Source organism: Hylobates moloch, unplaced genomic scaffold (genome assembly GCF_009828535.3).
Source record: "Hylobates moloch isolate HMO894 unplaced genomic scaffold, HMol_V3 SCAFFOLD_8, whole genome shotgun sequence".
Classification (NCBI taxonomy): domain Eukaryota; kingdom Metazoa; phylum Chordata; class Mammalia; order Primates; family Hylobatidae; genus Hylobates; species Hylobates moloch.
In genome coordinates this window covers 72,658,009-72,712,662 of record NW_026652283.1, presented here as the reverse complement: position 1 = coordinate 72,712,662, position 54,654 = coordinate 72,658,009, and the positions used below count along the sequence as shown (strand labels likewise).

The following is a 54,654-nucleotide window of genomic DNA, read 5'->3' as shown; positions in this document are numbered from 1 at the left end:
AGATAAATACTGGTAATTATTGCTCAACAATGTAAATGTACTGAATGCCATAGAACTCTATACTTTTTTTTTTTTTTTTTTTGAGACAGAGTCTCAGTCTGTCACCCAGGCTGGAGTGCACTGGTGTGATCTTGGCTCACTGCAACCTCTGCCTCCCAGATTCAAGAGATAGAACTCCACACTTAAGGCACTTAAAACAGTGGCTCATGTCTGTAATCCCAGTACTTTGGGAGGCTGAGGCAGGTGGATCACTCGAAGCCAGGAGTTCAAGGCCAGCCTGGCCAACATGGCAAGACCCTGTCTGTACTAAAAATACAAAAATTAGCCAGGCATGGTGGTGCATGCCTGTAATCCCAGCTACTTGGAAGGCTGAGGCACGAGAATCGCTTAAACCCAGGAGGCAGAGGTTGCACTGCACTGAGATCATGCCACTGCACTCCAGCCTGGGCAACAGAGTGAGACTCTACAAAAAACAAAAAAAAAAAAAAAAAAAAAAACCACCTCTGCACTTAAATATAGCTATGATAATAAATTTTGTTATGTATTTTTTACCACAATAAAAAGTTCTTATGGAAAATAATTTATGTTTGGCTGGGCGCAGTGGTTCACTCCTGTAATCCCAGCACTTTGGGAAGCCAAGGCAGGCAGATCACCTGAGGTCAGGAGTTCGAGACCAGCCTGGCCAACATGGTAAAACCCTGTCTCTACTAAAAAGACAAAAAAATTAGCTGGGCATAGTGGTGGGCACCTGTAATCCCAGCTACTTGGGAAGCTGAGGCAGGAGAATTGCTTGAACTCGGGCAGCAGAGGTTTCAGTGAGCTGAGATCACACCATTGCACTCCAACCTGGGCAAAAAGAGTGAAACTCCGTCTCAATAAATAAATAAATAAATAATGAAAATAATTTATGTTTATGATTATGTATTTTTTTTAATAGGGTCTTCCCTGTCACCCAGGCTGGAGTACAGTGGTGCGAACATGGTTCACTGCAGCTTCAACCTCCCAGTCTCAAGTGATCCTCCCACCTCAGTCTCAGCCTCCCAAGTAGCTGGGACTACGAGCATGCACCACCATACCTGGCTAATTTTTTTTTTTTTTTTCTGTAGACAGAGAACCTCACTGTGTTGCCTAGGATAGGATTTTGCATTTCTGATGACCAGATGGCCCCACCTGAACTCATGACTCTTGACTCAACTGGTCCTATAGCCCCCACCCAGAAGCAGACTCAGTGCATGAACCATTTTCCACATTGCATCCCCAGCCAATCAGCAGCACCCACCCATACCCTAGCCCCTGCCCACCAAACTATCTTTGAAAAACCCTAGCCTCCAAATTTTGGGGGAGATTGATGTGAGTAATAACTCCATCTCCCATGTGGCATGGCCAGCCTTGCGTCAATTAAACTCTTTCTTTACTGCAATGCTGTGGTCCCAGTGAATTGATTTTGCCTGTGCAGTGGACAGGAAGAACCCACTGAATGATTATGTAGTCAGGAAATTTTCATCAAAGGTACAGGTGCTCCTCAACTTACCATGGGGCTCCATCCCAATAAAGCCATTGGAAGTTGAAAATATTATAAGTCAGCTGGGCACGGTGGCTCATGCCTGTAATCCCAGCACTTTGGGAGGCCAAGGTGAGCAGATCGCCTGAGGTCGGGAGTTCGAGACCAGCCTGACCAACATGGAGAAACCCCATCTCTACTAAAAATGCAAAATTAGCCAGGCGTGGTGGCACATGCCTGTAATCCCAGTTACTTGGGAGGTTGAGGCAGGAGAATCACTTGAACCTGGGAGGTGGAAGTTGCGGTGAGCCAAGATCGCACCTTTGCACTCCAGCCTGGGCAAGAAGAGCAAAACTCCATCTCAAAAAAATAATAATAATAATAATGAGTCAAAGGAGTGTTTTAGACTTATGATATTTTCAACTTATAATGAGTTTATTTAGACAGTGCTCCACTGTAAGTCCAGGAATATTCTGAATTCATGTTGCTTTCAGAACATCATAAAGTCAAAAAATCATAGGTTGAACCACTGGAGACATCTGTAATATAAATCTATGTCACCCCACCATAAACAAAAACGGCACAATTAATTAGCTATGTAACTGAGCATTCTGGCAATAAAGTCAGGGTGTGATGGGATAAGTACAAGACTCAGATGAGATCATCAGGCTCCTCCATCTCCAGCTCTTCTTTTTGCTTATCTTGTCCATTCTTTACTTCTGCAGGCAGGCTGTCTCCAGGTGGCAGAGAATATGGACCTGGATGCACTCCTCACTCTATGAAAAGGAGCTTGGCCAGGGACACTAGAGCAGTGCCCTCTAAAGCACAGGACCCAAATCAGGTGCCCCTCTTGTCTGGGCCTAAGAATAGTACTGACCACTGGCTGGGTGCAGTGTCTCACACCTGTAATCCCAGTACTTTGGGAGGCCGAAGTGGGAGGATCATGAGGTCAGGAGATTGAGACCATCCTGGCTAACACAGTGAAACCCCATCTCTACTAAAAATACAAAAAAAAAATTAGCCTGGTGTGGTGGCAGGTGCCTGTAGTCCCAGCTACTCAGGAGGCTGAGGCAGGAGAAAGGCATGAACCCAGGAGGCAGAGCTTGCAGTGAGCCGAGATTGCGCCACTGCACTCCAGCCTGGGCCACAGAGCAAGACGCCATTTCAAAAAAAAAAAAAAAAAAAAGAATAGTACTGACCACCAGTTCAAGCTATGAGTTGGAAGGCTCAGGTTCAAATCCTGTTGGTTCTGCTTCCTACGTATCACTTAAAGTCTTAAACCTTCCCCTCTTGGCTGGGCTCGGTGGCTCACGCCTGTAATCCCAGCACTTTGGGTGGGTGAGGTGGGCGGGCCACTTGAGGTCAAGAGATAGAGACCATCCTGGCCAACATGGTGAAACCCCATCTCTATTAAAAATATAAAAAATTAGCTGGGGTTGGTGGTGCATGCCTGTAGTCCCAGCTACTCAGGAGGCTGAGACAGGAGAATCGCTTGAACCCGGGTGGTGGAGGTTGCGGTGAGCCAAGATCCCGCCACTGCACTCAGCTCACTGCAACCTCTGACTCCCTGGTTCAAGCGATTCTCTTGCCTCAGTCTCCTGAGCAGATGGGACTACAGGCACACGCCACTATGCCCAGGGAATTTTTGTATTTTTAGTAGAGACCAGGTGTCACCATGTTGGCCAGGATGGTCTCGATCTCCTAACCTCGTGATCCACCCGCTTCAGCTTCCCTAAGTGCTGGGATTACAGGGGTGAGCCAGGGCACCCAGCCAAGTTGTGTTAAAATATAGGTTTTTATGATTATTTAGATATGGAAAGATAAATAGATCGGGGGACAACGGCGGTTTGAAAGATAGATTGTCATACTCACAGTTCCCAAGGGAAGGGGCCATGCCACGCAAATGGTAGGAGGCAGAGCTACATGGGAAACACTGGGGTGAGTCAGGAGGCAGCAAAAGCAAGGGGGAAAAGTGGGCTAGAGCCTTTATTGTGGTTTCCACAAGAAGAAAGGAACAGGCAAGGGAGGGTAAGCAAGTTTAGGCCTGGCTAGTTTGAATAATTTCATCAGGCTCTGGGGCACAGGGGCTGTCCCTTATTGTCTGGTATCTGGCACTGGATGATTAGAGCAGATGCATAGCAACCCAGAATATGAGCCCCGCTGGAGCAGGTGGTTGCATGGGCTCTGGATTGGTCATTTTTCATATGAAAGGCATGCTCACAGGCAAGTTGTTTGCTATCTCTAAGAATCAGCCAAACCTAGGAGAGATTGTCTGTCCAGGGTCAGCAAGGTTTAAGGTGAAGATGTCAAAGTATCAGAAAATAAAAGGAATAGCTAATACAGCCTCATCCCCATAGACTGAGGTAGATACACCCTAAATACATTTCTATCACCAGATTTATTAAACTCCATTGTAAGAATTGTTTTGTTCGTCTTTTGCCTGTCGGACTTAATTCTGCTGGATAGGGATTTTGTCTCCTTCATCTTTGTGCTGTCAGCTCAGAGTACAGTGCCTAGCCTAGATCTTCTGAGCTCATGTATCATAGCACCCTGGTATGGCATAAACAGGTTACAGGTGTCCCGGGAGATGCTGATAATTGTAAATTTTTTACAGTGATACAGAATCTAAAATTGTGTTTTCATAGGCATTTAGATTTTTCCTCCAGTTAAAATTATATTTAAACATTATTTGTGTGGCTCCTTCTGTATACTTCTTAAATTCAGTTGTTATTATCTTGGCAAAAGACTTTAGGCATAACACCCACCATCAGAGAGTGTTCTCTATGGGCTACGCCAAAGAGCATGTTCCCTGGAAATACCAGGCAAAGAGTATCCTCCTCTGTGTCCCATGATGCAAAGGTTTGGGAGCTCTAGTCTAGCAGGATTCAAAAAAGGGATGTTAATTAAATTAAATAAGATTGCATAAATGAATTGATGAGTGTAATCAAAGTACTTGTTTTGCCTGTTACATACTGCAAAACACTAGCCTCTCTAACCCTTGACTTTCAAGCTACAAAGAGAGAATAATGCTTATCTTATAGGACTGTGAAGATAAATAAGGAATGTTATAAGTGAAAATTTAGATAAAAAGCATTATGCAAATCTAATTATTACCACCTTTGGCATGAACCTACTGATAATTCTTCAACTTCGCCAGTCTGCCATATATCCTGCTCTCATTAGCAAATTATTCTTCAAACTCTTTTCTCCCTCAAATCCCTCTTCAAATTAAAAAACCTTTGGCAGCCTCCCTTTGCCTACTCAGCCATAAGAACCTTCAACTACCTGGCTGCAACTTCCCTCTGTTCTCTATGACAGGTCCTGGGGAGAATCCAGGGCCAACCTAGCAGGTATACCAACCACCAGGGGTGTAAAGTCCCAGGACCAAGCTGTATTAGGCAAAAGTTCACCCAGAGAAGTCGGAAGCAACAGCATAAACGGGCAACAGATGAGGCAAGGAGCCAAACTGTAGAGCTGTAGGAGCATCAATGTCAGGGTTAGAGGCAAAGTAAGGACATAAGCCATGTGTTTTCATCAAGATGGGCTCTGTGCGGCCTGGCGCGATCGCTCACGCCTGTTATCCTAGCACTCTGGGAGGCCGAGGCAAGTGGATTACCTGATGTCGGGAGTTCGAGACCAGCCTGACCAATATGGAGAAACCGGTCTCATCTAAAAATACAAAATTAGCTGGGCATGGTGGCGCATGCCTGTGATCCCAGCTTCTCAGGAGGCTGAGGCAGGAGAATCGCTTGAACCCAGGAGGCAGAGGTTGCGGTGAGGCAAGATTGCACCATTGCCCTCTAGCCTGGGCAACAAGAGTGAAACTCAGTCTCAAAAAAAAAAAAAAAAAAATGGGCTCTGTGATGCTGCCCTAGACAAAAATTTCAAAACTCCAGAGGCTTAACATAACAGAGGTTTATTGGTTGCTTATGCAAACTCTGCTGCAGGTCTGAGTGACTCCCAGGGTAACTATCTCCCATGGAGCAGCTCAGTAACTTTACCATCAAACCTTTTTGATTTCAGAAGGAGATAATAGATCCGGAAGATTGTGCAGGTTTTTTTTTTTTTTTTGGCTTCAGCTTGGAAATGAAATATGTCGCTTCTGCTCACAGCCCATTGTCCAAAACTAGTGAAAGTCCCTGCCTAATTGCAGGAGGAATGGTAAATGTGGATGTAGTAGATGGAATCCAAAGATGTCACCCACAATCTCTCCCCTCCCTATACACACATAACACTCCTCCCTCCCATCGAGAAGGCCAGTGCCCTGGCTCACGTCTGTAATCCCAACACTTTCGGAGGCTGAGGGGAAAGAATCGATTGAGGACAGGAGTTCAAGAACAACCTGAGCAACATAGTGAGACCCTGACTCTACAAAAAATAAAAATAAACATTAACTGGCATGGTGGTGCATGCCTGTAGTTCCAGGTACTCAAGGAGCTAAGGCAGGAGGATTGCTTGAACCCAGGTGGTTGAGGCTGTAGCCTGAGTGACAGAGTGAGACCTTGTCTTTAAAAAAAAAAAAAAAATTAAATGGAGTCCATGCTGGGCGCAGTGGCTCACGCCTGTAATCCCAGAACTTTGGGAGTCTGAGGCGGGTGGATCACCTGAGGTCAGGGTTTGAGACCAGCCTGGCCAACATGACAAAATCCTGTCTCTATTAAAAATACAAAAATTAGCCAGGCGTGGTGACAGGCGCCTGTAATCCCAGCTATTTGGGAGGCTGGGGCAGGAGAATCGCTTGAACCCAGGAGGTGCAGGTTGCAGTGAGCTGAGATCCTGGCATTGCACTCCAGCCTGGGCAACAAGAGTGAGACTCCATCTCAAAAAGGAAAAGAAGTGGAGTCCTTTTCCCTCTCTCTAAATATGGGCTGACATTGTGACCTTCTTTGACCAATAGAATGTCATGGCAATAATGAAGGTGCAGTTCAGCCCATAAGAAGTGATACCTTCTGTTTGGCTCTCTTGGAACCCAGCCTCCATGCTGTAGGGAAGTCCAAGCTATATTGCTGAAAAAAGAGGGGCCATGTAATGAGGCCCTGGAGGATGAGACACCATATGGACAGAGGCATGTGGTGGAGAGCTGAGGAACCCCCACCCAGTTTCTAGCTGAATGCAGCCACATGAGTGACCCCAGCTGAGAATGTGTGTTACTCAGTCAATATACAGAATCCAGAAAAATAACATACATGTCCATCAACCGAGGAACAGATACACAAAATACGGCAAATCTATATAATGGAATATTATTTGGAAATTAAGCACTGATACATGCTACAAAACAGACTAAACATTCATGTGAAAGTCCAGAATAGACAAATAGACAAATCATAGAGACAGAAAGTAGGAAGATTAGTAGTTGCCTAGGACTATGGTGGAGAGAAGAGAAATGGAGCATGACAGCTAATGGGGAGGTGGTTTCTGTTTAGGGTGATGAAAATGTTCTAAAATTGATTGTGGTAATGGTCACACAACTCTGTAAATACACTTAAAAGCATTCAGTTGTAACTTACAACGGGTGCTTTATACAGTATGGGAATTATATCCCAATAGTTTTTTTTTTTTAATCAAGGTAAATAACATACCCTCAGAACTGTTAGAAAAAATTATCCTAAACTTGGCAAAAAGGCAAAGGGATAAATGAATGTTGTTTCAATGTCATACAGAAGTGTGGTCCCAGAGATGCCCACGGATTATGGAATTCTCTAGTTCTACACTGTCTGATTCTGTAGCCACAGCCACCTGTGACTATTGAGCACGTGAAATGTGGATAAGGCACCAAATATTTTATTTTAAGAACCAATACTCTGGGCCGGGCGCGGTGGCTCACGCTTGTAATCCCAGCACTTTGGGAGGCCGAGGCGGGCGGATCACGAGGTCAGGAGATCGAGACCACGGTGAAACCCCATCTCTACTAAAAAAATACAAAAAATTAGCCGGGCGTGGTGGCGGGCGCCTGTAGTCCCAGCTACTCGGAGAGGCTGAGGCAGGAGAATGGCGTGAACCCGGGAGGCGGAGCTTGCAGTGAGCCGAGATTGTGCCACTGCATTCGACTCAAAAAAAAAAAAAAAAAAAAAAAAAAAAAAAAAAAAAAAAACCAATACTCTGTTCAGTTATTGGAAAATTTTAATATTTTTTTATTTATCAAGGACACGGACACGTGTGGAGTGAAGTTAAGAGTAGAAGTTTAATAGGCAGAAGAAAGAGAAAAGAGAATAGGTCTTGGGGCGCCTGGCTGGGTCTTCTGGTTTCCTGGAGAAATGCACAGGTTTTACAGACGAGTTTGAGGAGGAGGGCCCAAAGATTGGTTGGACCAGGTGTGATGTTTACATAGCCACGGAAGAAGCTGGCCAAGCCACCCTAATCTTTTTCTTTTTTTTTTTTTTTTTTTTTAGACGGAGTTTCCCTCTTGCTGCCCAGGCTGGAGTGCAATGGTGCAATCTTGGCTCACTGCAACCTCCACCTCCAGAGTTCAAGCGATTCTCCTGCCTCACTCTCCCGAGTAGCTGGGATTACAGGCATGTGCCACCACACCCAGCTATTTTTGTATTTTTAGTAGAGACTGGGTTTCTCCATGTTCGTCAGGCTGGTCTCGAACTCCCGACCTCAGGTGATCCACTCGCCTCAGCCTCCCAAAGTGCTGCGATTACAGGCGTGAGCAACCGCACCCAGCCTCACCCTAATCTTTTTATTATGCAAATGGTTTTCTACCTGGCCGGCACCATGTTGTCTGCTCCTTACTGTACATGTTATTGACAAAGAAAAGGGAAGATGGAACCTCCATGTTGAACAAGCCTGGCCCCCAGGGAGCCTTTTCTTATCAGCACAACTGCCGACATTCACCCGTGCAAGCTTGCAGCTTGCTTATCTGTGTCTGCAGCTCAATTTTACAGGCGGCTCTTTGTTAGTAAAGAAATGATTTAGGGGCTGCTTTTCATTAAAAGGAACCCTTACCCAAGACTTCCTTACCCTCACTATCTGCCTAAATAATTTCTTTTCAACTCCTATATCACTATTTCTGATGGAAGTTTAGGATACAAATTTAGATGAGCTGTGAGTGTTAAATATACACTGGATTTTGAAGACTTAGTAAGAAAAAAAGGAATGCTGTGATATAAACATATGTTTATATGTATATTTAGGTATATATATATATACATATATATATATTTTTTTTTTTGACACACAGTCTCGCTCTGTCACTCGGGCTACAGTGCAGCTCTGTCTCAGCTCACTGCAGCCTGGACATCCCAGGCTCAAGCAATCCTCCTGCCTCAGCCTCCCAAGTAACTGGGATTACAGGCACTTACCACCACGCCTGGCTAATTTTTGTATTTTTAATAGAGACAGCGTTTCAGCATGTCACCCAGGCTGGTCTCAAACTCCTGACCTCAATTGATCCACCTGCCTCAGCCTCCCAAAGTGCTGGGATTACAGGCACGAGCCACCACACCCAGCCTTAAGGTATATATTTTTTATTTGCTATTTACTATTAATTATGGCCTACACTCTGAAATTGCATATTAACTTGTAAATTTTAACCTAATAGAAGTACAAATAGTTGGGCTGAGTGCGGTGTCTCACATCTGTAACCCCAGCACTTTGGGAGGCCAAGGCAGGCGGATTGCTTCAGGTCAAGAGTTTGAGACCAGCCTGGGCAACATAGTGAAACGATCTCTAATAAAAAATATATTAAAAAATAGTTGGGCATGGCAGTGTGTACCTGTGGTTCCAGCTACTCAAGAGGCTGAGGTAGAAGAATCACTTCAGCCTGGGAGCAGAAGTTGCAGAGAGCTGAGATCACACCACTGCATTCTAGCCTGGTGACAGGGCGAGACTCCATCTGGCAAAAAAAAAAAAAAGGCTGGGCACGGTGGCTCATGCCTGTAATTCCAGCACTTTGGGAGTCTGAGGTGGGTGGATCACTGAAGTCAGGAGTTCGAGACCAGCCTGGCCAACATGGTGAAACCTCGTCTCTACTAAAAATACAAAAATTAGCCAAGCATGGTGGCAGGCACCTGTAATCCCAGCTACTCGGGAGGCTGAGACAGGAGAATCGCTTGAATCCAGGAGGCGGAGGTTGCAGTGAGCCGAGATCGCACCATTGCACTCCAGCCTGGGGGACAAGAGGGAGACTTTGTCTCAAAAAAAAAAAAAAAGTGTAAGTTTCCCCTTAAATAAGAGAAATTTACATTTAAAAAGAAAATTTCCAGCCAGCTGTGGTGGCTCAAGCCTGTAATCCCAGCACTTTGGGAGGCCAAGGCAGGAGGATCGCTTAAGGCCAGGAGTTCAAGACTAGACCCTGGGCAAGAAAAGAAATGTCCATTAATAAAAGTATCTGTATCAGGAAGAGAGCTAATCTGACACAACTTTAATCACCTGAGAGACTTCTAGCTGCATAATCAAGCAACTTTTACTCACCATACATTTCCTCTCCTCACCCTCCTATAATTTGCCTCCACCACCCTATAGAAGCCCAAGCCCATATATCTTTCTGTAGCTCGGGATGGCATGTAAACCTCAATCATCTGGCTACTTTGAATCTCTTTTTATTTTATTTTATTTTTTTGAGAAGGAGCCTCGCTCTGTTGCCCAAGCTGGAGTACAGTGGCAAGATCTTGGCTCACTGCAACCTCCACCTCCCAGGTTGAAGCAATTCTCCTGCCTCAGCCTCCAGAGTAGCTGAGACTACAGGCATGTGCTGCCATGCTCAGCTAATCTTTTTCTATTTTTAGTAGAGACGGGGTTTCCCCATATTGGCCAGGCTGATCTCAAACTCCTGACCTCAAGTGATCCACCCGCCTCAGCCTCCCAAAGTGCTGGGATTACACAGCTGTGAGCCACCACGCCCGGACTTTCATATTTTCGTGAGACTCCCACTTATATATATGTAACTAAGAGAGAAGATTATTTTTCTTCCCCTAAGATTGTTTTTTTAGGCTGGGTGCCATGGCTGACAGGCACATTTGTTCACACCTGTAATCTCAGCACTTTGGGAGGCCGAGGATGGAGGATGGCTTCAGCTCAGAAGTTCAAGGCCAGTCTGGGCAACATGCCAAAACTCCATCTCTACAAAAATATAAAACTTAGCCAGGCATGGTGGCACACACCCGTAGTCTCAGCTCCCTGGGAGGCTGAGGTGGGAGGATCACTTGAGCCCCGGAGGGTGAGGCTGCGGTGAACCAAGACCCCACCACTGCACTCCAGCCTGGGCAAAGAGAGAGACGCTGTCTCGAAATAAATAAATAAATAAATAAATAACATTGTTTTTCTTCTGTTAATCTAATATCAATTTAATTCTTAGACCAGCTACAGAATCTAGAGGGGTGAAATAGGCATTTTTCCTTCCCTACACTTAGTTGACATTTCAGCATGCCATTTCTGACTATATAAACCTCTATTCTCATGAGGAGATGAAAATCTCATGGAGGAGATGAAAATATGCCACCCGAAAATATGACTGTAGGAGTATGCCACCCAAACATGCCTTTTTGGCATAAGGATTATTTTGAGCTGATTATTTTGAGAACTGCAAACATAGAAATTACCCTTTTGTATGTGAAATCTGTATCTCAATAAAGGAAATCTTTCTTTGTAAGAATGATTCCTAAAGCAGAACTGCTACATGACTCTCAACTGCATGAGACCAGCCTAGTAGAAATGTGAGCTGCAGATTTTGACTTGGAAAAAAAGAACTTTAGGTCGGACAGTGGCTCATGCCTATGATTTCAGCACTTTGGGAGGCCGAGGTGGGAGGATTGCTTGACCCGAAAAATTCAAGACCAGCCTAGGCAACATAGCTAGCGAGACTCCATCTCTACAAAAAACTAAAAAATTAGCCAGCTGTGGTGGCATGTGCCCGTACTACCAGCTACTCAAGAGGATGAGATGGGAGGATCATCTGAGCCCTGAAGGTGCAGCAAGCCATGATTGCATCACTGAAGTGCAGCCTAGGTAACAAAGCAAGACCCTGTCTCTCAAAAAAAAAAAAAAAAAAAAAAAAGAACTTTATAGTCCTTGAGAAAAGTATGACCCCAGGCCGGGTGTGGTGGCTCACGCCTATAATCCCAACACTTTGGGAGGACGAGGCAGGTGAATTGCTTGAGCCCAGGAGTTCAAGACCAGCCTGGCCAACATGGTAAAACCCCATCTCTACTAAAAATACAAAAAAAAAAAAAAAAAATTAGTGGGGCTTGGTGGTGGGCACCTGTAGTCCCAGCTACTCAGGAGGCTGAGGCAGAAGAATCGCTTGAACCCGAGAGGCTGAGGTTGCAGTGAGCTGAGATCGCACGGCTGCACTCCAGCATAGGCAACAGAGCGAGATTCCGTCTCAAAAAAAAAATAACAGACAAAAGAAAAGTAAAGTATGAGACCCAGTAGGTTCTGACTCCAAGACAAGATTCAGAAATCCAAAGGGGCACAAGAGACTGTGGGTAAAGTAAGACCGAGTTATAAGTAAAACTGTCAAGGATTAATGGAAATATGGAGTAATGCCTAGATTATATTTCCTATACAAATTAAAAGCATACTCAACCAGACTGGGTGCCATGGCTCAGGCCTATAATCCCAGCACTTCGGGAGGCCAAGACAAGCAGATCACCTGAGGTCAGGAGTTCAAGATCAGCCTGGCCAACAGAGTGAAAACCATCTCTACTAAAAATACAAAAATTAGCCTGGTGTGGTGGCCCATGCCTGTAATCCCAGCTACTTGGGAGGCTGAGGCAGGACAATCGCTCGAACCCAGGAGACAGGGGTTGCAGTGAACGGAGATGGTGCCACTGCACTCCCGCCTGGGAGACAGGGCAAAATTATGTCTCTAAATCAATTAATTTTTTTTTTTTTTTGAGACGGAGTCTCGCTCTTTCACCCAGGCTGGAGTGCAGTGGCGCGATCTCGGCTCAGTGCAGGCTCCGTCCCCCAGGGTTCACGCCATTCTCCTGCCTCAGCCTCCCTTGTAGCTGGGACTACAGGCGCCTGCCACCTCGCCCGGCTAATTTTTTGTATTTTTAGTAGAGACGGGGTTTCACCGTGTTAGCCAGGATGGTCTCGATCTCCTGACCTCGTGATCCGCCCGCCTCGGCCTCCCAAAGTGCTGGGATTACAGGCGTGAGCCACCGCGCCCGGCCAATTAATTAATTAAAATAAATAAAAGCATACTCAGCCAGGCAGTGGATCACTCCTGTAATCCCAGCACTTTGGGAGGCTGAGGCAGGAGGATTGTTTGAGCCCAGGAATTTGAGACTGGCCTGGACAACATAGTGAGACCTCGTCTCTATTTTTTTGAGAAATAAAAAACAACAACAACAACAAATTAAAAGCCTATTCAATAGGCGTCATCCTTAAGTACAGCTGTATCAATTCGTAACACAACCACAGACTGAGTGGCTTAAATAACAGAAATTTATTGTCTCACAGTTCTGGGGGCTAGAAATCCAAGATCAAGGTGTCAGCATGCTTGGTTTCTTCTGAGGCCTCTCTCCTTGGCCTGCAGATGGCCATCCTCTTGCTATTCCTCATGCAGTCGACCCTTGGTCTGTATTAGTGTCTTAATCTCTTATAAGAACGCCAGTCACATTGGATTCGAGCCCACCCTAATGACCTCATTTAACCTTAATTACCTCTTTAAAGGCCCCATGTCCAAATACAGTCACACTCTCAAAGGTACTGGAAGGTTAGAACTTGAACCTAAGGGTTTGAGGGGACAAAATTCAGCCCAAAACACCAGTGTTAGTGATAATATTTGTTACAATTTTTGACATTAAAGTGTAAAAGTCTCCTGGAGGGATCCTATTGGGAAAATCATGTTCCAAATAAGCACAAAATAATTAGAGGGAAAAAGGCCTCTTTACACTGCCTCCCAAAAGACATTGAAAGGGGGTAAATCCTTAATCTCATTAATACTTTATTTTTTTGAGACGGAGTCTCCATCTGTCGCCCAGGCTGTAGTGCAGTGGCCAATCTCGGCTCACTGCAAACTCCGCCTCCCAGGTTCACGCCATTCTCCTGCCTCGGCCTCGCAAGTAGCTGGGACTACAGGCGCCCGCCCCCTCGCCTGGCTAATTTTTTTGTATTTTTAGTAGAGACGGGGTTTCACCGTGTTAGCCAGGATGGTCTCGGTCCCCTGACCTGGTGAGCCACCCGCCTCGGCCTCCCAAAGTGCTAGGATTACAGGCGTGAGCCACCGCGCCCAGCCAGTAATACTTTTTATAATCCCCTTTCTCTTCTCCCTCATTTTCTCCAATCCCGCTCCCCTAACCCACAGAATCCAATTGCACACCCTAGTCCCCAGGGCGGGTCCCCAGCCCCCGGCTCTTTGTCATGTAAATTAAGTCAGCTTCCCCGTAAATACCTTGCGCTGGCCTCTCCCAGCCTTTTCAGTTCTGCCCTTTCTATAATTCTGCATCACAAAAGTTCAGAACCGGTCTGGCCGGGATCTACTCTCCCAGAGATGGGAAGTGGGACGCAGTCGCCGCAAGGTATCAGAATTGGGGTCGGGGACAGGAGGCGCAGCTCGCAGTGAGCCGAATAGCGCCACTGCACTCCAGCCTGGGCGAAAAAGCGATACTCCATCTCAAAAAAAAAAAAGAAATGGAAAAAAAAAAAAAAAGAAATGGGATCGGGAAGCCTGGAGGAAGGCACGCCGCGGCGCCCCTGCACTCACCCACACCTCCAAACCCTGCGCAGGGAACATCCCGGCGCGTCCCCGCTGCCCCGCTTCAAGCCCAGCGCATGGCTCCTCCGCGTGCCTTGAAGACGCCACGGGGCTGAGCCTCCTCGCACAAAGATTTGGAACCCACACCTTCTTAGAATCAAAGCCTGGAGATTAAAGCTCCTCCACCATTAGGTCTTCCGCCCCGAAGGGAGAGCAAGGAGACGAGGGGCCACTCGGTGTCCCCCTGAGCCGTATCCAGGGCCACGCGGAGCTCAGCCAGACCGCGAGGTCCTGGTGTTCGTTCCTCCATAACTTGGCCGTGGGGCGGCACAGCAGGCTTCCTGGCCCTAGCGCTTACCCTTAGGGCCAGATTGGCCTCCGAGTGTAGCAGGACGAGCCACAGACAAAACTCCTCAGACACGGAGTTAAAGAAGGAAGGGGTTTATTCAGTGGGGGGGCCATTGGCAAGACTCCTGTCTCAAGAGCCGAGCTCCCCAAGTGAGCAATTCCTGTCCTTTTTAAGGGCTCACAACTCTAAGGGGGTGCGTGTGAGAGGGTGGTGATTGATTGAGCAAGCAGGGGGTACGTGACCGGGGGCTGCATGCACCGGTAATTAGATCAGAACAAAACAGGATAGGGATTTTCACAATGCATTTCTATACAATGTCTGTAATCTATAGATAACATAACCGATTAGGTCAGGGGTCGATCTTTAACTACCAGGCCCAGGGTGCCGCCCGGGCTGTCTGTCTGTGGGTTTCATTTCTGCCTTTTAGTTTTTACTTCTTTTTTTTTGGAGGCAGAAATTGGGCATAAGACGATATGAGGGGTGGTCTCCTCCCTTAGGAGGAAGCGAATTAGCTGACGTAGTCTCCAGCTCGAGGCTCAGCTAGCTCCGTGAGAAGCAATCCTCGTGGGATCTTAAGAATGCCCTCGAGGCCGGGTGTGGTGGCACCCGCCTGTAATCCCAGCACTTTGGGAGGCCCAGGCGGGTGGATCACGAGGTCAGGAGATCGAGATCATCCTGGCTAACATGGCGAAACCCCGTCTCTACTAAAAATACAAAAAATTAGCCGGGCGTGGTGGCACGCGCCTGTAGTCCCAGCTGGGAGACTGAGGCAGCAGAATGGCGTGAACCCGAGAGGCGTAGGTTTCAGTGAGCCGTAGGTTTCAGTGAGCCAAGATCGCGCCACTGCACTTCAGCCTGGGCGACAAAGCGAGACTCCGTCTCAAAAAAATAAAAAAGAACGCCCTCGAATCTACTCGCAGGGACCTCAGGTATGGAAGCTTCGTCTGTCTTTTGGGAATCGAGCCAGGTCAGGCCTGAGTCTCTCCCAGATCCCGAAGACACCCACAACCCTGGGGTACCGGGGACAGTCTCAAGCTGAAGTAGAAAAGAATCTGCATTTCAATGCATTATCTACATCCTTCCAGGTCCCTTCTTTGAGGTACTGCATTTTAAGTCGTAGGTAATTGATAGTAAATTCTGTGACTTACCTAATTTGTATTACTTCCTTTCCCACGCCCCAACGAATTTTTGCCTCCATTTGCAATTCAACATTCTTTCACTCTCCGTATAAATTTGTGTTTTTTCTGTTCTCCCTTGAATCGGTTATAACATGTACCTGGCTATCTCATACAAGTAAAATAAGGTCCTTCACCTGCGTTCATTTTTATGTCGCTATATCATTTTTATTCATGATTTGACTTGTTTCTGAAAATTAATTTTTTAACAATGATTAGAGGCAGAATACGATTCCCCCCCCCCTTTTTTTTTTAATGTAGAGTGTCTCGCTCTTATCGCGCGGTGGTGCAGTGGCAAAGATCATAACTCACTGCAGGCTCGAACTCCTGGACTCCAGCGGGTCTCCCACTTCGGCCTACCAAAGTGCTGGGATTACAGGTGTGAACCACGGCTCCAGGGACAATAACTGCAATATTAAAGTAACTGAAGCTTCAGGCCCCCATCCAAGGTCCTGTACCCAATTTTGTATTTTTTCTTAAAGAGATTCTCAATCGGTGCTGGAGTCAGTGACTCACGCCTGTAATCCCAGCACTTGGGGAGGCCAAGGTGGGCAGATCACTTGAGGTCAGGAGTTCGAGACCAGCCTGGCCAACATGATGAAACCCTATCTCTACTAAAAATACAAAAATTAGCTGGGCGTGGTGGCGTGTGCCTGTAGTTCCAGCTACTCGAGAAGCTGAGACAGGAGAATCACTTGAACCTGGGAGGCAGAGTTTGCAGTGAGCGGAGATCACACCACTGCACTCCAGCCTGGGCAACAGAGCTAGATGGTGTCTATATATATATTATATATATAAAACATATATAAATAATATATATTATATATAATAAATATATATTATATATGTAAAACATATAATATATAAAAATAATTCTTCAATCAAATGAACTTCAGGCCAGCCAAACCTGTCTTCTCCCCTGCTGCTGACTGCTAGCTCTGACAGCTTCCATTAGGTAGTTGAAAGATAATTTGTTTTAAGGTATATTATTCTTATCACAAAGAAATAATATTTGCTGTGATGTATATGTTAATTAGCTTGATTTGATCATTCCACAATGTATACATGTATCAACATATCACTTGTACCTCATAAATAGATGCAATTAGTATTTTTCAATTAAAAATAAAAGTCGGCTGGGTGCGGTGGCTCACGCCTGTAATCCCAGCACTTTGGGAGGCAGAGGCGGGTGGATCACCTTAGGTCAGGAGTTCAAGACCAGCCTGGCCAACATGGAGAAACCCCATCTCTACTAAAAATACAAAAATTAGCTGGACGTGGCGACATGCGCCTGTAGTCCCAGCTACTCGGGAGGCTGAGGCAGGAGAATTGCTTGAACCCAGGAGGCAGAGGTTGCAGTGAGCCAAGATCACGCCATTGCACTCCAGCCTAGGCAACAAGAGACTCCATCTCAAACGAATAAAAGAAATAAAAAATAAAAGTTTCGGCCGGGCATGGTGGCTCACGCCTGTAATCCAGCACTTTGAGAGGCCAAGGCGGGTGGATCACCTGAGGTCAGGAGTTCGAGACCAGCCTGGCTAACATGGTGAAACCCCGTTTCTACTAAAAATACAAAAAATTAGCCAGGCGAGGTGGTGTGTGCCTGTAATCCCAGGTACTTGGGAGGCTGATGCAGGAGAATTGCTTGAACACAGGAGGCGGAGGTTGCAGCAAGCCAAGATCATGCCATTGCACTCCAGCTTGGGCAGCAAGAGCAAAACTCTGTCTCTTTTTATTATTACTTTTTTAATAATAATAATAAAAATAAAAGTGTTATGCGTGTCCATATAAGAGACCACCTGAACAGGCTTAGTGTGAGCAACATGGCTGTTTATTCACTTGGGTGCAAGTGGGCTGAGTCCGAGAAAGGGATCAGCAAAGGGTGGTGGGATTATCATTGGTTCTTATAGGTTTGGGATAGGCGTTGGAGTCAGGAGCAATTTTTTACAGGCAGGGGATGGATATTACAAAGTACATTCTCAAGGGTGGGGAGGATGTTACAAAGTACATTCACAAGGGCAGGGAGGGTGTATTGTCACAAGGGTGGGGAGGAATGTTACAAAGTACATTCACAAGGACAGGAATATCACAAAGTACATTATCACAAGGGTGGGGGAATGTCACCGTGGCTTGACCATAGTGCAGCCAGCTCAGAGGACCTTACAAAAAGTTTCATACTTGCACGTGTTTTCTTGTGGCAAAAATATAAAACATTTAATTTCTGGGACTCTTTTTTTTTTTTTTTTTTTTTTTTTTGAGATGTATTCTCACTCTGTTGCCCAGGCTGGAATGCAATGGTGCGGTCTCGGCTCACTGCAACCTCCGCCTCCCAGATTCAAGCAATTCTCCTGCCTCACCCTCCAGAGTAGCTGGGATTACAAGCGCCCACCACCACACCTGGCTAATTTTTGTATTTTTAGTAGAGACAGGGTTTCATCATATTGGCCAGGCTGGTCTTGAACTCCCGAACTTGTGATTTGCCTGCCTCGACCTCCCAAAGTGCTGGAATTGCAGGGTGAGCCACCGCGCCCGGCTGGGATCATCTTTTTTTCTACAGAGAGAAAATCAATTGTATCTCTACCAGACAAACAATTTGCATTTGTATTAATATGAACAGGGATCATTTGTATCACTGTCAGGCTTCTACATATTTAACTTTTCTTTCTAGAGTTGCAAAACAGTACAAGACAAGGAAGGATACTGACCTGTAGAGAATCAGAAAACCCCCAGAAGCATCCTCTCCTCTAGTCTAGACAAATCCTAGTAATCCACTGGAAGGATGCCTGTATTTGTCCATTTCAGAAACTGTCACAATTTTTCCTTAGCTAACAGCAGGAATTTTGGTAGCCAAAAGTCATATTGCTTATTATCACTGTGGGAGCCAAGGCCTTTGGCTCCCTGAAGTTTGCTGAAAATCACTGACGCAAGGCAGATTAATAGGAAAAAAGGCATACAAATTTATTTAATATGTATACATAGAAGCCTTCAGAGTGAAGACCCAACCTCCCAGTGAGGTGCAAAAGCTTATACGCCATCGTGAGGTTACAGAAAGAATGTGTTTGGATCCTGCGGGAGAAAAGGAATTCTGTTGATGGGCAATAAATGATTACTAAAGAGAATGGTTGGATCAGGAAACAAATTAACTTGTAAATAGTTTTCTTTGGAATTTAGATGACTATGAGAAGCAGGCATTAACTCGTGAAAAGGTCTGTTCAGGTGTGGTTACATTTTTGGTCTTACAGGAGGAAAAGAAACCTACTGTTCTCCTTGGAGGGTCTGGATCTTAGGCAAATAAAGGAACTTCAGCTTTTTGGGAGAGACCGTGTGGAGTGGGGAAGGTTAGAGAGACCTTCAGTTTGCTTCTTCGGTTCAGTATGTCAATGTACTACATTTGGGGGTATCGATTTATAAACCCCAACATTACCTAAGTGTATTGTTCCCGATGAGCCTCCCTCCAGTCCCTTTTCCCCTGTATCCCAATGGCCGGCAACTTGTGGAAATTCTTCCCAAGGCCTCTAAAAGCAGCGCTTGCTTTTGCCTGGTTGCTGTTGCAAGTTGTGAATTGCACGCGTGAATCCCTATCACTGGCCATCCACCACTCTCTTGTTCTAAGGCACTGAAACGGCACTGCAGAGAGGTGCCAGGTAACAAAGACTCTCCTTAACCAAGCTCTAGCACGGCTTCTAGCAACTCAAGGCCTTGTCCCTAGGAGGACCTCAGCCCCCCGCTTAAAATGCCTGCCTGAAAAAGCTCATTGCTGTCAGAAAAATTTACTGTGCATCCCAGCCCAAACCTAGTAATAGACACAGGCCCCTGAACTTCATCTTAGTGCAATTACCTAGAAAGAAAGGTTGCAATTAAAACATCTTTCTCTGCCTCTTTGAGATGTAAATCTTCTACCCAGAGCTATTTTCACTGGGACCTGAGAGTTTCTTTGAAATGCAAACATTTGAGGAAATAAATCTTGCTACAGCTCCCAACCAGGTGGGTGCCTTGCTCTAACTTGCACCACTAGCTCCTGTCGTAAAAACAGGTGCTTATTTCTCTTCTGGACCAGCGCCAATTCACAAATCCAGGTTATCTAGTCACATGGAGCAATTCTTAATATCTTCATGCCTATCTTTTAGCACACCCCAGCCTTCAAAAGGCCTCCTGCATTTTTTTTTTTTTTTTTTTTTTTTTTTAGGAAGTTGAGTTCAGTTCACCTTGGGCCCTCTTCCCTACTGCAATAGTTACTACTTAAAGAAACCTATCCTAGGCGGGGCGCAGTGGCTCACGCCTGTAATCCCAACACTTTGGGAGGCCAAGGTGGGCGGATCACCTGGGGTCAAAAGTTCAAGACCAGCCTGACCAACATGGAGAAATGCTGTCTCTACTAAAAACACAAAAAAATTAGCCGGGCGTGGTGGCGCATGCCTGTAATCCCAGCTACTCGGGAGGCTGAGGCAGGAGAATCGCTTGAACCCCGGACGTGGAGGTTGCAGTGAGCCAAGATCCCGCCATTGCCCTCCAGCCTGGGCGACAAGAGTGAAACTCCGTCTCAAATAAATAAATACCTATCCTTACTTCTTGTCTAAACTATTGTCTGGCTTTGTTTAGCTTTGACACAGGCTTTATAAGCCCACAAGTAACTTTAGGGCAAAGCCTTATAAATTCATCCAAGGCACTGTCTTGAAGCTCTCTAACATTTCTGTGATATGCTTCAATCTCACTTCCAGCCTGTTCCAAACCTTCTTTTTAGTTTTCTACTTCCAGAGACTTTTTCCTTTGGTTAATCACCTTGTAATTCTTAGGTCTGATTCTAGAGCTAGCACATTTCAGCCCCTACAAATAAATGCCTTCTCCTAAAATGTGCAGAACCTTTGCCATGCTACGTTCTATTTGTCTTTCTAGTACTATTTTAATAAGTATCATAGCTCAAGCATGATCAACCCTCAGCTTCTTTATATGGTTATAGGAGTCTCTGACAAATCTTAGGACAAGCATATTGTGCATATTTTTCTTGTCAACTTTTTAAAATGTGCAAAACATTAACATGGTTCCAGAAGTCAAAACTAGACAAAATGGTAAATAAACTCAGAGAAGTAATACTCCATCATGTATCTATTTTTATTTTTATTTTTTTGAGACAAAGTCTCACTCTGTCGCTCAGGCTAGAGTGCAGTGGCACGACCTTGGCTCACTGCAAGCTCTGCCTCTGGGGTTCACGCCATTCTCCTGCCTCAGCCTCCTGAGTCGCTGGACTACAGGCACCCACCACCACGCCAGGCTAATTTTTTGTATTTTTAGTAGAGATGGGGTTTCACCGTGTTAGCCAGGGTGGTCTCGATCTCCTGACCTCGTGATCCACCCGCCTCAGCCTCCCAAAGTCCTGGGATTACAGGTGTGAGCCACCGCACCCGGCCAATCATGTATCTATTTCATCCAGACCTTATCTACCTTTTGAAATAATCAATTTAGTTTATTTTCCTTCCTGTGTTTGTTTCTGCAAAAATAAGCAAATATAGTATGCCTTCTTATTTCCCCTCCTTTCTTATCAAAAAGGTGGCCTTTTTTTTTTTTTAATTTTCTCACAGAGACAGGGTCTCACTTCGTTGCCCAGGCTAGTCTCAAACTCTTGGCCCCAAGCAATCCTTCCACCTCAGCCTTCCAAAGTGCTTGGATTACAGGTGTGAGCCACCATGCCCAGCCACTTTTCTTTTTTTTTTTTTTTTTTTGAGACGGAGTCTTGCTGTGTCGCCCAGGCTGGAGTGCAGTGGCGTGATCGCAGCTCACTGAAATCTCCGCCTCCTGGGTTCACACGATTCTCCTGCCTCAGCCTCCTGAGTAGCTGGGATTACAGGCGCGTGCCACCACGCCCAGCTAATTTTTGTATTTTTAGTACAGACGGGGTTTCACTATGTTGGTCAGGCTGGTCTCGAACTCCTGACCTCGTGATCCACCCGCCTCGGCCTCCCAAAGTGCTGGGATTACAGGCGTGAGCAGCCGCAGCAGGCGCCATTGTTTTTTTAAAATTGGGCAGCTTCCAGAACCTGCCCAGGCTCAGACAGACTCCCTGTCAAGCTTTTGAATTTTTGCCAATCAGATAGGTGAGTTTAACTACTTTTATCCCTCTCTTACTTATCTCCAGCGAACCAGGCCTGTTACGTAGCATCACTGTTTAGAAGTTCCATGTCACGCTGGGCATGGTGGCTCACGCCTGTAATCCTAGCACTTTGGAAGGCCGAGGCGGGCGGATCACTTGAGGTCAGGAGTTCAAAACCAGCCTGGCCAACATGGTGAAACCCCGTCTCTACTAAAACTACAAAAAAAATTAGCCAGGTGTGGTGGTGGTGGGCGCCTGTAATTCCAGCTACTCGAGAGGCTGAGGCAAGAGAATTGCTTGAACTCGGGAGGTGGAGGTTGCAGTGAGCCGAGATCGCGCCACAGCACTCCAGCCTGGGCGACAAGGGCGAGACTCCCTGTCAAAAAAAAAAAAAAAAGTTCCACGCCAGGAGAGTCTAGCTCCACCTAGTGGTAGCATATCTAGTTGTAGAAAAAGGACCTTTTCTTCGTAGCTGTGCCTTTGTACTTACTTTTACTTACCTACTAAATTTCCTGCTCCTTCCTCCCTAAATGGAAAAAAAAAAAAAAACCAGCATTCTAATCCCTTTCCTAAGGGTTGCAGCGTGTGCCACACTCTCTGAGGGAGGTTTCTATGTGGTCCTTGTTGGGCACTTCAACATCTTAAATCATGTGTTGGGCTCAAAGGTAGGAGGAGTGGTGCTGAACTCTAGGGTCCACTTTCTCAACATACCAGAGACAAGGAAATGAGGCTGGTTTGTTGGTTTGTTTGTTTGCTTGCTTGCTTGCTTGCTTGCTTGTTTTTTGGCCCTTCAACCTGCTCTACTGTCCACACACCAAGAACAAAGTGTTGGTGGTGGCAACTTTCAAAAATCCAAGGCCGAAGCCGGGCGCGGTGGCTCACGCTTGTAATCCCAGCACTTTGGGAGGCCGAGGCGGGCGGATCACGAGGTCAGGAGATCGAGACCACGGTGAAACCCCGTCTCTACTAAAAAATACAAAAAATTAGCCGGGCGCGGTGGCGGGCGCCCGTAGTCGCAGCTATTCGGAGGCTGAGGCAGGAGAATGGCGTGAACCCGGGAGGCGGAGCTTGCAGTGAGCCGAGATTGCGCCACTGCACTCTAGCCTGGGCGACAGAGCGAGACTCTGTCTCAAAAAAAAAAAAAAATCCAAGGCCGGCCTGAATGACTCATGCCTGTAATCCCAGCACTTTAGGAGGCCAAGGCAGGTGGATCACTTGAGGCCAGGAGTTCGAGACCAGCCTGGCCAACATGGTGAAACCCTATCTGTGCTAAAAATACAAAAATTAGCCGGGCAGTAGGGGCACGTGCCTCAAAAAAAAAAAAGAAAAAGAAAGAAAGAAAGTATGCCAAACCTGACCTAGAATACCCAATTTAAAATCAACCATAGACAGCTCTTAGGTGAGGTGCTGCAAAGTGATTTACAGACCTTGCTACATTACATTTCCAAACTTCACAGAATACATATTACCACAATTTTTTAAGTGAGAAAACTAAGACTGACATAAAACTTTGCCAAGAGTCTGGAATTAAACAAGGTCTGCCTGACTTGGAAACTAGAATTTTTTTTCCAGTGCACAACACCCCCTCCTTAAATCTCTGAGGGATACTACATTCTGAATTAATACAAGCAGTATCCATCCACTGGCCCTAATTTTCTCCCTTCAGTCCATTAACACAGTACATCTAGACTATAATTTTGTCTTCCCTGAGTCTTTATTATCTGGGCTTAATGCTGATTCTTTCAGAAGTTTCTACATGACAAAATTTTAGGTCCCTTCACCCTCCAGATCACTCCTCTGAATATATTCATTTGTTGATAATGCCCTTAAAGTTTGGCACTTAAGTGAACTTGATGCAGGGGTAGGGTGCCGTCAGCAGTGCCTCCCTAGTTCTAAAAATTCTACATCTTTCCTACTTTATCTATGAAGGGTTGACTTTTTGAACCCAAAGGCAGAATCTGACTTATTACTATTGAATTTCAATTCAATAAAATTTAATAAGCTGGAGTTTACCATTCCTGACTATTTGAATCCTCATTCTGCACAATGATGATGTTGCAATTCCTACTAACTCCTTGCCGTCCACAAATATGATATGCATGCCTTCTGTTTTTCATCCCGGTCACTGGCAAAATTGCATTAAGTTTTATCCTTTACTCCAGAAGGTGGCACTCATAGGCCCTCCATTTCATAAAGAGCCTCATACTTAATATGCCTCACTCTGTCCAGAGTCTGTCTGTTGGGATAGCAGACTCAAGTGAGATTTTGTCACACTTCAGGGGAAATCCTAGGCCAAACATCACTTTTTTTTGAGACTGAGTCTTACTGTCACCCAGGCTAGAGTGCAGTGGCGCCATGTCGGCTCACTATGATGTCTGCCTCTCAGGTTCAAGCAATTCTTGTGCCTCAGCCTCTCGTGTAGCTGCAGTTACAGGCACACAGCACCACCCACCCAGCTAATTTTTGTTTTTTTTGGTTTTTGTTGTTTTTTGAGATGGAGTTTTACTCTTGTTGCCCAGGCTGGAGTGCAATGGCGTGATCTCGGCTCACGGCAACATCTGCCTCCCGGGTTCAAGCGATTCTCCCACCTCAGCCTCCCGAGTAGCTGGGATTATAGGCATGCACCACCATGCCCGGCTAATTTTTGTATTTTTAGTAGAGACAAAGTTTCTCCATGTTGGTCAGGCTGGTCTTGAACTCCCAACCTCAGGTGATCCATCTCCCTCACCTCCCAAAGTGTTGGGATTACAAGCGTGAGCCACCACACCTGGCAATTTTTGTATTTTTCATAGAGACAGGGTTTCACCATGTTGGCCAGGCTGGTCTTGAACTCCTGACCTCAAGTGATCTGCCTGCCTCAGACTCCCAAAGTGCTGGGATTATAGGTATGAGCCACCGCGTCCAGCCCCAGCATTACTTTTAATGTTCTCTCTTCTGTTTCCAGCTCCTCCTCCTTCATTCTTTTCCATTCTGGGTCACCAAGCATGATATAGGTTACCCAACCTCCCCTCCCCAGGATCTTAATCCCAGACCTACCATTTGCCTAGTACTGGTTGTGTGAACTTGGGCAAATTCCTTAGCATTTCTCTGCCTCTCTTCCCCATCTGAGAAACAGAGACGGTAGTAAGAAAAAATGGGCTAGGCATGGTGGCTCACACCTGTAATCCCAGCACTTTGGGAGGCCGAGGTGGGTGGATCATGAGATCAGGAGTTTAAGACCAGCCTGGCCAAGCTAGTGAAACCCCGTCTCCACTAAAACTATAAAAAAAAATTATCCGGGTGCAGTGGCAGGCGCCTGTAATCCAGCTGCTCAGGAGGCTGAGGCAGGAGAATCGCTTGAACTCAGAGGGCGAGGTTGCAGTGAGCTGAGATCGCTCCACTGCACTCCAGCCTGGGCGACAGAGTAAGACTCAGTCTCAAAAAAAAAAAAAGAAAGAAAAGAAAAGAAAAACTGTTCTGTTTCATATCAGATTTTCATAGCTAGTACCAGAGAAGGCATAACAAGCTGGAAAAGCTAAAGAATTGGATATTTTTTAATGCAAATTGTTGTTTTTCATTTGTCTACTTTATTAAGCTGTCCTCAGGCCCCAAGAAACATACTGTCCCCTCATTTAGAAACAGACTAACTCCATTTTCCTCCACTATCCCCTCCCCTGTCCTTGATCTGTAGATCCTGTTAAGACAGGAAAAACAATGTTGGTCAAAGGGTACATGCTTTCAGTTACAAGATGAACAAGTTCTGAATATGTAAGATAGAACATGGGAGGTGATGTGGCCAGGTGCGGTGACTCACGCCTGTAATCCCAGCACTTTGGGAGGCCGAGGCGGGCAGATCATGAGGTCAAGAGATCGAGATCATCCTGGCCAACATGGTGAAACCCCATCTCTACTAAAAATACAAAAATTAGCTGGGCATGGTGGCACGTGCCTATAGTCCCAGCTACTGAGGAGGCTGAGGCAAGAGAATTGCTTGAACCCAGGAGGTGGAGGTTGCAGTGAGCCAAGGTCGTACCATTGCACTCCAGCCTGGCAACGGGGCAAGACTCCCTCACACACACACAAAAAAAGGTGATGTGTTAATTGACCATGGCAATCATTACACAAATGTATATGCATATCAAACCATGTTGTATACTTTGAAGAAAATAAAAAAAGACAGGAACAACAAACACATCCTTAACACTCAATCATTTTATCCCAGATTATGCTGAGTTCATGTCTCAAGGGAAACACCAAAATCCATGGAACTGCTCTCATTTTTTATCCCCTAAATGTCACTTTAACATAGGAAATGTCCATTGTGGGGTTATTTGCATTTAAACACAGGCCAATGAAAAAAGCTAAATTAAAATGTAATTATCAAGGTAATGGAAAGATATCCTAATCTCTTAATTAACAAGACTATCAGGAATATTTTGAATGTCCAATCACTCTAGGAGTCCCAATTCTCTTAAGGTAAGAACTTCAGGATTTAAACAAACTCAATGTGAAAAATAAACATTTATTACAAAAATTAGTTTTGACATTTTAAAGTGAATGCAGACAAGGTGTTTTCCAGTTCAAAAGGTCTGTTGTAAGCTAGAGAAGTAAATTCCAAGGCTGGTAATAACTGACTCATATTCTTCACAAGTGGCCTAAACAATAAGGAACCATTCACCTCAAATTCACAGAGCCATGAATCACCTCTGCTTCCCCATGACCTTTTCCATAACCCTCCTACTCTGTCTTCCAACCATGACAAAGAACTGAAACATACTTTAAAAATCTCATCCTTGGCTAGACATGGTGGCTCCCACCTGTAATCTCATCACTTTGGGAGGCCAAGGCAGTCGGATCAAGAGGTCAGGAGTTTGAGACCAGCCCGACCAACATGGTGAAACCCTGTCTCTACTAAAAATACAAAAATTAGCACCTGTAATCCCAGCTACTCAGGAGACTGAGGCAGGAGAATGGCTTGAACCCGGGAGGAGGAGGTTGCAGTGAGCCAAGATCACACCACTGCACTCCAGCCTGGGTGATAAAAACAACAACAAACTCATCCTTACTGAACCATTTCATAAGCTCTATTTGTTTAGTTGGATTTCATTTCTTCTGGAAAATTTATTGTTTATCGACATGTAACCCTTGACTGATGGCTTCATTAGCATTTTGTTTTTCTTTTTGGATCCTTAATAGAAAACTCAATTCTGTTAGGGACTTCCAAATAGGATAGGGCAAAGTCGCACTTAGTATATCCTTCACAGAAAGAAGCAAAATCAAGCCAAGAGGGCCCTCTATTTGTCCTCTTGCTAAGTTAATAAATAGACTGGGGGATGGTGGTAGATGGAGAAACAAAAATGTAAGGGCAGAGAAAGGTCCAAATGGGGAGGAGGAAAGCAATGACAGCCAGGCTGTCCAGCTCATTCCTGTTCATTCACATGCAGACCACCCGTGATCTGGTCTTCAAATTCCTTCTGAATTCCACCCCACTAAATATAGTAGCAGTTACTACTTTAAACTACTACTAAAGCACTTGTTCTCCAAATGACCTGAGAAATCCCCCTGCCTCAGCTCTGGGACAGTAGTTCCTACAGCTGTAGGGAGGTCTGTTAATGCACCTGGTTGGACAGGAGGTACAAGAGTAAGTACCTTCTCCTCTCACTTGGAGGAACAGGCCAAGGAGATCCCCCAAGTACAGCATCAGCTTCACCCTGCGTACCTTCCTCCAGCAAAGGAAGGCCTGGCCACAAGAGGGCTCTGGAATGAGGGCCTGAAATTCAGAAGCTCTGCCTTGAGATAAGAACCAGGAAGGGGCAGGACCAGGCACTGGGAACCAGCCCCAGGTTGCTGGGAAGCAAGGCTTCGAGGCATTTTCCTGTGTACAAAGGAGCCCAGGAACCCTCAAAGACCTTTTCCCCTACTTACTTCCCACAAAAAAGAGCCTTGACAAACCAAGGTTTTATTTCCAGCGACATTCAGCTGATACAAACACATAGAAATACAATCTCACCAAAGAGCTAAGAAGCCCTCCAACACACACCCAATTTCAGCATACAGCTAAGACCACACAACACACACACAAGCTCAACAAAGAGCTAAGACCACTACACACATCTCCACAGCACCACAGGCACATCTCAAAAGGGTCTGTCCAGTAGTTCCAGCCAAGGGAAGGGTGATGGCCTGAGCCACCAGCTCCAGCTTTCTTTTCTTTCTTTTTTTTTTTTTTTGAGATGGAGTTTTGCTCTTGTTGCCAGGCTCCTGAGCAGCTGGGATTACAGGCATGCACCACCATGCCTGGCTAATTTTGTATTTTTAGTAGGGTTTCTCCATGTTGGTCAGGCTGATCTTGAACTCCTGACCTCAGGTGATCGACCTGCCTCAGCCTCTGGGATTATAGGCATGAGCCACTGCGCCCAGCCTCCAGTTTTCTTTTCTTTAGAGCAGTGGTTTTAAATCTTTTTCGCTTCAAGTTCTCTGAAAATTTACTACGCTCCCCACAACAAGAGCTCCTATTTTCCACAGACACAGTCAATGTCAGTCAGCTTGTATTCAGGAGGACAGGGTAGAGGGATCCCAGTGGCACTTCCCATGGGAACACAGAAGAGAGTGGGCCCCAGAGATGGAAGGACCCCAGTGTCATCACCAAACAACCATTTCAGCCGCTCTAGCCTCTAATCCCCGTTCTAGAACAGCTGGCCCTGGTCGTCAGTACACAAGGAAAGAGCCCAGAACCAAGCTCAAGATCCCTATTCAAAGATCCCTGCCGGCCAGGTGGGCAGTTGAGTGAAGATTCCTGGGACCCCCGCCATTTTTGCTGTCTACTTAGAAGGGAAGTCAATGGCATACCCAGGATTCCTGCCTGATCCCTCAAAGAAATGGGGAATAAACACTTTAAACAAGTTCCAGGCCACTCAGCAGTGGTAGGAAAGGGAGGGAGGGCATGAAGGAGGATGGGGCACATAGCTGACATTATTAAAAACACATCCTAAGAAGTAGGGGGCCCTGTGGGGTGTAGAAGACAAATAAGGCATCCTGTGAAACTATAGACATCAGGGGCCAGAGTCCCAGTAGCACCTGAGTAAGGCAAGTGCAGATGACAGGCGGTGAGCCGACCAGGCTCACACCAGGAATGACGAGGTCTGTTTGAATTCTCCCTGCAAATACAACATCCAGTCAACTCTCAATAGTCTTCTTTAGCTGATAATCCCCAAAACACATAAACATGGGCTAGAAATCTCCTCACTCCAGCCCCAGGTGGCCCACCCCTGCCCAGGGAAGGCATACTCACTTCACTTCGAGCACTAGGCTGGCTGTAAATCACCTTCTTACTCGAAGTCCTGTGAACAAGCCAGAAGACGGAGACGCTCAGCCACCTAGGTGCTTATTAACCTCTCCTTGCCAACTTTAAAGGCCAGAACTGAGAATGCTACAGAAGCACAGAGTGCGCAGCAGAAAGCTATGGGTGGAGATAACAGGCCCAGGGCTAAGGCCACAGAGAAAGGGCTGGATATCCAAATGCCTTCCCTCCAAACTGGTTGCTTCTGCCTTCAACCCCATTCCCCCAGGCCCACTTCAGCTTCAAACCACATGCATCCATGCTCTCAAACTTGGAGAACCCCAGGACAGCACCTCACTCACCCTTTCTTTGTTCCTGAAAGAGAAGAAATGGGATCATGAGTGTCAGCAGGACAGAAGACAGCATGGCTTGGGAAGATGGAGGGGCAGGCCCCCAGCTCTTGGTGTGTGTTAGATGGGTGTTCAGTGTTCCCCAGGGGACAACACCCACACACATGAGCATAGTATCAGAGTCAGAACTCAGATGACACCCATGCCAGGCCCTGGGATGGGGGCAGTACAAAGGAGAGCCTCTGGGGGCAGATACTTACTGTCAAAGTGGCCTCGGCTATAGGCAAACCAGATGCCAAAAATCAAGATTCCCAGGAGAATCAGGGTTACAAGGACGGCTGCCACAATGACCCCCACATTCCGCTCCACTGCGAGACACAAATGAGAAGTCAGGCACGGGGATACTCACTCACAGTACCTACAGTATCACCAATGGCAGGATGAAAAGCAGACCCCAATCCCCACCCCAGGTCTGGGCTCAAGCCCTAACTCTCACCAGCTTCCATGAGCACAGCATTTGATGTCATGGGTGTCCCATACCCATTCCGTGCCTCACAGCTGTATTCTCCAGTATCAGAGGCTGACAGGGGATCAAAGACCTGAGGAAGAAAAACAAATTGGCTTCCTGCTTGAAGAAGCAAAATAGTCATTTTTTAATGTCTCTTGACCCCAGTTCCAAGTTCACCCTGTTGCCTGTTCTTCCTCCCACCTTTTGGGGTTCTATAACTGCATCCCCCACACATCTTTCACCACCACCCCATCCATACCAGCTCTCCTGTTGTGGGATTCAGGACATAGGAAGAGTTGCTGAAGGCACGGGTGCTTTTGGGATTCGTAGGCATCACTATCCCATCTTTGAACCAGGTGTATTCAGAAGGTGGGGAACCATCTTGTTCTGAGCATGTCAGCACTGCCCGGTCCCCAATGGTGGCAGAGGAGGGGATGCTAACTGTAGGCTTGGATGGAGGCACTGTGGAACGGAAAGACAGAAGGTGCTGAGTACAGGGTGGGGGCTGCTTGAGTCTAAGTAACCAACTAGAATGGTATCCCCATCTACTCGGCTCGAGCCTCCTGCCCTCACCATGCCCCTGGTTGCCACCTAACCAGGGGCTCATCCCCTCTCTGGCAGCTCCAGGACTCTGAATAGCCCACCTGTGGGTATTCTCACCATCAAAGAGCTCCAAAGCGCAGCAGAGCCTGCTATGAGAAGTAACTAACTCCGGGCCTACCCAGAAGACATGGGGCACGTACCAAGCACGATGAGCTTGACCTTGACCTCCCCATAGCTGTTGCCACCTTCCTCAGAGACCATACAAGTGTATGTCCCGGTGTCTTCCCGTGTCACAGACTTGAAGGTGATACCACTTGGCAAGAAGGTCACCCGGTCCTCATAGGAAGCTACCACAAGAGGAGGCAAGGGCAAGGACAGAGTGAACTGGAGAGCTAAGGGAGTCTGATGAAGGGGGCATCCAAGGTACGCAAGTGTGCTCCTCTTCCCCCAGAAAGGGGGGTAGGAAGGCCATGAGGACTTGAGCCCCAGGGTGTGCCCTGGGATAAAGGCACAAAGCCTGGATCGTAGAATCCAGGCATGATAATCCCTCCACAACCTAGGCAATCAGAAAGGAGGAGAAGCAACTCACCTGTGATCTTGTTATTATAGCAAACAAGTCTGGTGGTGTCTCCTTGGTCAAATTTCCACTCCACACGGGGAGAAGAAAAGCCCGAGTAGGCACAGGACAACTTCACAGCTGCAGACAGGATCAAAATGAGCCGAAGGAGGAAGCAGCAGCAAATACACAAGATGGGGAACAGCCCCAGACTGCAGGCTGGGCTGGGTGCTCTCTAGGTCCCCAGGCGGCCGGCAACTGCTCACCCTCACACCCTCCACGGCCCCTCCCAACTCACGATTATTCTCAGGAATTCTGACTTCAGGTTCAGAAGAGTGCACTGTAACACTGCCCAATGCCAGGGAGCCTGAGAAGAAAGAAAGAGGTGGGCCCCGTCAGGAGTGGACAGAGAAATGCCAGGAAGAGGGAGTCACAGACCCAGTGGACAGGGCTTCTCCATTCACAGACCTTAAGAGGAAGGGATTCCAGACTCATGCTCCCTCTGGCTCTCACACTTTGTCACCATGATCCTAAATGTCTTCTTTAAGTGCTTTTTGCTACAATTGCCGGCTAATACTTCTTTTATCAATGGGAATGCAGTTTCTTTTGCTTCTAATTTTTCTCTCTGTGACTCCCAATAATCTAATTAGATTTCTACTAGTCCAAGGGCAGCTTCCAGAATGACATTTCACCGTTCAGAGAAAGCTTCTCAACAAATGATTGCAGCCACTTGTCAAGACAATCCTGGAAGGAAGCCAGCAGGGCTGGAGGCAAGGGATGGAAGGGAAGGGCAGAACCATAATGAGGATAATAATAATACTCGACATCTGTGGAGCATGTGGTGCTTTTTAAAGTGTTTTCGCGTACATTATGACACGTTGCATCATTTGATCCTGGAAACAAGCATGACAGACCCGCAAGACGTGTGTTATTATCCCGAGTTTACATGAGGAACTGAGAGTATAAGAAGTAAATGTGCCTAAGATCACACAGCAGGGGCCGGGCGCAGTGGCTCAGGCCTGTAAACCCAGCACTTTGGGAGGCCGAGGTGGGGAGGTCATGAGGTCAGGAGTTCGAGACCAGCCTGGCCAATATGGTGAAACCCCATCTCTACTAATAATACAAAAATTAGCCGGGCATGGTGGCACACCTGTAGTCCCAGCTACTTGGGAGACTGAGGCAGAAGAATCGCTTGAATCCAGGAGGTGGAGGTTGCAGTGAGCCGAGATCGCGCCACTGTCCTCCAGCCTGGGTGACAGAGCAAGACTCAATCTCAAAAAAAAAAAAAAAAAAAAAAAAATCACACAACTGGTTCTGAGGTGAAGCTTGCACTAGAAGTGGGTCCAGATCACCTCATTAGAATATTCTACTTGCCAAATGGAGAAAGAAAAGAAAAGGTAGTGTGTGCTGGGTGGAGGGAGGGAGAAGCAACAAGGCTAATTAAATAATATGGGGGAAGTGCATCAGGGTTCATAGGAGGTACCCACAAAGGTCAAATTAAGAACCAGTGACCAGGGATTCTGGGATCACATGATGCAGCTACAAACCTGCACTTACACGATTATTCTCATTCATGTTTTCAAAGTCAAATTCATGAAATATCCTTTTATTTATAGCTTCAAGTCAGGACCCTGTCTTAGATAAATGTTTGTAGAATTCAAGCACATCTGTTAAATTCAAGTACATTTTTCCTTTACTTAATTATACACATAACTGAATATGGTCTCTTGACCTCTGAGATTTCCCTTCCTCTCTGAAATATGAAATAGATGTGTTCTAAAGTCTTTTAGGTTTTTTTAAATTTTGGCATTAATGTTTAGACAATATTTGTATACATGTATTTCAATCTGATATAATAACACTATGAATTAGTCCAGATAAGTATTCTCTCTCCCATTTTATAGATAAGAGACTAAAGATATAGGTTACTCCTATATCCCTTTTTTTCTCTTATTATACTCTTCTTTTTTTTTTTTTTTTTCAGACAGAGTTTCACTCCTGTTGCCCAGGCTGGAGTGCAATGGCGCTATCTCAGCTCACTGCAGCCTCTGCCTCCCAGGTTCAAGTGAACCTCTTCAGCCTCCCAAACAGCTGGGATTACAGGTGCTTGCCACTATGCCGGCTAATTTTTTTTTTTTTTTTTGAGACAGAGTTCTGCTATTGTTGCCCAGGCTGGAGTGCAATGGCGCAATCTCGGCTCACCGCAAACTCCACCTTCCGGGTTCAAGGGATTCTCCTGCCTCAGCCTCCCAAGTAGCTGGGATTATAGGGATGTGCCACCATGCCCGGCTAATTTTGTATTTTTAGTAGAGACGGGGTTTCTCCATGTTAATCAGGCTGGTCTCGAACTCCCGACTTCAGGTGATCCGCCTGCCTCAGCCTCCCAAAGTGCTGAGATTATAGGCACGAGCCACTGCACCTGGCCTAATTTTTGTATTTTTAGTAGAGATAGGGTTTCACCATGTTGTTCAGGCTGGTCTCAAACTCCTGACCTAAAGTGATCTGCCCGCTGCAGCCTCCCAAAGTGCTGGAATTATAGGCATGAGCCACAGCGACTGGCCTAATTTTCTTTTTTTTTTTTTTTGAGACAGAGTCTCACTCTGTCGCCCTGGCTAGAGTACAGTGGTGTGATCTCGGCTCACTGCAACCTCTGCCTCTCAGGTTGAAGAGATTCTCCTGCCCCAGTCTCCTGAGTAGCTGGGATTACAGGCGCCCGCCACTACGCCTAGCTAGTTCTAACTAGATTTTTGTATTATTATTATTTTTTTTAAGATGGAGTTTCGATCTAGTTGCCCAGACTGGAGTGCAATGGCGCGATCTAGACTCACCACAACCTCCGTCTCCCAGGTTCAGGAGATTCTCCTGCCTCGGCCTCCCTAGTAGCTAGGATTACAGGCAGGCGCCACCACGCCCGGCTAATTTCGTATTTTTAGTAGAGATGGGTTTTCTCCATGTTGGTCAGGCTGGTCTCGAACTCCTGATCTCAGGTGATCCACCCGCCCTGGCCTCCCAAAACGCTGGAATTACAAGCATGAGCCACCGTGCCCGGCAATTTTTTGTATTTTTAGTAGACAGGGTTTCACCATGTTGTCCAGGCTGGAATTTTTTTTTTTTAAGAGCTGGGGTCTTGCTGCATTGCCCAGGCTGGTCTAGAACTCCTGGCCTCAAGCAGTTCTCCTGCCTTGGCCTCCCAAAGTGCTGAGATTACAGAAGTGAACAATCACGCCTGGCCATATAGCATGGTTTTCAAAAAAGAAGGGTATAGGCTGGGCACGGTAGGTCACACCTGTAACCCCAGCACTTTGGGAGGCCAAAGAGGGCGGATCACTTGAGGTCAAGAGTTTGAGACCAGCCTGGCCAACATGGTGAAACCTTCTCTCTACTAAAAACACAAAAATTAGCCAGGCGTGGTGGCGCGTGCTACCTGGAAGGCTGAGGAAGGAGAATCACTTGAACTCGGGAGGCAGAGGTTGCAGTAAGCTGAGATTGTGCCACTACATTCCAGCTTGGGCAACAAAGTGAGACTCTGTCTCAAAAAAAAAAAAAAAATTAATCAGGCATGGTGACACATGCCTGTAGCCCAGTTACTTGGGAGACTGAGGCAAAAGGACTACTTAAGCCAAAGACTGTGAGGTTACAGTGAGCTACAATCACACCAATGCATTCCAGCCTGGGTGCCTGAGCAAGACCCTGTCTCTAAAAAACATAAGAAAAGAAAACCGAGCTGTTTCTTAGAAAAACCATTGGTTTAATGAAGAAAAACTAATAAAATATTTCTAATGATATTATTTTATTTATATATTTGCCATTATATTTTTAATGTCAAATTTATGCTTAAATGTAATAATAGATATGGAGGCTGAGCACGGTAGCTCACACCTGTAATCCCAGCACTTTGGGAGGCCGAGGTGGGGAGATCGTTTGAGGCCAGGAGTTCGAGACCAGCTTGGCCAACATGGCGAAATCTCGTCTCTAGTAAAAGTACAAAAACTAGCCGAGGGTGGTGGCACGCGCCTGTAATCCCAGCTACTCGGGAGGCTGAGGCAGGAGAATCACTTGAACCCAGGAGGTGGAGGCTGAAGTGAGCCTAGATTGTGCCACTGCACTCCAGCCTGGGTGACAGAGCAAGACTCTGTCTCAAAAATAAAATAATAATAATAACAATAATAGATACGGAAATTAAACCAAGTAGCTTTTATTAAATTGAAAATTCTTCCTGAGGACACATAAGTCTCCTCCCTTCCTCCCTCCTTCCTCCTTCCCCTCCCTCCTCCCCTCCCTCTCCCACCTCCCCATCTCCTCCCCCCTTTCTCACTCTGTTGCCCCAGCTAGAGTTCAGTGGCACGATTATGGCTTACTGCTTAGGGCCCAGTGTTGGCCTGCTGGGCTCAAGTGACCCTTCCACCTCAGCCTCCTAAGTAGTTGGGACTACAGGCCTCTGTCTCCCAGGTTCCAGCAATTCTCCTGCCTCAGCCTCCTGAGTAGCTGGGATTACAAGCACGAGCCACCATGCCTGGCTAATTTTTTGTATTTTTAGTAGAAACAAGGTTTCATCATGTTGGCCAGGCTGGTCTCAAACTCCTGACCTCAAGTGATTCACCCGCCTCAGCCTCCCAAAGTGCTGGGATTGTAGGCCTGAGCCACCGCACCCGGCCTGCCCAGCTAACTTTTACAATTTTTTTGTAGAGACCAGGTTCCACTATGTTACCCACGCTGGTCTCAAATTCGTGAGCTCAAGCAATTCTCCTGCCTTGGCCTCCCAAAGTGCTAGGATTACAGGCGTGAGCCACCATGCCTGTGGAAGTCTCTTACTCAACTCTCATTAAGAATGCTAATAGGCTGGGCGTGGCAGCTCAACAGCCTGTAATCCCAGCACTTTGGGAGGCTGAGGCGGGCAGGTCACCTGAGGTCAGGAGTTTGAAACCAGCCTGGCCAATATGGCGAAATCCCATCTCTACTAAAATACAAAAATTAGCCAGGCATGGTGGCGGGCAACTGTAATCCCAATTAGTTGGGAGGCTGAGGCAGGACAATCACTTGAACCCGGGAGGCGGAGGTTGCCGTGAGCCAAGATCGAACCACTGCACTCCAGCCTGGGTAACACAGCGAGACTCCATCTCAAAAAAAAAAAGGATGGGGGGGCACTTCTGTTCCAAAGCTGTCTGTGGGATAGGCTGAGGCCTCACCAGGACTACAACGCAAACTTGGCCTCTCCCTCTGTCCAACCTTGCTTCCTTCCCCTCCTTTCCACTGGCATGGATCCCAAGTGCACTCCCTAATAAATGTCTTGTATGATTATTGACATCTCAGAGTCAGCTTCCCAAGAACCCAAGCTATGGCACCACCCAAATAAACAGCAACATCTAATTAGACTAAAAACTAGCCTTTGAAATAAACACACATATACACACAAATCACAACATATGAATTTGATGGTTGTTCCTCCACCACTTCTGGGTTTAGCTAAAGTTCTTTGGTGAGTCCTCTCAGATCATCACATTCATACCACATATACACAAACACATTGGGCTACAGGCATATTACCCTTTTCTTCATTAATCTGCACTGCCATCACCTGGTCTGGGCTTCTGTTCTTTCGTTTCAAATACATGAACCTCCGCCTTACTGTCCTCCCACCCACCTCTGTTGCAGGATTCACTATGTCTGCCTGTGACCTGACTGTGCCAATACTCCCAAGGTCTATTGTGATTGCCTATCACATCATGAGTCAAGGTCAGCCTTATCACCATGCCCTTCCTATTCACCACAGGACACCTCGGCCATCCTGGTCCACATTCCCCTTCTCATTCTTGAACAGGCCCCTGGAACCAGACTGCGTGCGGTGGCTCACGCCTGTAATCCCAGCACTTTAGGAGGCGAAGCAGGTGGATCACCTGAGATCAGGAGTTCGAGACCAGTCTGGCCAACGTGGCAAAAATCCGTCTCTACTAAAAAATATATATGTAAAAATTAGCCGCGTGTGGTGGCACATACCTGTAATCCCAGCTACTTGGGAGGCTAAGGCAGGAGAATCGCTTGAACCCGGGAAGCAGAGGTTGCAGTGGGCTGAGACTGTGCTATTGCACTCCAGCCTGGGCAACAAGAAACTCCGTCTCAAAAAAAAAAAAAAAAAAAAAAAAGGCGGGGCGCAGTGGCTCATGCCTGTAATCCCAGCACTTCATGAGGCCAAGGCAGGTGGATCACCTGAGGTGGGGAGTTCGAGACCAGCTTGACCAACATGGAGAAACCTCATCTCTACTAAAACTACAAAATTAGCCAGGTGTGGTGGTGCATGCCTGTAATCCCAGCTACTCGGGAGGAGGAGGCAGGAGAATTGCTTGAACCTGGGAGGCAGAGGTTGCAGTGAGCCAAGATCGCACCATTGCACTCCAGCCTGGGCAAAAAGGGAGAAACTCTGTCTCAGAAAAGAAAAAAAAAAAAAATCCCAGCTCTGTTACTTACTAGGCTATGTGACCTGGACAAGCCACTTGGCCTCTTCAAATCTGAGTTTACCCATCTGTAAAATGGGGATAACAGTTTCTACATCAAAGGGCTGTTCTGAGGGCTAAACAAGATAATACTGTACAAATAAAGTGCTTAGAGCAGTGTCTGAACAGGAAGCCCCAAATAAGTTTATATTTTATGATTATCATCATCTGTTCATAGGCCCTTCTGTACACATACTTCTTTCTGACTTCAGTGTTTTCTTCAACAAGACATATAAATAAAGCCTGAAAAGTGCCTACTCCAGCCTACCAAACCGTATCTCCTGTTATTGCAGCTGCCTTGGAAAGGTGGCCCCTTCTCTAGAACCTTCATAGATGTACCAGCAGAGCTAGGAGCTTGCTCTCACTGAATCCAATCTACATCAGGACACTCACAGTTTCCCTGTCCATACTCCTCATCTATTTTATATTTTCCCTTGCCTCTTCACAGCCCCCCTTTTGCACTTAACCTTGGGCCCATACATACCATACTGTACACACACATACAAATGTCCTACTGATGTATGTGGTAAACCAATAATAGAAGGAAATTCCATCCTTTCCATTGTCAAGTTTAATTTTCTCTAAGTTCACAACAAGCAAAGCCACAAAGTTATAGGCATCAATAGATTTTTGGCCTGCTCAGGTTTTGGGCCCATGTATAGGAAGTCCATTCTCCAGCCAGGCGCGGGACTCACCCCTGTAATCCCAGCACTTTGGGAGGCCGAGGCAGGTGGATCACAAGGTCAGGAGATCGAGACCATCTTGGCTAACACGGTGAAACCCCATCTCTACTAAAAATACAAAAAATTAGCCGGGCGTGGTGGCGGGCGAATGGCGTGAACCCAGGAGGTGGAGCTTGCAGTGAGCTGAGATGGCACCACTGCACTTCAGCCTGGGCGACAGAGCAAGACCCCGTCTCAAAAAAAAAAAAAAAAAAAAAGAAAGTCCATTCTCCATTCCACTACTGGATGAAGTGCTAGCATTTATTGAGCACATACTATATTTGAGGCACTGTTGTAAGCATATTATATGTAATATCATTTAATCCCTGCAACAGCCTTTAGAGTTGGGTGATTCTATCGTTATCACCCATATTTACATGGGGAAACTGAGGCCCAGAGTAGTTAAGTAACTTGGCTAAGGCCACACAGTGAGTGGTAGTGCAGATTCACACCAAAGCAGTCCAACTGCAGAGACTATACAATGCTACACTATACTACACAGCCTTCCTAAAAATGCAAATCTGACACCTCCTTTAAGTTTTTGATGATTCTACATTGCTTATATGATAAAATCCAAATTTTTCTGCAAGCTAAGAAAGTTCCAATAATCCCTATACTCTGCCAAACGCCCACCTCCCTCTCTCCTCCCTGGAAGTGCTGGAACTTTCTTCCAGCACTATCTGACCCCTTGATAAGGTTATCATCTTCATCACCCACTCTACTGTTGCAATTTACCCTCTAAGCAATACAAAACTACTTAAAATTCCTAGCAAAGACTGGGCTGTTTCACAATCTCTGCCTTTGCTCGTGCTATTTCTGCTATGTGGAACACCCTTTTCCTCTCTTTATCTGGGCAGCAGTATTCATCCACATTATTTTCTGGAAAAGGACCTCCCACATGCCCAGTCCTCACTATAGGCTCACCTAAGCCTCTTTCTTAGGCTTTAATTATCCCATGCAAAACACTGTCAAAGCAATTTCTACATTATAATGATATCATCTGTGTACAAGCATGTCTCCCATGGTAAACCCCAAGTGAAAAGGAACCATGTGTTATTTAATATTCTGAGTATCCCACACTTAGCATAATAAAACTGGTACAAGTTGACATTCAGTAAATGTTTTCTCAGCCTGGGCAACACAGTGAGACCTCCATCTGTACCAAAAAAAAAAAAAAAATTAACCAGCTGCAGTCATGCACGCCCACGAACGCCTGTAACACTGAGGATGTAATTCCTGGAAATTACTATGTACCTGAATAATAATAATGAAACAACTGTGGCAAATAGTATTTTCCAAAACAGCCACATCTATCTATATATTTATCTCCTCCCCCATGCTCTACTTACATTGTGACTGAGGTGGAGTCTAAGTTAAGTTTCCTCCCCATGGGCCGGGTGCGGTGGCTCACGCCTATAATCCCAGCACTTTGGGAGGCCGATGTGGGTGGATTGCTTGAGGTCAGGAGTTTAAGACCAGCCGGGCCAACATGATAAAAATTACAAAAATTAGCCAGGCATGGTGCATACCTGTAGTCCCAGCTACTTGGGAGGCTGGAGAACCACCTGAGCCCAGGAGGTGGAGGCTGCAGTGAGCTGAGATCGTGCCACTGTACTCCAGTCTGGATGACAGAGCAAGACTCTGTCTCAAAAAAAAATGTTTCCTCCTCATGAATCTGGCAGGGTCTTATGATTGCCAATGGCATAATGGTAGAAGTGGCATATTATTAATGTTAGGCTTTATATGCATTTTCTCACTAAACTCTAATAATAAAAAAAAACCCTATGAGACAAGTACCATTGAAGTACTATCGTTATCATTTCATTTTACAGATGAAAAAACTGAGGCCAGGCGCGGTAGCTCACGCTTGTAATCCCAGCACTTTGGAAGGCCGAGGTGGACGGATCACGAGTTCAGGAGATCGAGACAACGGTGAAATCCCGTCTCTACTAAAAATAGAAAAAATTAGCCAGGCATGGTGGCAGGCGCCTGTAGTCCCAGCTACTCAGACAGGCTAAGGCAGGAGAATGGCGTGAACCCGGGAGGCGGAGCTTGCAGTGAGCCGAGATTGCACCACTGCACTCCAGCCTGGGCGCAGAGCGAGACTCCGTCTCAAAAAAAAAGAAAAGAAAAGAAAAAACTGAGGCTTAGAACAGTTGACCCAGGCCAGGCATAGTGGCTCACGCGTGTAATCTCAGAACTTTGAGAGTCCGAGGTAAGCAGATCACGAGATCAGGAGTTTGAGACCAGCCTGGCTAATGTGGTGAAACCCCGTCTCTACTAAAAATACAAAAATTAGCTGGGCATGGTGGCAGGCACCTGTAATCCCAGCTACTCGGGAGGCTAAGGCAGGAGAATCGCTTGAAGCCAAGAGGCAGAGGTTGCACTGAGCCGAGATTAAGCCACTGCACTCCAGCCTGGGTGACAGAGCAAGACTCCGTCTCAAAAAAAAAACACAAAAAACAAAACAGTTGATCCAAACCATATGGCTACAAACAGCAAGGTAGGAATCTTAACTCTGCCTGATTTTGAGGCTCTAAAACTATTATGCTATATGTAACTTTACTGGACAAGCAAGGAAATCCCATGTATCTTTCAAGATCCTGTTCAAATGTCTATTGATCTGTTATACCTTTCCTCAGTCAAAATTAATCTCACCCCAATTTCTAGGAATATAGCCTAAGAAAACAATCAAAGGTAAGTTTAAAGATTTTCGCTGGGTGCAGTGGTTCACGCCTGTAATCCCAGCACTTAGGGAGGCTGAGGCGGACGGATCACTTGAGGCCAGGAGTTTGAGACCAACCTGACCAAAATGGTGAAACCCCGTCTGTACCCAAAATACAAAAATTAGCTGGGCGTGGTGGCAGGCACCTGAATCCCAGCTACTTGGTAGGCTGAGGCAGGAGAATCGCTTGAACCTGGGAGGTGGAGGTTGCAGTGAGTTGAGATTACGTCACTGCACTCCAGTCTGGGCGATACAGTGGGACTCCATCTTTAGAAAAAAAAAAAAAAAAAAAAGATTCATGTACAGGAACAATTTAATGTTATTTAGGTTTCATTGTCCATTTTTTTTGGAAACTGAGTCTTGCTCTGTCGCCCAGGCTGGAGTGCAGTGGCGCGATCACGGCTCACAGCAACTTCCATCTCCCAGGTTCAAGAGATTCTCCTGCCTCAGCCTCCCAAGTAGCTGGGATTACAGGCACACACCACCATGCCCAGCTAATTTTTGTACTTTTGATAGACACAGGGTTTCACCACATTGGCCAGGCTGGTCTCAAACTCTTGGCCTCAAGTGATCTGTCCGCCTCAGCCTCCCAAAGTGCTGGGATTACAGGCATGAACCACCATGCCCAGCCAATTTAATGTTATTTAGTATAGCAAAGAAAAAAAAGAAATCTAAATGCCCAACAAAAGGTGAATAAGTAAATTATGATATAGCCATACTTTAGGAATAATATAGAAAGGACCTTAAAGTATATTTTGGGCCAGGCATGGTGGCTCACACCTGTAATCCCAACACTTTGAGAGGCCGAGGCAGGTGGTCAGGAGTTCAGGACCAGCCTGGCCAAGATGGTGAAACCCCGTCTATACTAAAAATACAAAAAAATTAGCCAGGCATGGTGGTGGGCGCCTGTAATCCCAGCTACTTGGGAGGCTGAGGCAGAGAACTGCCGGAGCCCAGGAGGTGGAGGTTGCAATGAGCCGAGATTGTGCCACTGCACTCCAACCTGGGTGACAGAGCGAGATTCCATCTCAAAAAAAAAAAAAAAGTTGGCTGGGCGCGGTGGCTCACGCTTGTAATCCCAGCACTTTGAGAGGCCAAGGCGGGCGGATCACGAGGTCAGGAGATCGAGACCACGGTGAAACCCCGTCTCTACTAAAAATACAAAAAATTAGGCCGGGCGCGGTGGCTCACGCTTGTAATCCCAGCACTTTGGGAGGCTGAGGCGGGCGGATCACGAGGTCAGGAGATCGAGACCACGGTGAAACCCTGTCTCTACTAAAAATACAAAAAAATTAGCCGGGCGTGGTGGCGGGCGCCTGTAGTCCCAGCTACTCGGAGAGGCTGAGGCAGGAGAATGGCGTGAACCCAGGAGGCGGAGCTTGCAGTGAGCCGAGATTGCGCCACTGCACTCCAGCCTGGGCGACAGAGCGAGACTCTGTCTCAAAAAAAAAAAAAGTATATTTTGTAGGAAATATAGACATATATCACACGTTAATTCATAAAGACTAGAATGAAACACCAGTAATAAGTGTTTATCTCTAGATAATAGAATTACATGTGATTTTATTTTCTCCATAGTCCTTTGCATTTTCCTATTTTTCTACATTGAGCATGTATCACTTTTTTTAATAAAACAAAAAATTTATCTTTTTAAAAAGTTACTCTCTTCTCCTCTATGTTCCTAAAACATTTTGTACTTTGTTGACAGCCCCGGGCACACGCTGGTCTGTACTCTACCTAGTCAATACGTGTCTTCAGTTTCTTGAGTTCTGCTTGTATCCTTCCCCAGCTCCCAGCACTACTTTGCACAGAGGAGGTGCTCGATGAACTGCACCAAAGCACTGCTGGGGTGAGAAGATGGTCACAGAAGACAGAGGCCTCCAGACTCTTTAACAGAACCCACCAACAACCATCCCTTGTACGTGAAGGGTCAGGTCAGACCCATAACAGAAAAGGACCTACTTCCTTCCACTACTTTACTAAGAAAGCTTTAGTTTTTTTCTAGATATCTTGTTAATTATTAGAATTTTCTGGCCAGGTGCAGTGCAGCAACTTATGCTTATAATCCCAGCATTTTGGAAGGCCAAGATGGGAGAATCACTTGAGCCCAGGAGTTCAAGACCAGCCTGGGCAACATAGAAAGATCCCATCTCTATGCCTCAGGGATATCAATAACAAAAAATAAAAGAAGAAATACAACATAAAAAAGAATATAAGAAATTTTAAAAAGAGAGAGGCTCTGATCTTTACAAAAATAAAAGAAAAAAAGAATTTTCCTTGAGTTGCTTTTGTGTCGAGTTTGAATTAATTATATTTATTTATTTATTTATTTTGAGACAGAGTTTTTGCTCTCGTTACCCAGGGTAGAAAGCAATGGCATGATCTCAGCTCACTGGAATCTCTGCCTTCTGGGTTCAAGCGATTCTCCTGCCTCAGCCTCCCAAGTAACTAGAATTATAGGCACCCACCACCACGCTCGGCTAATTTTTGCATTTTTGGTAGAAACGGGGTTTTACCATGTTGGCCTGGCTGGTCTTGAACTCCTGACCTCAGGTGATCCACCCGCCTCAGGCTCCTAAAGTGCTGGGATTATAGGCATGAGCCACTGCACCCAGCCAATTTATTTATTTTTAACTTTAATTTTAGGCTCAGGGGTACATGTGCAGGTTTGTTATACAGATGAATTACATGTCATCAGGGTTTGGTGTAAAGATTATTTCATTACCCTGCTAATAAGCAAAGTACCCAAAAGGTAGTTTTTCTATCCTCACCCTCCTCCCATCCTCTAAACTCAAGTAGGCCCTGGTGTCTGTTGTTCATTTAGAAAAAAAAAAAAGAAGAAAGAGGAGGAGGGGGAAAAGGAGGGAAAACAGTCAACCAGTCTCTTTCTGGTTTTCTCTAAGAATTCATCCAAACTTCCCTCTGGGCATATGAGACTCACATACCCCCCAGTTGCCAGGGAGCTGGAGCCCTGCAATAGGAAGGATGAGTCAGGGCCTCCTCACCCCACCAGCTACAGCATACCCAGTTTAACTTCATGTTTTCCCCCTAATCTCTAGCACAGTGCTCAGAACATAGTAAACACCAATGTTTGTTGGATTAACAAGTGAATTTCACATTGCAATATAATTAAAACCTGGACCTAGAGTTTCCACTCTGGTTTTCCCCTTCCTCCCCACCACTCACCCTGTAGAGACTGAAGTAACTCCCACAAGGGTTGGCCTCCTCGTAAAGATCAAGAGGCTCCACTGGGCCAGGGAAGTTCCACAGGGAAGGGCCTTTCCAGGGGTTGGGGTAGAACAGTTTAGAAATGTGTGGGCGAGAGGAAGGCTCTGTGAGGCCAACAACAGGCTAGGCTATGTCTACATAGCCCTCCTTGGCTGCACCTTCAGTGATGTCGATCAGCTGGCTCGGGCCCTCTGAGGATGGCAGAAAGTGGTAATGGCAGGGTAAGACAGGCGCGCTTTCACTCCCTGGCTCCCTCCCGCCCTCTCTGCAGAATTTCCGGTTCTACCTGCTCAGCTCCCCCACCACCCCATCTCCCCAGTGCAAGGGAAGGTCGAGCCTGCCTGCCCAGGACTTACTTCAGGGGCCCAGCATCCACTTCCTGCCAGCCAGCTGCTTCCTCCTGTTCCGCCCCTACATTGTGAAACAAATGACACAGCCGGACTTTAGACAGAAACCCTGCTTATCAGGGAGTCCAGGCAGATGAACTCTTGGGTTTTCAATGCCAGGAAAACCCTAGTGTGTGTCCACTCTCACAGTATGTGTTCACTCATACTGCTTTCCACAACTCTCACACAATAGTGAAACCTCATCCTCAATTATGTTGGACGCAAGGTCATCTAGGTCTTTCCTGAATCTCTGAAACAGAAACTGGTTTGAGTTTAGAGATCCCCAGGGTCTCTAGTCAAACCTAACAGATGTAATAAACAAGTCTTATTATTCCTATCACATAAAATGTGCATGGCATTTAAATCTATTTTTGGGTGTGGTGGAAATGTGTGTTGCCCATTTATGTGTCCACAGAACAAGTGCAAATTGAACTCAGCTGACTTGGAGGGGGATGGGATGTATCCTAACAGCCAAGGCCACAATCCCTAGAAACCAATATGGGCCAGGTGTAGTGACTCATACCTGTCATTCAGCATTTTGAAAGGCCGAGGCAAAAGGATCCCTTGAAGCCAAGAATTCAAGACCAGGCTGTACAACAGATGAGACCCTGTCTGTACTAAAAAAAATTAAAAATTAGCCAGGTATGGCTCACCACTCACGCTTGCCTATAGCCTCAGCTATTCAAGAGGCTAAGACTGGAGGACTGCTTGAACCCAGGAGGTCAAGGCTGCAGTGAGGCCAGGCACGGTGGCTCATGCCTGTAATCCCAGCACTTTGGGAGGCCAAGGCAGGCGGATCACTTGAAGTCAGGAATTCAAGACCAGCTTGGCCAACATGGTGAAACCCTGTCTCTACTAAAAATACAAAAATTAGCCAGGCACGGTGGCTCACGCCTGTAATCCCAGCACTTTGGGAGGCCGATGGGGGCAGATCACAAGGCCAGGAGATCAAGACCATCCTGACTAACATGGTGAAACCCCATCTCTACTAAAAATACAAAAAAAAAAAAAAAAAAATTAGCAAGGCATGGTGGCGGGCGCCTGTAGTCCCAGCTACTTGGGAGGCTGAGGCAGGAGAATGATGTGAACCTGGGAGGTGGAGCTTGCAGTGAGTCGAGATCGTGCCACTGCACTCCAGCCTGGGTAACAGAGCAAGACTCCGTCTCAAAAAAAAAAAAATTAAAAAAATATATACAAAAGGCTGGGTGCAGTGGCTCACGCCTGTAAACCCAGCACTTTGGGAGGCCGAGGCAGGCAGATCACGAGGTCAGCAGATGGAGACCATCCTGGCTAACACGGTGAAACCCCGAAAAAACAAGTGATGATAGCCAGGGCCATCTATCTCAATAAAAAAATGAGACAAAATAAGGAAAACCAGAAACAGAGATGTATATATACAGGAATGGTGGTGCATGCTTGTGTCCCAGCTACTCAGGAGGCTGAGGCAGGAGAATCACTTGAACCTGGGAGGCAGAGCCTGCAGTGAGACAAGATCACACCACTGGACTCCTCCCTGGGCAACACAGCAAGACTTTGTCTCAAAAAAAAAAGGCTGCAGTGAGCTATGATCATGCCATTGTACTCCAGCCTGGGCAACAGAGTGAGACCCTGTTTCAAAAACAACAACAACAACAACAAAACAAAACTCCATGATATATATATATATATAAGCAAGATGTAGGATATATGTAGTATGCCTCTTTTTGTGTCAGAAAGGGGAGAAAAAACAAGTATTATTTATATATACTTGTATCTGTAAAATGAAACACTGAAGAGACATAAGAAACTATTGGGGTTTGGGGTGAACAAGAGCAACATGGGAATGAGATATCCCACCCCTTTGATATCATTTTAATTATAAAACCATGTCAATTAACCTATTCTAAATAAGTATTTTTTTTTTTTAAATCACAGTAGCTCTATCTTGAATCAGAACTGGGCTGGAAGGCCGGGCGCGGTGGCTCACGCCTGTAATCCCAGCACTTTGGGAGGCCGAGGCAGGTGGATCACAAAATCAGGAGTTCAAGACCAGCCTGGCCCAAATGGTGAAACCCCGTCTCTACTAAATATATACAAAAATTAGCCGGGTGTGGTGGCAGGTGCCTGTAATCCCAGCTACTCGGGAGGCTGAGGCAGGAGAATCACTTGAACCCGGGAGGTGGAGGTTGTGGTAAGCCAATATCATGCCACTGCACTCCAGCCTGGGTGACAGAATAAGACTCCGTCTCAAAAAAAAAAAAAAAAAAAAAAAAAAGAACTGGGCTGGAGACTCCACAAGCCATGATCACAAAGGAACCGAAGAGCAACATGGTGAGGTAAAAATGGTCCGGAGTGGCCAGGTGCAGGGATTCACGCCTGTAATCCCAAGCACTTTGGAAGGCCTAGGCAAGAGGATTACTTGAAGTCAGGAGTTCGAGACCAGCCTGACCAACATGGTGAAACCCCTGTCTCTACTAAAAATACAAAAAATTAGGGGCCGGGCGCGGTGGCTCACGCCTGTAATCCCAGCACTTTTGGAGGCCGAGGCAGGCGGATCACGAGGTCAGGAGATCGAGATCATCCTGGCTAACACGGTGAAACCTCGTCTCAACTAAAAATAGAAAAAATTAGCCAGGGGTGGTGGTGGGCGCCTGTAGTCCCAGCTACCCGGGAGGCTGAGGCAGGAGAATGGCGTGAACCCGGGAGGTGGAGTTTGCAGTGAGCCGAGATCACACCACTGTACTCCAGCCTGGGCAACAGAGCGAGACTCTGTCTCAAAAAATAAAAATAAAAAATACAAAAAATTAGCCAGGCATGGTGGCGCGTGCCTGTAGTCCCAGCTGCTGGGGAGGCTAAGGCAAGAGAATCGCTTGAAGCTGAGAGGTGGAGGTTGCAGTGAGCCAAGATCATGCTACTGCACTCCAGCCTGGGTAACAGAATGAGACTCTGTCTCAAAAAAAAAAAAAAAAAAAAAAAAAAGTGATCTGGAGCCAGAAGGCAAAGACTAAAGGGCACTGGAATTCCACTGCCACTCATTTCCTAGTTCCAGGTAGAACTAGGAAGTGCCAGTCACCAGTTTCTAGTTCGGAGGGAACAATTCACTCCTGGGAGTAGAGGGAGAGGAAAGGAGGAGTGACTCACCAGTCTATGGTTTTGAGGTATGCCTGTCCCTGAAAGGGCAAAGCTAGAAGGGCTTGAGTCAGAAACATCAGTAGGAAACACTGGGACTCAGAGAATGACCCAGATGCAGGGCAGCAGTTCTGCCCTGCCCACCGGGAACTCTTCAGTGATGATACCACACTCAAGAAAGGGCAGGGGAGCAAATGCCAGCATTCTAACCCAGGTTTCCCTCTCTCCCCTGTGGTTACACTGTAAGTTGACCTATCCACACTCACCTCCACTATGTCTCTCCCTACCTGGTAGACAGCCAAACCGTTTCTAAGGGACAGGTTCCTTAGGGAAAGGGAGGCTAGTACTCTGGGTCATCAGTTTTACTTTTCCCAAGTCCAGCTCTCCCAGTGTCTACCCTCTGGATCTCTGCCCCGCAGGATCAGGGTTTCCCCTCCATTAGGTTCCCCAAGCTGGGGCCAGGCCTTTGCCTGACTTGTCGGTCCTATCTTGCCTTTTCTACTTCCTCCCTGACAGCAGAGCCCACAATGAGGAACAGGGAGAACATATGGGCAACCTATCCACGCCTCTCAGGGACAGTGGACAAGCTAGACACCCAAGAAAAAGCTCCTGCTTTTTGATTTCTGACTCTGGCCATTTGGGATCTCCCTGCTTCCTTTTTTACCTACTCGGCTAGGGACAGCATTCTGGCATTCTTCCATCCTCACAAAATCCATAGGGGATAATAGCTGCCAAAAATAATCCCTTCATGTATATGTAATGTAACTATTATCCTGGTTGATCCTCATGACAAAGGTGGGACAAGTATTACTCCTATTTTACAGATGAAAAGACTAGCTACTGCCTAAGATCACAAACAAGGCAGAGAGAAAGCCAAGCTAGAAGGCAGGTGTGGTGGCCAAGCTCCCATTTCCATCCTTATTTGCACTAAGCAAATCACTCCCCTCCCCCAACCCAACCCCAGATCTAGCCTGATTTAAAAGTTACAAGGTCAGTTCCTCCATCCCCTGGACATGTCACTTCCCAGGACCCACTGTCCTAACAGGCTAATGCGACAACATCTCAGGTTCCCTCTGCACTACTGAGGCTTGGTTCCCTGAAGACACCTCCAAGCTCAAAATGGTATTATCATGACCCTTCCAGTGCCAGTATGATTATTTTAGGATTATCATAAATAATATAGGAAATTAGAGGGAGAAAAAAGAAAGGAAGCGGTGGCAAAGGATAGGGAGGAAGCAGCTCCAGGAAGCCTTTAAGCCTGACAAATACAGTCACAGACAAACACTGTTATAAATACAGTCACTCACCCAGAAGAAACTTCTGGGCTTAGGGGAAAAATACTGGCACAGTACAAAGGTTGGAAAAAACTTTAGTACCAGAACCACATAACCAAAAATTGACTATGGGTGTCACTAGCAGTTCTAAAATACAGGCAGTAAAATGGCAAGGGGTAGGGAAAAAAGGGAAATTAAAGAAAAGGGAACTCGAAGAGTAGAATAAAAGGGAGACATGGCCAGGTGCGGTGGCTCACACCCGTAATCCCAGCACGTTGGGACGCTGAGGCGGGTGGATTACCTGAGACCAGGAGTTCAAGACCAGCCCGACCAACATGGTGAAACCCCGTCTCTACTAAACACAAAAAATTAGCCAGGCGTGATGGTGCATGCCTGTAATCCCAGCTACTCGGGAGGCTGAGGCAGGAGAATCGCTTAAACCCGGAAGGCGGAGGTTGCGGTGGGCCAAGATGGCGCCATTGCACTCCAGCCTGGGCAACAAGCGAAACTCCGTCTCAAAAAAAAAAAAAAAAAAAAAAAGAGGGAGACATGAATGAAGAAGCTAGTGGGAAAGTAAGTTTAAATGTAAGTAAGACAGTAGATTCTGAAGCAGTATCCCAAACAGTTCTTGTGCTATAGGCTGCCTGAGATGCTGGATCCAAGAATGGAAAAAGGAAAAGCAAGTCAAGAGGGTTTGGTTCCATTCCCAGGTTCCACGCCTAACTCTATTGTCATTGCAGTCATTTCCCCTCTTGGACCTGTTTCCTTATCAGTAAAATAGAAAGAGGACGACGAGATATGCCTCTGGTCCAATCTCTCCCAAGGGTTTATGTTGTGATAAGGTAGAAATGAGCAGTCAATCCATCTACGGGCAGGGAATCTACATACACCAAACTGATTGTAATCATTTATTTAACACTTTCTAAAACAAGAACCTTGGGGGTGGGGGGAGACTCATGTAGAACACATACTGACACAACTACTCACACAACGACACGCACACTCAAGAATCAGACAGATAAACACACAGGTGCTGCCACAGGTTGACTAACGCACAAACCAACCGACTAAACGCTCAGCCCCACACAAACACATCTAGAGGCAGAGGCATGCCCTAGCAAGTGAGCCTCATTGTTCCTCAGGAAAGGGAGTTTACAAAGGAAACAAAAACTCTCATACACAGCCAGGGGGAGGGCAGAGCTCTGGCTCTGATGAGAATCCAGCCAACCAACAAATACACTCTCCCCCTGGGAAGAGTCACTCAGTCAACAACACGTATTAAGGACTCCTGAGGTAGTTATTCCAGAAAGGAACTTCGCTGGAACCTCTGCTGCGCTTAGAGAAATTTCAGGTTTCTATTGCATTTCCTCTTTAGACTGTGCACCCAGACATTTTCCCAGAGCAACCGCCGCAATTCAAAGATTCAGAGGAGCCAGAGACTCCTTCAGCAAAAGCTAGGGAAAGAGACTTCCACCCCAGACCACCTCCATCTGATTTTCTCCGAGGACCCTTAAAGGAGCCAAGGACCCTTAAAGGAGCCAAGGCTCCCGGCTAAGCATCGGGGTTCCTGGATGCTGGGTGGGCGCTGGAGGGGCAGGCTGGCCCTTCCCAGGTGCGTGTGGAGCGCGCGCTGGGTAGATGAGTGTGGAAGGGTCCTTGGCCCGACGGCCCTCTCCAGTGAGGACGAGGAGTGTACCTCTGGTGTGTGCAGATGGGTCAGCTCCCTCCTGGTGGCCGTGAGGGGTGCGGTCACAACTCACCAGTGTGGGGGAGGGGAGCCAGCCACTCACCCAGCTGTGAGAGTGGTGAAAGAGGGACCAGCCAGGGGTGGAAAAGATAATTAGGAGAACGATGTAGGAAGGTTTCTGAGCTCCTCCCCTCCCGCGGGTTAGGGGCGTGGGGAGAGCCTTTCTCCAACCTCTGACCCGACCAGACGATTCCTCCCGAAACTCTGGGAACTTACACAACAGGATAGCCAATATGAAGAGGCGCAACAGTTTCCTCTCGGCTTGCGCCTTTGTCCCCATCGCGATCAGGCTCCCAACACAACAGCCGCCGACGGGCTCCTGGGAACAGACACAGCTCCGCAGACTACAGCGCGGGGACTGAGAGCCAGCCGCCAGGTGGAGCCCCGCCCTGCCCCGCCCTCAGCGCCTGATTGGCCAGCTCCCCACCTCTGCACGTTCCGATTGGTGTAAGGAACCGCTGCTCTTCAGAAAGAGTCACCTCGGCCAGGTGTTACCCCGCCGCCACTCCCCGCCTCGGCGCAATGGCGCCTTTCCCCACACGAGCTGCCTCTGATTGGCCCAGGAGACTGTCGCGTCAGGAGACGAATTCCGCACCTTCAGCAGGTGACGGCCCCCTGATTGGTTGGTGTTCCTGAAGTAGCGACTTCCTGACTGGCTGGGTTCTCAGTTGGAGCTGGAGGGCTGAGAAGTACCTCTAAGGAGGAAGTAGGAAAGGCAGTCGTGGTGTGGGATTTACGGAGACCGGCTTGGCTTGGGGTTTTGTGTTTGTTTGAATGTAAGTTGCTTGGTGCAACTGCACCTGCAGTTTGGTGCTGCAGAAACTTTGGTCCTGCCTCTTGGCAAGTGAAAACCACATATTAATATGGGAGGGTAAGGGAGAAGACCCGGAGAGAAATGGAATGTTACTTTGACACCACCTCCAAACTGTTCCTCTGTCCACCCTACCGGCTTTGAGAGATGAGCTACGCTGGGAGGAAGAAAGGGGAAAAAAAAAAGGGGGGGGAAAGGGAGCACTCAACTGGAAATGGGAGCCTGGGCAGTATAGTCCCAGCTACTTGGGAGGCTGAGGTGGGAGGATGGCTTGAGCCCGGAGGCGGAGGTTGCAGTGAGCCGAGATCGCGCCACTGAACTACAGCCTGGGCGACAGAGCCAGACCCTGTCTCAAAAAACAAACAACAACAACAAAAAATTAAAAAACCCACAACAACACAACTTGGGAAAAGCAGAATTACGTTATCTCAAGAAGAAAGTTAAACAGATGTACACAAAACACACCCAGGTGATACAAACTGAGCTGAACATGCTCTAGAAACATCTCTGGGTGACTGTGGATATGTCCTTTACACATATTTGATCTGTGAACAGGTCCCTACATTTCAGAATTGTTTGTTTTCTCACTGTGACTAATAGTTGTGTGCTGACTAAGCCACCTTTTTTCTATAGACAATGTTGATACTCAAACTTTCTGTTAATATTTATATTGCTACATCATTTTTAATTGAAATTCATGCTCAACACCTTTGCTAGTTGTAGTTTCTATTTTACGATGATTTAATTTTAACTGTACTAAGCATATGCACACTGTGGGAAAAAAAAACTTCCTTAGCATTACCTCATTGCAAGGGAAAAGACCACATTTTTATCCAAAAGAATGATATTGTTTGACATTTTGCCTTTTTCATCTTTGCTCTCATTCCTTTGTCCCCATCTCTTTGGCCAAAGTTCTGCTTCTGGTTCCATTCAATGTAAACCACCTACTGGGTGCTTAATAGTCTTGGCCGGGTGCGTGGCACACGCCTGTAATCCCAGCACTTTGGGAGGCCGAGGCGGGTGGATCACCTGAGGTCAGTCTGACTAACCTGGTGAAACCCCGTCTCTACTAAATACAAAAAAATTAGCCGGGCGTGGTGGCACATGCCTGTAATCTGAGCTACTTGGGAGGCTGAGACTGGAAAATCGCTTGTACCTGGGAGGAGGAGGTTGCTGTGAGCCGAAATTGCGCCATTGCACTCCAGCCTGCTGGGCATCAAGAGCCAAACTCCGTCTCAAAAAAAAAAAAAAAGAAAAAGAAAAGAAAGAAATTTAAAGTCTTGGAGAAAGGTATATACACTGACAGCTGGGCTCTGTGACGTGTGCCTGTAATCCCAGCTACTCAGGAGGCTGAGGCAGGAGGGGAGGATCACTTAAGGCCAGGAGTTTGAAACCAACCAGGGCAACATAGGGAAAAGACTGTGTGTCTAAGAAATTTTATTTATTTATTTTTGAGATGGAGTCTTGCTCTGTCGCCCAGGCTGGAGTGCAGTGGCGCGATCTCTGCTCACTGCAAGCTCCGCCTCTGCCTCAGCCTCCTAGTGGGACACAGGCCCCCACCATCCCGGCTAATTTTTTTTTTTTTTTTTTTTTGAGAGGGATGGTCTAAATCTCCTGACCTCGTGATCCACCCGCCTCAGCCTCCCAAAGTACTGGGATTACAGGCATGAGCCACCGCGCCCGGCCTATTTATTTATTTTTATTTTTTGTATTTATTATTTTTTTTGAGACGGAGTTTCACTCTTGTTGCCCAGGCTGGAGTGCAATGGCGCGATCTCGGCTCACCGCAACCTCTGCCTCCCGGGTTCAAGCAATTCTCCTGCCTCAGCCTCCCTAGCAGCTGGGATTACAGGCATGTGCCACCACACCTGCTAATTTTGTATTTTTAGTGGAGACGGGATTTCTCCATATTGGTCAGGCTGGTCTCGAACTCCCGACCTCAGGTAATCCGCCCGCCTCAGCCTCCCAAAGTGCTGGGGTTACAGGCATGAGCCACCGTGCCTGGCCTTTATTTACTTATTTTATTTTTGAAACAGGGTCTTGCTCTGTTGCCCAGGCTAGAGTGCAGTGGTGCAATCATGGCTCACTGCAACCTCCACCTCCTGGACTCAAGCAATCCTCCCACCTCAGTCTCCTGAGTAGATGGGACCACAGGCGTTGCCACATCCTGCTAATTTTTTCTTTCTTTCTTTTCCTTCCTTCCTCTCTTTCTTTGTTTTCATTGTTTTGTTCTGTATACACGATGTCTTGCTATGTAGCTCAGGCTAGTCTTGAACTCCTGAGCTCAAGTGATCCTCCCACCTTAGCCTTCCAAAGTGCTGGGATTATAGGCATGAACCACCATGCCCCGCCAGAAAATTAAATTTAAAATTTTTTTTAAATAAAAAATTAGCTGGGTATGGTGGCGTAACCTGTAATCCTGTACTCCGGAGGCTGAGACAAGAGAATCACTTGTGCCCAGGAGTTCGAACCTGCAGTAAGCTATGATTGCACCACCGCACTCCTGCCTGGGCAAAGGAACAAGAAAGATCCCGCCTCTTAAAAATATAAAAATAAATAAAAATAAATTTAAAAAGCATGCATTCACAAATATAATAATAGCCATGTTACATTATTGAGTTATATTCAATTTACAGCATGCTAAAATGGGTAAGCCCTTTATTTTCACTTGAACTACTATTAAATTGGGTCTCCCACATCCTATACTTATGCGTTTTTTTTTCACATGGAGTATTGCTCTTGTTGCCCAGGCTGGAGTGCAATGGCGCAATCTTGGCTCACTGCAACCTCCGCCTCCCGGGTTCAACCGATTCTCCTGCTTCAGCCTCCCAAGTAGCTGGGATTATAGGCCACCACGCCTGGCTAATTTTGTATTTTTAGTATGCGGGGTTTCTCCATGTTGGTCAGGCTGGTCTCGAACTCCGACCTCAGGTGATCCGCCCGACTTGGCCTCCCAAAGTGTTGGGATTACAGGCGTAAGCCACCGCGTCCAGCCACATTTCTTTCTTAACCAAAGTACATTTTGCATTTATCTCTATTCAATTTTATATTTTCTGTTTTGAAAATATTAGTAATGGACAAGTATACATGAAATAATGTTAATAACTAAAATGAAAAAAGTAAATACAAATAGTGTGCACCTCAGTTATTCCTATATAAAACATCTGCATATACAGTTACAAAGCATGAAG

General features: G+C 46.6%; 1 protein-coding gene across 2 annotated transcripts; it reads right to left on the bottom strand.

Annotated features, from left to right (window-relative positions):
• Positions 1–26,240: 26,240 nt before the first annotated feature.
• Positions 26,241–51,136, bottom strand: F11R (F11 receptor). Of its 2 annotated transcripts, XM_032161238.2 has the most exons (11): positions 51,080–51,136; positions 50,869–50,971; positions 31,273–31,341; positions 31,008–31,115; positions 30,619–30,765; positions 30,135–30,337; positions 29,864–29,966; positions 29,628–29,735; positions 29,380–29,392; positions 29,030–29,078; positions 26,241–28,895 (listed from the first exon to the last, which is right to left on the bottom strand). In XM_032161238.2, the coding sequence occupies exons 2-11, from the start codon at positions 50,930–50,932 to the stop codon at positions 28,860–28,862; spliced, it is 900 nt and encodes a 299-aa protein (XP_032017129.1). In that variant the 5' UTR covers positions 50,933–50,971; positions 51,080–51,136; the 3' UTR covers positions 26,241–28,859. The 2 variants fall into 2 exon arrangements, with proteins under 2 accessions (XP_032017129.1, XP_058298968.1); XM_058442985.1 differs by lacking the exon at positions 51,080–51,136 and having other exon boundaries at positions 50,869–51,012.
• Between the last annotated feature and the right edge of the window lie 3,518 nt (positions 51,137–54,654).

Coding starts and splice junctions, on each gene's coding strand:
- F11R (XM_032161238.2), bottom strand. CDS start 50,932: ATGGGGACAAAGGCGCAAGCCGAGAGGAAACTGTTGCGCCTCTTCATA. Junction 31,342..50,868: donor CATATTGGCTATCCTGTTGT/GTAAGTTCCCAG, acceptor CTTTCTTCTCAG/GCTCCCTGGCATTGGGCAGT. Junction 28,896..29,029: donor AGCCTAGTGCTCGAAGTGAA/GTGAGTATGCCT, acceptor TTGTATTTGCAG/GGAGAATTCAAACAGACCTC.